This window comes from Lampris incognitus, chromosome 9 (assembly GCF_029633865.1).
Source record: "Lampris incognitus isolate fLamInc1 chromosome 9, fLamInc1.hap2, whole genome shotgun sequence".
Classification (NCBI taxonomy): domain Eukaryota; kingdom Metazoa; phylum Chordata; class Actinopteri; order Lampriformes; family Lampridae; genus Lampris; species Lampris incognitus.
The window spans coordinates 20329074-20401162 of record NC_079219.1 but is presented as its reverse complement, the minus strand read 5'-3'; the positions used below and the strand labels follow the sequence as shown (position 1 = coordinate 20401162).

General features: G+C 44.3%; 2 protein-coding genes across 3 annotated transcripts; one reads left to right on the top strand and one right to left on the bottom strand.

Annotated features, from left to right (window-relative positions):
• The first annotated feature begins 14056 nt into the window (after positions 1–14056).
• On the top strand, positions 14057–48703 carry plekhf2 (pleckstrin homology domain containing, family F (with FYVE domain) member 2). Of its 2 annotated transcripts, none has more exons than XM_056286222.1 (2): positions 14057–14112; positions 46402–48703. In XM_056286222.1, exon 2 carries the CDS (start codon positions 46413–46415, stop codon positions 47154–47156), a length of 744 nt encoding a protein of 247 aa, XP_056142197.1. In that variant the 5' UTR covers positions 14057–14112; positions 46402–46412; the 3' UTR covers positions 47157–48703. The 2 variants fall into 2 exon arrangements, with proteins under 2 accessions (XP_056142197.1, XP_056142196.1); XM_056286221.1 differs by lacking the exon at positions 14057–14112 and adding an exon at positions 36148–36190.
• A 9471-nt stretch (positions 48704–58174) lies between these two features.
• Positions 58175–67134, bottom strand: wdr73 (WD repeat domain 73). The gene is made up of 8 exons (XM_056286686.1): positions 67056–67134; positions 65868–65935; positions 65462–65547; positions 65246–65334; positions 62758–62825; positions 61965–62126; positions 60986–61366; positions 58175–59789 (listed from the first exon to the last, which is right to left on the bottom strand). Exons 1-8 carry the CDS (start codon positions 67112–67114, stop codon positions 59563–59565), a joined length of 1140 nt encoding a protein of 379 aa, XP_056142661.1. The 5' UTR covers positions 67115–67134; the 3' UTR covers positions 58175–59562.
• Positions 67135–72089: the final 4955 nt, after the last annotated feature.

The window sequence follows — 72089 nt, the reverse complement described above, 5'->3', positions numbered from 1 at the left end:
AGGTTGCTTTGGATTTGCATCCTGATGTTCCACGCATACGCTACATGACCTGCAGACTCTTTCGATGTCATCGTTCATTCTGATCCAGTAGACACTTTCTCTCGCCAGTCGCCGTGTCTTTTCGATGCCCTGGTGTCCTACATGCAGCTGTTCGAGTATAGAATCAGTCATGGAGTCTGGGATGAGCACCTGTCTGCCTTTGAATATGACTCCTGTTTCAACTGCGAGTTCATCTCTGAATGACCAGTACTCACGTAGTTGTCTTGGTAGAGCTTTGATGTTGTCTGGCCATCCCTGGTGGATCAGCTCTTTCAGTGCATTGAGTCCGGGGTCGCTGGTGGTTTCCGTGCGGAGTGCATCCTGTTTCTCGGGAGAGAAGTTTATCATTGCAACAGCGAGCATCTCTGGATCCTCGACTCTGCCTCTATTCCGTCATTGCGCTCATCCAGCTCGATGTTGCTGTTGTTCTCAGGGTTGGGTAGTCGGCTGAGTGTGTCTGCCAGGACCATCTGGTTTCCTGCTCGATACGTGACCTCGTAGTTGTATCCTTGTGTTTTTATCAGCATTCACTGAAGCCGTGGCGGGGCGGCATGCAGTGGCTTTGTGCATATGGTAACGAGGGGTTTGTGGTCTGTAACTACAATGAATGACTTCCCATACAGGTAGGTATGGTATCGCTGCATTCCATAGACTATGGCCAGCATTTCTCGCTCTATGTTGCTGTACCTGGATTGGCAGTCGTCCAGTGTCTTTGAGCCAAAAGCTATGGGTCTTTTCTGCACTAATGCCACGCCCAGTCCTTTCTGTGATGCATCGACCTCAAGTGTCAGAGGTGTGCTTGGATCATAGTACTTCAGGCAGTCATGTTCGTTGATAACTGATTTCAGGTCCTCAAAGCTCTTTTGGTGGTCAGTGTCCCATGTCCAAGGCACGTCACTTTTCAGCAGCACCCTCAGTGTGTGTGCTTTGTCTGCGAACTTTGGGATGTAGGGTGACAGGTAGGTCAGCATCCCCAAGAATCTGCTCAGTTCATCTTTGTTCTGGGGTGTCGGCATTTTCTGGATGTCCCTGATTTTGGCTGGGTCAGGTTTGATACCTTTGTCTGTGTACAGGTTGCCAAAGAATGAGATGCTTGTCTGTTTGATTGTGCACTTGTCACTGTTGAACACAATACCTGTCTTGGCTGCTCTCTCCATCAGGTTGGTCAGGTTCCTGTCATGCTCCTCTTCGCTTGCTCCGTAGACTGCGATATCATCGGCTATGCTGACGACACCATCGAGCCCCTCCAGGATTTGGTCCATCTTTGCCTGGAAGAGATCTTGAGAGACACTGAGACCAAATGGCAAATGTTTCCAGCAGTATCTAGCAAATGGAGTTCGGAATGTGGTTAGCAGTTGTGACTCTTCCTCTAGGTGTATTGACCAATATCCAGCTTTTGCGTCAAGTTTGCTGAATATTTTTGCATTTGCAAACTTCGGGTTCAGTTCCTCCACAGTAGGAATCTTGTGTGGGCATCTCCTAAGGCTGGCATTAAGCTTTTGGGGGTCTAAGCATATGCGAAGGGAACCGTCTTTCTTTGTGCTGTATGCCAGACTCGAGTACCAGTCTGTGTGCTGTTCTACTTTTCTTAACACATCTTGTTCGACTAGGTTATTCAGTTCATCTTTCAGTTTGTCTTTGATGTGAATGCTGCACTTACGTGGTGGGTCTATGAATGGTTCAGCATCCTTTTTCAGGAAGAGCTTGGCCTTTCCACTGAAGTTGCCAATTTTGTCAAACTGGTCTGGGTATGCTCTCTTTAGGTCTGCACTGTTAGATATGGTCATTTTGGGTTTTGTCTGTCTTGTGTTGACTTTTTTCTGGTTTGCATGTCCTTTCTCGGTCACTGCATCTACATTGACAGTCACTAGGTTTAACAGTTCACATGTTGGCAGCCCAACTATGGCTGGCCCTGGTACGTCTACAACATAGAACTTTGCATTGATCCATTTGGATTCTTTGTACTGGCATGGAATGTCAATGGTGCCTAGGCAGGGGATGGCGTGACCACTGTATGCAGATACCCTCCTGTTGGTTTTTTTCAGTCGTTTCTGGGTGCATGCATTTTCACCGTACATCTGCTTGAAGGTACGCAATGGGAGTGTGTTGCCTGACGCACCTGTGTCTATCTTCAGACGTAGTGTGTATCCACGACCAGGTAGGTCAGGTGGTGTCACCTTCAGGCCTGTATACGCCTCCTCTCTGGCCGGCTTGCTGTCTATGCTATGCATGCACTTTTCACTGATAGTTATGGAGTGGAACTGTTTCTGGTAAGTACTTTCGTTCTCACTGTCTGTTTCACTGCTACTCTCTACAGCATGTATGCGAGTCCTGCTCTGTTGCTTTTTGTCTATATAGGTTTTGCGCTTGTGCTGTTTGTCTTGTGGTGTGTGGGACTTACTTCCCCTGCTCCTGCTCTGGCTGGAGTGTTCCTGGCACTCTCGTTTGGCCTTCCTGCAGCACCACTCCCAGTGACCTTTTGCACCACACGCATTGCATTCATCATCATATGCAGGACATCGACATGGTTTGTGGCTTCTCCCACAGTTACGACATATGCGGTCCCTGTCCACAGCGTGGATTCTCTCATTGTGTGACAGGCTAAGTTTGTCTAACTGTTCATTGCCTGCTGTCAGGGCTTCATATTTTCGTCCCTCGGCCAGAACCTCTGCTAAGGAATATCCTTTTGGTTTGCTGTATAGATCATTCCTCAGGGCATCATGGTGAGTGCTCACAATAAGAAGCTCAATCATACGCTCATTAAGCTCTTCGTCTGAAAACTGACATTTCTGTGCTAGTGTTCTGGCTCTGGTCACAAAATCATCAATATTCTCATCTGGTTTCTGTCTGTGTTGCATCAGTTGCAGTCTATGGATTCTGAAATTTACGTTCAACTTTAGCTGTTTTTCAAAGAAGTCCCATAGTTTGGCAGGCTTTTTCTTTTCATCATCAGTGAGACCACTGGCGTTCAGTCTTTTTAATCCTTCATCTCCGATTCCACGACATATTTTCCTAGCTTGTTTAGCTGCGCCATTTATTTCTTCATCTTCTAAATACAGAGTCATTTTCTGTTTAAACAGTGAAATTGCCTCACCCAGGTCCGGGTCTGACCAATTCATCGTCGGTAGATGCGATGCCATGACGTCTCCTGTTACTAGCTAGCTAGTTAGCTTTGCGGCTAGCTCAGCTGCGGCGCACTCTTGCTTGAATGATGACAGAAATTATCAACGGACAATTTTATCAGTCTGTCTTCATTCTTCATAGAGAGTACTTTACCGCTGCCACCATGAAGTAATACTTGGGGTAGTATTGGTCGAGGATCAATGACCACACCGGGTTATAGAACTCAGGTTTAATCGTGGCTCAGTAGGCAGACGTAATAACCATACATGGTAGTGGTGTAACCATAATAACAGTCCGGGTAGTACATAACACCTAGTGTAGTTCCAGTGGATATACATGGCGTTATATCACTACATTCACCTCAGGCCTAGTTACTGGGACCTGGCTCTGAGTAAATCCTCGACTCACATCAGTATTTTGCCTGGTCTTGCTAGCCCTATGCACCTCGAAGTCATCGTCATTAGACATCATGTCAGTCTGTGTCTGCTGCTCTGCAATCATTTTTGTCACAAACTTAACCAATCTGTGTTTCTGCACTTTCTCAGTGTTAGGATAATAGACCATGTAGGCTGGGACAAAGATTCCTTTCTCACACCTCGAGTCTAGTTTTCTCTTGTCATGCTTATAGGCACAACACACTGACCCAAACTTTTGCATCCTAGAAATGTTAGGCCGTTTTCCTGTCAACATTAAGTAAGGCGTCTGTTTTGTGCGATTGCAAAAGCATCTGTTCCTCACCACAGCTGCTGTCTGCACTGCATAGGTCCACAACACTTTTGGAAACTCGCTCTCTATTAGCATACACCTTGTCATGTCAAACAGGGTTCGCCAGTTTCGCTCAGCTGTACCATTCTGGTGTGGTGAGTATGGTGCTGAGGTCTCATGCCTAATTGCATTTCTGCTGAGTAGTGCCTGGTACTTCTTTCCCATGAATTCTGTACCATTGTCAGGTCTGATACATTTAATTGTCCCGTATGGGGCTGTGTCAGCAAGAAACGTCTCCGTTGTTTGCACCGTGTCATTCTTATTTTTTAGAAAGTACACGAACACTGCACTGGAATAATCATCAGTGAATGATAACGCAAACCGATACCCGCCTCTGGGTCTACTGGTCCCGCTAGATCTGTGTGTACCAACTCTAGAGCTGCTTTGGCTCTCACATCAGGCTCCCTATTCCTAGTGTAAACTACTGATAAGACACGTTAGCCCCTAGCTAACGGGTCTGAGCCTTTAGCCGAGCGGTTAGTGATGTCGCCTTGTGGTGCAGTACACCTCGTATCGAATCCCGCACCGGGCAAGAAAATAACCGGTTACATTGGTGGCAGCGGTGGGATCCGGAAGTGTGCAGATCCTCAGAAGTCTCTTCGGAGCGCGGGAATAACAAAGCGCGAGGGCGCGCTTCCGGGGAGGGTGACGACTGTAAACTACTAATAAGACACGTTAGCCCCTAGCTAACGAGTCTGACCCTTTAGCCGAGCGGTTAGTGATGTCGCCTTGTGGTGCAGTACACCCCGTATCGAATCCCGCACCGGGCAAGAAAATAACCGGTTACACTAGTTTGGATATGTTTTCACTGAGTGCACACTTCGCAATGTAGGGTAGGTTTGGGCCCATAACCTGTTGTCAGAGTTGGATTGCTTAGCGATTCTGGCGTGCATACCCAGTGCTAGACCGAAATAATATGTTAACTTTACGGAGGAATAAATACACAGTGGGACATCAGCTCTTCTCTTACCGCAATCAAACGTAGAAATAGGGACTGTAGCGACAGATATGCTGTTATATACGCACAGATCACGTGTCAATCTCGGCGCATTTCATTGGCTGTTATCATTGTTCGTCACACAGTACCCGTAGGTACCCATGAAGTTTGCCTGTGTTAATACAAAAATAAAGATTTACTTCTACAGCCGAGAGCAAACATTTCATTTATGTCAACAGAAAGGCTGCCTGAAGGAACAGAATTCTTGAGGTTCCCAAAGCCAGGAACCGTGACAGATGGCCTAACAGAGTGGGAAAAGAAACGCGAACAGGAGAAGACAGAAAAAAGCAAAGAGGTGGCTTCATGCATGTGGAAGGAAGGACTTCTGTCATCTTTCGGACATTAAGAAGCACATTTACGTATGCCGTTTACATACGATTTTCTGGCAAACGTATAAATACGCTTGCCAGAAAACTTCCAAATTGCTAAAATAAACCACTCACGGGATTAAAACGACGAAATGCTTCTGGTTCACTCAATTCTTGTGTTGAAACGTATTGTCGCGGGACTGGGTTTAGATGTTCTTATATTAAGTAGTTGGAGGCTGGGAATTATGGTGCGACAACACAGTCTCTGGCGTTAATTAGCCGGGCTAGGCTACGGGTTTAGCAACCCACCTTGCACTGCTCCTGCAGTCTGCAGACGATGACGGACGCTGGCTAGCCTGGCTGGGATGGTCTCACTCTGCAGACACTCGCACTGTCACTGGCTGCACACTCTGATCTCTCTCTGGGGGCTGGTAATCACTCTTACTGGTTCTATTATGGTCGTCGCTGGTTAGTCACTGTCTAGCGTCAGCTCAGTCGAGGTGTAGGAGTCAGGAATGTTACGTCTGATCGCTAACACGTTATGCTAAGCTAACACTGTGTGACAGTCTGTAAACCACTATAACAACTAACCCACGCTGTGCTGTGCAATGGATAACAATAGGCAGCACGCACGCATTCCTAAGTCTCTTCTCATTGGCTAACAGGGTCTCGCGTTACTTTAGTCAGACTGTCTGTTTGTCACTATCTGTCAGGGAGCTGTCCCGCAACACTACCCCCCCTTTAGATTGTTGAGTCCCTTCAACATAAAGATAAAATAACTCTGGGAACTAGAGTCGGAATTACACCCGGGACAAAACACCCGGCACACAACTAGGCCCGGAACTGAGGGCGTCAAAATAAACTGGTTGGGTGGTCACTATTAAAGTAGGACTCCTGTGACTAGCCTAGTAACCCCCTAAGTCAACTAGTCACGTCCGTCAAGATCAGTCTCGAACAGAGTCCCGGAGCCAGGCAGGCGGCCGGACTGGTCTGCCCCGTCTAGTGGTGGGGAGGGGCAGGGGCTCAGCAACGTCTGCTTCGGCTCCCTCTGGGTCAGGGGCGGAAGACTGCCCGCCTGGAACACGGGCTGCGGCCTCTCGGCGTCGAGTAGTGGTCGGCTCCCCTGGAGAACTGCTGGCAGCCAAGGGCGGAGACAAGGAGGGAGACACCTGGGCGCTCGTGGGGCTTTCATGGGGCTTTCGTGGGGCTTTCGTGGGGCTTTCATGGGGCTTTCGTGGGGCTTCCGTGGGGGGGCCCGATGTGTCATCTTCCTCATCGGAGAACACGTCTTCCAGACGTAGGTCGAGGTCGTCATCGCTCTCGAACCCCTGATCCTCCGCCAGTCCACCGATATCCTCCTGTCGCTCAATCTCTTTGTCGTCCGCTGCCTCTGTTTCCGGATCCTCGAGGTCTTCTCCTGGTGTACTCGGCAGGTTCTCTCCTGACGCCGGAATCTGCAGCAGTGCGTGCCGCCTCTGCTGAATCCAGATGGGTACTTCCTCGGCGAGGTAGGGCAACAGTCGGTCATGGTGGAGGACTCTCTCCTTCCTGCCCTCTTGGACACGGTACAGGACGTTTCCCATCTTCTCTGTTATGAGTGCCGGGCCTCTCCACCGTGGCTTCAACTTTGGCGATTGGCCCTTCTTTCGCGCGTCGTCCCTGACATACACCAGATCTCCGGGGTGGAATGTGCGTTGACGGGCCCGCAGATCGTGGTCTTTCTTGCTCCGGAGTTGAGATGTACGGAGACGCTCACGTGCCAGTTCGTGGATGTCTAGCATGTTGGCTTCCAGGTCAGCAACATATTCGGCTGGGGGACTACGATGGGCGTTGGCCTCCTGCACCCGTAGAGTGAGTCCTTGGGGCTGGTGGACTTCACGGCCAAGCATCATCCGGTTCGGCGTATACCCTGTAAGGGCATGGGGTGAGCTGCGGTATGCGCTGGCGAGGAGGTGGAGGTTCTTGTCCCACTCACGCTGGTTTTTCTCTACGTAGCAGCGGATCATTTGGAGAAGCGTCCGATTAAACCTCTCAACTTGGCCATTCGACGCAGGATGGTAAGGAGTCGTTCTGGTTTTGGCTATTTGGAGAAGCTCACAGAGGTCACGGAACAGGCTGCTTTCAAAGTTGCGTCCCTGATCTGTGTGGATTTCTAGGGGCGACCCGAACCGGGAGATGAACTCCTGTAGAAGCTTCATCGCAGTCACTTCCGCGGTTTGTTCAGGGATAGCTGCGACCTCCACCCACCGGGTGAACTGGTCCACCATGACAAGGACGTACTTGTTCCCGGATGCCGAGATAGGGAACGGCCCGACGACATCTATGTGGACCCTGTCCATGGGAGCACCGGCCTGGAACAGTTGCATCTGAGCTCTGCCGACCCTCCCGGAAGACTTGCAGGCTTGGCACTGTGGGCACCGGCGGACAAATTGTTGGACGCTGTCCGCCAGTCCCACCCAGAAGAACTCCCGCTTGACTCGGTGGCACGTCTTTTCTCTTCCCAGGTGGCCTGACTGCGGAGGGCAGTGGCAAGAACGCAGGACTTCTTGTTGGAGGGCTGCTGGAACTATCAGGCGGTAGACAGGGACTTGGCCGGTTCCCTCGTCCCAGCGGTAATAGAGAACGTCTCCACGGCGTTCCACATGGTCCCAGCACAACCAGAACTTGCGCACGGCCGGACCCTCCAGGGCTACTTCATCTTGAGACGGTAGCTGGCCTCCATCCTTCCAGGCGTGAAGCTTCCTCAGCAAAGGGTCACTGCGCTGGTACTCTGCCAGCTCCTTCTCGGTATACTGGGGCAGCCAGTTAACAGTGGGTGGCGATGACTGGATCCCAGTGTTTGAGTTCTCGTCCACTGGTGGCTCGGCAGTGTCCACCGGGTTCTGGTCGGGTGTCGAAGGTCTTGACGCCGGATCCGTAGTCGCCGGGGTCCTCGTCGTCCTACGGATCGCCAGGGGGACCACGTCGTCGACATCCTCGTCGAACCTTGCCCATCTCTGGTGTTCACGTCGGCAGTACGGGCAGCCTTGGCAGGGCAGTGAGTCGGGGCTTTCTCCTGCCCGGTAGCAGTCACAAGTTGGCGCTGGCGCCCTTGAAAGTGCATCCGCGTTGCCATGCTTGACTCCTGCTCGATGCTCTATTTTGAAGTGGAACTGGCTAAGCTCCTCAATCCACCTTGCTAGCTGGCCTTCGGGACTTTTAAAGCGGAAGAGCCAGGTCAGGCTGTTGTGATCAGTTCTCAAGGTGAAGTGCCGTCCGAGCAGGTAGTGCCGGAACTGTCTGGCGAACCGGACTACGGCCAGCAACTCCCGGCGAGTTACGCAGTACCGTTGTTGGACTTTTTGGAGGTGGGCGCTGGCATAGGAGACAACCCTTTCCTCCCCCTCTTGGACCTGCGAGAGCACCGCGCCTATACAGGTGTTTGAGGCGTCAGTGTCGAGGATGAACTCGCCATCTTTGGTGGGGTAGGCTAGCACCGGAGTGGATGTGAGTCTCTTCTTCATCTCCTCGAACGCCTCCTGCTGGCGATCGGTCCAGTGGAACTCTGTTCCTTTACTCTGAAGCTCGTACAGCGGGTTGCAGATGAGAGAGAAGTTGCGGACGAAGCGTCGGTAGTAGTTGCACAGCCCAAGAAAGGCCTGGAGCTCCGTGATGTTGGAGGGTGGACTCCAGTCTTCCACTGCCTTCACCAGCTCGGGGTTGGGAGCGATCCCCTGTCCGCTCACTATGTGGCCCAGGAAAAGCACTTCGCTGCGCAGGAGATGACACTTTGAGGGCTTGAGCTTGAGCCCGCTGGCTTGGACCCGCTCGAGGACGATGGCCAGGTTCTTCAACCCATCTTCAACACTGCGGCCAATGACGATGACGTCATCTAGGTACACGAGGAGGCTCTTCCACTGCAACCCGCGCAGGACAACCTCCATGGCCCTCTGGAAGGTGCCTGGCGCGTTGCAGAGTCCGAAAGGCATTCGGGCGTACTCGTACAGGCCATAGCGAGTAATGAAGGCCGTCTTGCATCGGTCAGCAGGATGGACTCCAATTTGCCAGTATCCACTCTGCATGTCTAACGTGGAGAACACGGTTGCGCCTTCCAGGGTGTCCAGACACTCTTCAATCCTTGGAAGCGGGTACGCGTCCTTCAGTGTCAGTTCATTGAGTCTTCGGTAGTCGATACACCATCGAACGCCTCCATCTTTCTTCCTCACCAGGACCACAGGTGAAGCCCACTCAGACGTCGATGGCGTTATCACTCCAGCCTTCAGCATTTCCTGGAGGTGCTGTTCCTCCTCTTGCTGGAACCCCAGCGGTGTGCGGCGGGCTGCCTGGCGTACTGGGCGTCCCTCTCCGGTGTCGATGCGGTGCTGGACAGCATCAAAACAGCCCAGGTCGTCGTTTGCTGCTGCAAAGACCTCCTTGTGCTTGACCAGAAGCTGCAGTAGGGCTCTCTGCTGCCCCTCTTCGAGCTCCTTACTGGCGGCTGCATACAGGGATGACAGATGGTCTGGTAGATCCAAGGCTGTTGCGGACTCCAGCCGTCGCACTGACACTTGTTCCTTCTCCGCCGGGTTCGTGGGGTTCGGCTCTAGGGACGGGGTTTCCTCTGCCTCAACCAACACGCCCAAGCAAACACCTCTCCTTAGGGTCACTTCGCGGGGCGACAAGTTGCATAGTCGCACAGGGACTCTCTTGGCAACGTCGACTACTACACTGCCTGAAGAGATTCCTTCTGCAAGGCCAGTGGGCTCCAGGACGGCAGAAATTCCTGGCTTTGGGCCTTCCACTAGACCCCAGACGTTGCGTTCGCTCTCCGCTGGTAAAGTCGAGGGGCACTTCAGCAGTACTCTGGAAACCGTGTACTCTCCTAGCGACCTGCCTATGACGACAGTGCCGATCGGTTCTCCATCAACGTGTACTTGTCCTCCGACCGAAACTGTGACTCTGGCGGCTAGCATAAAGTCCAGACCCAGGAGAAAGGGGTCGCGGATGGGTGCGACGTAGACGTCCCAGTCCTTGGTCTTACGGCCCAAGCGGATGGTGACTCTATACTTCGGAGTCTCGGTCATTTCTTTCCCCTCCTCCGCGTTCCTCAGGACGGCAGTCCCCACACTTGGCTGACCAGCTAGCTCCAGCTGACGGAAGGTGTCTTCAGACATGACGGTCGCCTCCGCGCCGGTGTCCACAACGCACTTGAGTTCCAGTTTGTTGACCGTGATGGGCACTACCAGACTAGGACCATCTCCTGCTGCTCGGTTTATGCGGGGTGCTGGCTGGCTATCGGCCTTTTCCTTGACGTGAGGGCTCGGTGAGCGGGAGGTGCAGTCTCGTTTGAAGTGGCCCTGGCCTCCACACTGGTAACAGGAGCCTCTAGGGGTGGCGCCCGGACTCGGTGATTGGTAACGCCGCTGCCCATTAGTGCTGCTCGCCGGCCGCTCTAGAGTTCTGCCCCGTTCCTCCTTCTTCTGTTCGGCTGTGTCGGATGTCAGCTGCGGGGGGGACGGTTTCCAGGAACGCCGCATTTCCTGCAGCAGCGCCGCTACCTCGGCTTTCAACTCCTTGATGTCAGCATTTAGGTCGGACTGCGTCGCGCCGGTGGCCGTCGATGTCGGGTTTGGCGCTCCCCCTTTACGCTCATCATCCCATGACACTCGGCGAATCCGCCCCTTAGCTTCGCTCTCCCTTCCAAGCGTTGCTCGATAGTCGTATTCTCGGGCTTCTACCTTCTTGAGGGCGTCTGCCAGGGTCTTAGGTTCGGAGCCCAGGACTTCGTAGGCGATGTTTTGGTTGCGCAGGCCTCGCAGGAACGCCTCGGCCGCGAACTCCTCCTGCAGTCCGACGTCGACCGCTGGATAGGCTAGCGTAACCAGCTTCCGTACTTCCTCTCCAAATTCAGACAGGCTAGTCTCCTTCCCCTGCCGAACCTCGCTCAGTTTACGGCGGGCAGTACTTTCGGGTATTTCTCGTCCGAAACGGCGCCGTAGCTGCTCCACCAGCTTGTCGTAGTCCTCGCGGATAGGAGTCGGTTGCGCCATAACGAATGACATAGCGCCTTCTTGCAGTCGCAGGTAGAGCATGTCCAGGCAGACTTCCTTGCTCCAATTCCGCTTCCGGGCCATCCTCTCAAACGGGCCAATAAAGGAGTCCCAGTCGCCCTTCCCATCGTAGGTAGCTAGCAGCTTCACTTCACTTTCGTGTCCTACTTCTCTCCTGTAGCTACTACTCCGGTCCCGACCGTTCCCTACCACTGGACTATTTGTTATGACGGATGGCGGCCCTCCGGTACCACCAGTAGGCGGCGCCGCGTCACCCCGGCTGGGCGTGCTCAGGAAATGGTGACTCCCTTCCGGAAATGCGTTCCGGGCTCTGGCGCTCCTACCACCCCGCTCCGCTGGAGTACTGGTGACAAGGGGTTTGGGATGGTGACTTCTGTTGCGGCCATCCGCTACTGGGCCGACATTCTCCATTCCCGGGGGCAAAGCATATTCACGGGGTCTCACATCCGGTCCGTCTGGACGGGGGACCAGTGGAGTAGTTAACTCCATGTCCTGCACCTCCAATGTTGTAATGCTATGACTGGCTCCATGGCCACTATCAAAGCCCTCCTGATAGCCATTGAATGGCTGCGGGGAACTAGGGAGCGGGTGGAGTCCCGTGCTCAATTGCTGCACAGCGGGAGGTTGGGGATGTGGCACAACTCGCCCGACAAGTACCCCTTTAAGCATGCACTTCACCTCCTCCATTGATTGTTCCTGCTTTTCTTGGTTAAGGAGGGACCGCTCAAACATTTGGGCTAGACGACACATCTGCTTTTCCATTTCGCTTTCCACAGCGCTATCCTCTCCCCCCCCTACAGCACCGTGCTCCACGTGCTCGATCTCCTCAGTAGGTTCCAACATCATCTAGATCACATGCAACGATGGCCTTGATAAAGTGCTACTGCACGTAATTAGCCGGTTGCTAGTTAGCAAGGACGCTAACGTAAATAGCAATAGCACCGCTATTCTGTATGGAGACAGAATGCAATCCAATTATCCCACTTCTGACACCACTTGTCGCGGGACTGGGTTTAGATGTTCTTATATTAAGTAGTTGGAGGCTGGGAATTATGGTGCGACAACACAGTCTCTGGCGTTAATTAGCCGGGCTAGGCTACGGGTTTAGCAACCCACCTTGCACTGCTCCTGCAGTCTGCAGACGATGACGGACGCTGGCTAGCCTGGCTGGGATGGTCTCACTCTGCAGACACTCGCACTGTCACTGGCTGCACACTCTGATCTCTCTCTGGGGGCTGGTAATCACTCTTACTGGTTCTATTATGGTCGTCGCTGGTTAGTCACTGTCTAGCGTCAGCTCAGTCGAGGTGTAGGAGTCAGGAATGTTACGTCTGATCGCTAACACGTTATGCTAAGCTAACACTGTGTGACAGTCTGTAAACCACTATAACAACTAACTCACGCTGTGCTGTGCAATGGATAACAATAGGCAGCACGCACGCATTCCTAAGTCTCTTCTCATTGGCTAACAGGGTCTCGCGTTACTTTAGTCAGACTGTCTGTTTGTCACTATCTGTCAGGGAGCTGTCCCGCAACAGTATGAAAGCAAGGCGTGTTGCGCGTGGTTGTTTGGCTTGTTTGTCCGCTTTTCGATCCCAAGCTGCAAGTGACGTAGCCAGCGAGGAGCCCTATTTTAACTCAGGGGTCGTCCACAAATCTGAACCAATGGCTAGGTGGTGTCCCTAGATAGGACATCAGATCCCTCTTTCCCACTTCCTCCTTATACAAGTTGTCCACTATAGGTGAGACTGGGGGAACCCATAGCACACCCATGCCTCTGCCTATAGCACTGCCCCCTGTATGTGAAATACGTGGACTGAAGACAGCTTCAAAAGCAGACACACTTGGCCAGTGTTAAGGGTGTTCTTATTGCTAAGAGTTGGGTCGTTTTTTAGTTTAGAAGAGTGATGAAAAATTTATTTCAATAAACGTTGCGTCCAGGTGAACTGATTCAACTTTCTATGATTTTCTTACCTGGATTAATGAGCATGCATACAGAAAGACGTGCTATATCTTGTATGGCCCCACATGATGACATCTTTTGTGTTTCTCGTGAAATCTGACCAAGAGAAGAGAAGGAATTAAAATTTTATTTCTCGATGAACTTCATTTTCTACAGCTGCAGATTTTACCAGAAACAACGTGTTCTAAGTTTAAATAACGAACCTGCTCTTCACTAAAAGTTGTGAACATGTTTTTTTTTTCGTGTTCTGATACCAGATAAGAAACCAAATTTATGACAACAAACATTTGCAAGCTGGTCAAAAAGCTGAGCCATAGACGGTTGACAGGGGAACACAAACAGCATCAACCACCAGACTGATATAACTGGAACTTGGGGGGGGGGGGCTAAGTGCCCAGCTCAAAGGCACTGCAGTAGCAGTCGTCTCTGTTCATACATGCTTCCTTACAAATTTGGAAGATCGATACTTTTTTTTAACAAACGGCAAAAAAACCCCCAAAAAACGACCCCCCCCAAAAAAAACAAAACAAAACAAAACAAAACTAGAATCTCGAAAGGAAACGATGGCAACCAGTCGAAAACTCCAGAGCGTCTTTGACATTCAAATCCTAAAGCCGCACCATGCCCCCGCCCATCGGCGGTGCCCTGACTCTCGGTCCCTGACCAAGCCTCTGAGCGGAGCCATATTGTTATTAGTTTTCCGTGCAGGCGAGTGGAAGCCGCCCGTCTGCGGACACAGCGGCGAGGTTGGCGAACGACTGCAGCTTTTTTTTTTTTTTTTTAACATTGATCAAATTTGGAACACAGCGGAGTTTGTTTTTATCTTATAACTGCCTGAAAGTTGCTGGACAACGAATTTATCGCCAGGTATGCCCTTTCCACGTTCGAAGTCTTTTACCTCAACTGTCTGTGTGCAGAACAGTTTTGTTCACGCTAGCTTGCTACCCCCACCTCCATGCTAATGCATGCTAGTGAGGAAACGGGACTTTAGACTCCCTAACCAAGTGATGGGAAGGGTTAGCTCCAGCGTAGCGGGCTAGCACGGCATAGCAAGTATTCCCAACGTTATAAAGTAGACCAAAAAAAGTTGAGTTGGTTCATGTGAACTCAAATTTGAGAAAGGGGTCTAATTCAAAATGGTTAGAAATAGTAACAAACGCAGAAGATACCGATTTGGGGAAAGTCGTTTTAACTTTATGGACTAATTTAAGCATAACGAAGCGCTGTTTGCTGGTAAGCTAGCTGGCTAACGTTAACCGCTGATGGCATTGACATATATTTAATTAAGCTTTTGATTCGGATACAAAGATTTGAATCAATTTGCCAGTAAGTACCTTTCTTTTATGCAAAGGTGGGCAAATGGCCTAATATTTTTGTATAATCCACAAACTTGTGGAGAACTCCACCGCTGTTTATAAATAGGAGGACTGCGACACAGCCCACACTTATTAATTTGAATAAATGTCAGGTTAAAGGTTGGAATCAGTCATGTTTTCATGGTTTTATGCAATGGTTGCAAAGGTTTTACGCTTCATCACTCATCAATTTAGATTAACTGCAGTTATGTAAAGAAGAAGGTTAATATTGTTCTTTTGTCATGTGATGGATTAACATACCAGCCAAAAGCGGGTTACACTGATGGCTTCTCTGGTATTCTGGCAGCCACTGTAATAGGTAACTTTGTTGTTCAGAGGCTTCACTCAGCATAAAGTTTCAAGAAACAAGTGGATTTATTTTTGTCGCTGGCTTGTGGCTAGACGTCAGTTCCATTCTGTGTGAGGGTTGTGCTTACATTATATATTTAGAAAATCTGATAGTTCACCCATGTTGAAAATTTCCCATGACTGCGCTGCTTTTGCCATTAATGTCAAGGGTTAAAACCATGCACACGTGGTCTAAATGATGGGAATTATCCGCTCTATTGACTTTCTGCTAGTTTGTAATGAGGGAATACATCACCTTTTTACTCTGTGTACTTTCCTATTTCAGAAGCTGCTAAGAATCACTTTAATCAGTAACTTAAGGCAGACCTTTACTTGCCTTTACATTTTGAGTATGAGAGCCGAGTGGCACACCTGATCTTTAAAACCAAACACAATCATCCCAAGGTACTATTTTGGAAACATAGAATATGTTGTAGCTACCCCTGTTAGCATTAAACTAGGTCAGACAGTAATACAAAAACCTTGTCTACATATTAGAGTAAATTTGGGGCCGGTGAGATTGGATAGGTAAGAATGTGGATATCGATATGCTATTGGCTAGTTTAAGTTCAGTGGCATATCACTTGTCTTCTTTAATCTCGTTCCCCATTCATTCGGTTTTTTTTTTTTTTTTGGTCAAGTGTATGGTGACCTAACTAGAAAAATGGCATTTTTTTCTTTAGAACATTTATAGAACATAGTGTTACATAGGCTATAAGTAAATTGGGGTCATATAAAAGTATGAAGAATAAAAATACAAGTTTCATTCCATGGGACCTTTTAAGTACTGTTTTAATTGATTTATCGCTTAATAATGTAGTCTGTTAAAGTTGAGGGGTGTCAATAGTCTCAAGGGGCCAGACATATCTGATATGTTTGGAGACAACTGTGAAGGAATTTGGCCTAAATGTTTGTGGGACTGATAGACAGTTAACTGAGTTTTAAATTTCTAAACCAATCCATCACCTTGTGAAGATGGAGCTCAAAGTAGAAGCAGTGATTCAAAAAAGAAAGTGCAATGATGCTGTTGTCTGACTGACAGCAAGCCTACGATACCATGGATGGAAGCTAACATGGCTGAAAAGCCACCAAAAAAGATTCCAGTTTAACATGTGGATGTGTGTCACGTGTGTGGAAATAAATATTTCCTTTTAAAAGGAATAACCGTTCAGTTAAACCGGACAACACTTTAGCCTGAAAGGACATCATTGGACTGGTGGTAAAAGTGAACAACCAGCAGCTGTATGTAGTCTCTGCTGTTCAAAGTTGAAACGATTCAGCCGGAATAAATGTGATGTGGAAAGAACTGGCAGCTAAATTCGCGAAAAGACGACAACTTCGATTTGCATTTGAGTTAAATGATGTGCCAGATGTTGTTCTGCTTGTTTGTTAATACTCCAGATGTTAAAAGTGCATGGACTGGAGCAAGTTGTGGGCGTAGCCTTGTGAGTGGCGGATTTCACCACTCTTCACTACCAAAATTTCAACAAGTTGTCTCCAGATGTGTGCTTTTGTTCTGAAGGGGTGAATTCATGTTTAGCCCTATGACGCGAGACTAGGGTGGTCAGTGCTTGTAGGTAGGATCTGTGAAACTTAAAGGTAGTTTAATTTTTGTTTTGATGACTGACAGTGTTAGATTCTGGTTCCCTGTTCATGAGACAGTTCATTTTGAAGGATATCCTCCCCCACATTATTTGCTATATAGTTAATGAAGTAGTTCTGTTGCGTCTTGCATTTTTTGTCTCTTCCTAAGTCTACATTGTTGGACCGTTATTTGAATTGGCTTGCTAGACAATTCATTTCCCTTTGACGATATGTGTGTATGTATGTGTGTGTGTGTTATATATATTTCTTTTTTTTTACAATCCTACAGATTCGCACAATTAAACCAGGCCTTGTTTGGAAGTCAATCTCACATTGGTATTTTAGCCTAGTTGTTTATGATTGACATGCTTATCTGAAGCACAGGTTCAGTGGTTTGCTCAGACACTTGGGCATAATGTATAGTTGTTGGTTGGTTTCAAACCTAGGTCTCTAGCTATCAGATATCTCATGAAGCATGTTATGACTGTTAAAGTAATACTACCTAAAGACTGAAGTCACCTTACGGGTAACATGTCGATACAACTTCCTCAAATGTGAAGTTTAGTTTTTTTATGGTTGACTGCTGATGAGAATTGGCTCACAAGGTTAAAAGATAAAGATTGTGTGTATGTGTGTGTGTTGCCTTTGTGGTCTGATTTTCCCTCCTGTGCTCGTCATTCAATAGAGGTCTCCTATTAGTGTAGTAAATTGCAGTCAGACAAATGCTGCCAAACTGGATATCGATAAATTTGAAATAAATAAAGGAAAAATGTGTTCTGGTCAGTGACTTTTAAAATTTTAAGATGGAAAACGAACTTTTCATCTGTCAGTAATCTTTGCTGGTAAATGACAAAATGTCAATGCCAGGTATTTGAAAGTGAGCTTATTTTTCCTTACATAATTAGTATGTAATTATTGGTGAAAGAAGAGAAGTTGTAAATCAGTTATTATTAAGTAGAGACTAGTCACTTATTGTCAGTGGGGATGGGTTGTCTCCCAGCCTTGCAAGTGACTTGACCGAGGTGTCGCCTTCTTCTTTGTTTCAACGTGGTAAAACCAGTTCTCTCAGAGGTTGGCTGGGTGAGGCCGAGTGAAATTAATTACCTGCAAGGTCAACCCCCCCACCCTGAGGCAACACCAAGGTGCCTCATCTGATTTAACCAGTGTAAAATGTCTGCTGGAGTTTCCTGTAATCTGCCAGCTTTCCTATAATCCAATATGGTGTTCGTTTATAAATGGATGCAGATTACACATGTAAGACTATCTTCAGCCTCCTTCCTGTCTAACATGACAAGTTGTAAAACCTTGATACTAACAGGTCAGTGGTGCTTATTTTCCAGGGATATAATTTAAAGTGTCACATCTAAGAGCCATTTTAAAATCAAAATAACTGCACTTACTTGAATTTCCACTGTAGATGTGAAGTAGTTTGTATTGGTTGGTGCAAGGACTTAATGACAAGCTGTGAGTTCAACTGTGTTTATACTGACACATACTCAGTTTTCCATAGTCTGTCGGAATTTCACTTCCTCGTTCTGTTTTGTGTACTCGCTTACTCTCGCTTTTTAAATGTAGTCATTTTGCAATGACTTCTTCTGCACCTGTCTGTTTTGCAAATGGACTCTGATGTTTGTGTGTCACTGACAGTAAGAAACAGGTTGAAATCATAACGCCACTGAAATGTTATCCAAGTCATTTCGTTTGTCATTACACCTGCTAACAATATAGCAATATAGATTCAGACAGCGAGCAGTGTTTGATTAGCTCTTATCTACATAGAAGACAGCACACTGACTTCCAGAGAAGCCAGGCTAGCTATTAAATTATTTACATGAGAAGGTGGGTGAATAAAATCACTATCTGTCAAATGTAACTTGCGAAGATCTGAAATGATACTCTACTTTTAGTTTAATGTCTTATTGTCATTTTGTAGTAGTAGTAGTACAAAACAATAATAACAATAATGATAATTGTTTAGTTTGTGGAGAACTTTTCAAAGAAGGTTAGCAAAGGGACTCAAAGAAATGGCAGTGAAGAAACAGTAGGGAAGTAAAAGTAGGCAGAAACTAATAGAATGGGAATTTGACATGAATAACTATAGTTATAGCTAAATAAAAATTGCAGAAGGGCAGTGACCAAGTTTAACAAAAAATGTATTCAGAGCTATTTAGAAACATAATCTGTAAAACAATACTGACAGGTGTAACCTAACCACGATTACTGTTGAAGAAGACATGTACACTCACTGGCCACTTTATTAGGTACACCTTGCTAGTACCGGGTTGGACCCCCTTTTGCCTTCAGAACTGCCTTAATCTTTCGTGGCATAGATTCAACAAGGTACTGGAAACATTCCTCAGAGAGTTTGGTCCATATTGACATGATAGCATCACGCAGTTGCTGCAGATTTGTCGGCTGCACATCCATGATGCGAATCTCCCGGTCCACCACATCCCAAAGGTGCTCTATTGGATTGAGATCTGGTGACTGTGGAGGCCATTTGAGTACAGTGAACTCATTGTCATGTTCAAGAAACCAGTCTGAGATGATTCGAGCTTTATGACATGGCGCGTTATTCTGCTGGAAGTAGCCATCAGAAGATGGGAACACTGTGGTCATAAAGGGATGGACATGGTCAGCAACAATACTCAGGTAGGCTGTGGCGTTGACACGATGCTCAATTGGTACTAAGGGGCCCAAAGTGTGCCAAGAAAATATCCCCCACACCATTATACCACCACCACCAGCCTGAACCGTTGATACAAGGCAGGATGGATCCATGCTTTCATGTTGTTGACGCCAAATTCTGACCCTACCATCCGAATGTCGCAGCAGAAATCGAGACTCATCAGACCAGGCAACGTTTTTCCAATTTTCTATTGTCCAATTTTGGTGAGCCTGTGCAAATTGTAGCCTCAGTTTCCTGTTCTTAGCTGACAGGAGTGGCACCCAGTGTGGTCTTCTGCTGCTGTAGCCCATCTGCCTCAAGGTTCGACGTGTTGTGCATTCAGAGATGCTCTTCTGCATACCTCGGTTGTAATGAGTGGTTATTTGAGTTACTGTTGCCTTTCTATCAGCTCGAACCAGTCTGGCCATTCTCCTCTGACCTCTGGCATCAACAAGGCATTTTCGCCCACAGAACTGCCGCTCACTGGATATTTCCTCTTTTTTGGACCATTCTCTGTAAACCCTAGAGATGGTTGTGCGTGAAAATCCCAGTAGATCAGCAGTTTCTGAAATACTCAGACCAGCCCGTCTGGCACCAACAACCATGCCACGTTCAAAGTCACTTAAATCACCTTTCTTCCCCATTCTGATGCTCGGTTTGAACTGCAGCAGATCGTCTTGACCATGTCTACATGCCTAAATGCATTGAGTTGCTGCCATGTGATTGGCTAGAAATTTGCGTTAACGAGCAGTTGGACGGGTGTGCCTAATAAAGTGGCCGGTGAGTGTATATCACAACACAAAATAAATGCAGTCTAGTCCAAGCTACGCTAGACTTCTCCATTAAATAGGCTGAATAGACGAATCCAGGAGGAACCAAAGATCTTTGTTTTCATTACTTAAATCCAGCAGGTGATTGAGTATATGTAGAAAAACACAGGCAAAAAGGACTTTGTCTTTGAATCTGTGGAGGCAGATTATACCATTTTGGTAAAAATAGTGCAACAAGAGGCTTTAAGATATTATTAAGTGTGCGATAGTTGGACCTTTTTATTTTGCGCTTTTAGGCAGTCTACTGAAAACTCCACTTTCATAGAGAGGTTTTGCAACTTTTTGTGTGTATGTGTGCTCAAAGCTGGCTTTTACATTTCCTCTTACTGTATATAAAGACTTGGCTCTACTGGAAACGCAAGCTCTGTCGACATCCGTAATGTGTCCTTAAAAGGGAAAGCCATCAGAGTTTGGACGGTGTTTATTCACACGCTGGTTGGCATTTGACCCGAGAGCTCACCAAGGTCATATGAAAGGACTAGATGCTAGTCTGCTGTGATTGGCCAGCGTTTTCAAATGTAGAAATAGCTGAAACTGGGTTTAGGTTTGGGAAATTATGTCTTTGATTTTGATTATGCACTTTCGTGATTATTGGCGTCTTTATTTTTTTTTTTATTATGGTTAGCCAGAGATTTTTTAAGTAAGACATTCAGTCTCAATGCGATTATCTTATTTAATAAATATTTAACATACATAGCTCATGCAGTGAATTTGACTTTGATGATCACATTAAAGAACACAAGGGACATAACATAATATTCTAAAAAAGGAAGGCGTATTTGAATTCTAGGACTAACAAATGGACAAGGGAGTAAAGGGATTTTGGAAATAGATATCTTATGTACAGAGTACGAAACCAAATCTTCAGTTTGTCATTCTTCCTTCTAAGCGACACCTTTCATAATGAACATGTTGTAGTTCAGTTCCAGAAATGAAATGACACAGGTTCATTTGAATTTAAGATACCAGTGCAGCAGAGCTGACACATCAAGTGTCATCTATTATGGGCTCGGTCTGTGATTACACTATTACACCAGGCTTCTCCCCAAGTCACTGTGACTTTTTGATTCCTTTGACTCTCATTTTATGTTCCTGAAAGCCCAGGTCTGATAGCTCAGATTTATACTTGGGTGTGGAAGTTTGGAAAAGTATTATGCCTCATGAAAAGTTGAGTGTTATTCTGTTTATCGGTCCTTTATATATAACCAACTTTTTCAGTTTATTGATTTGTACGTTCTGTGCTGACTTGCGGTGTGTGTGCTTTTTTTTTTTTAGTACTAGATCACGGTGGCCTCTACCTCTAGAAATCTGGCGACAGAGTCAAGAATATGGAATTTTTCCACAGAGACCAAATAATATGGCACTCTGTTCACTTTGCAAGGCGGAAACAACAACACCACAGCAGTTCAAATGCCATGCATGAGCATCTGAAAAGGAAACATCCTGGGGGTTTATGACCTGAACTTCAAGATGACAAGTCAGTAGTGTAACAGCAGTGCCACACCAGAAGCTGAAGTGCCATAAAATGCCACGAATTTCTCTTGCTTCATTCTGGCACCCATGTTAACAAACATCATTGTGCCCACCAGGTGAGCCCATTACTTAGCACTGTAAAGCACCTCAAAAGTGAAGTGCAGGTCCTGCTATCAAATCTATAATCTAGTGTGCAAGTGTCCCACAGAAGGATTGTCGATGAAAATGAAAACCTTCATTGGCCGTGTTTCCATTAATTGTCAAGTGAATTTTAAGCAAACTTTTGAAGTGTCGCAAGAAAAAAGAAAAGAAAATGGGAATTAGGCGCATTTCCATCAACTGAGCATCCCCGCGACCCTGAGAGCAGGATAAGCAGTTTGGATAATGGATGGGTGGATGGTTTGGAGCAGCAAATAAACTAGGCTACGCAAAGCGTAGTTTCGTCAGAAGTTGGCGGTATAGGCTACATTACCCATGGCTCTAATAAACACAAGTAGAGGTTACAAACTGGAAACAAAACCACTCCCCTGCGAGACAAAATGGAGAGACGTCTTCAGGAATTTGTTTCAGTTGGCAAAGTTGTAATTGTTCTTCATGTCAGCTATTACTGGCCATGTTTCATGCTGTCCAGAGACAGGGACAAAGAAATGCGTGTTGTGAGAATATCCGGGCAGACGCTGACAGAGGAAACAGCTGATCAGTCATGTGAGTTAAATGTTCGCTACGTCAGAACTTATTCGGCAAAGGTGTTTCCATATCCCATTTAGCGCATTAACTATTTTTTCAAAAACAAAAATCACCTAAAGCAAGTGTAAAAACTTTTTGCGAAACTGAGTAACTTTTTTTCGAATCTTGCCGTTTCTATAAACCTTTTCTAATGCAATACTTTAAAATATGTATAAAATACATTTTGGAAACCCAGCTATTGTCACATATCACTAAGGGGGACTAAGTGCCCACTAATAGCTATGATAGAGGAAACACTGAAAAATAACTGACACAGAGAACGTTTGTAAGAGCTGGTTTCAAATCTTCCCATGGCTCTGTTATGAAGAATGAGGAATTCATTTTTTTTCCCCATCTGCAGTTTCCCAGTAAGGCATGACATATTGTCTCGTAATTTGTATGCTGTTGTATTCAATAAATCACAATAACTGTAAAAGTGAAATGGTAAATAGCTGGCTTTTTTTTTAATAGGGCAGTATTTTCCAATTTGGATAGGTAGTTCAGTGATTAGACAAGTAAACTTTTTGGCCCACTCATTCGAAGGACAGGTGGCTCCAAACGTTAATGCGAAGCCCTGGAATGTAATAAACTGCATTCATAATATAAAACCAGCAGTAGTGGTGGTACCTGAGGGCCAGTTTGAAAATGACTGCTTCAGAGAGGACAATCTTGTTTGTTAGTTTCCATTTCCCTAGTTTTATCTTTTCTAGTGCAGGTTTGACTACCGCTGAGCTGAGATATGTAAATGAATCAATAACTGGACAGAGAACATGACCTTTCCTGTTCTCACACTGTTTTACCATAGTAGGGGAGGATGATATGGCCAAAATCTGTTATCATGGCATATGTAATTTTATATTACAATAACAGTATATATCATGATGTAGTAATTTTTCTAGAAATTTGATTAGGAAATGGTTTACTACTTTGTCTTTAGGTTGCTCATATTTCCACCAGTTATTTTCCCCCCCCTAGGATTGGGAAGGAAGGAGATATATATCTACCACTACTTTTGGCTGCTCCCATTAGGGGTCGCCACAGTGGATCATCCCTTTATATTTCTTCCTGTCCTCTGCATCTTCCTCTGTCACACCATCCAGCTGCATGTCCTCTCTCACCACCATCCATAAACCTGCTCTTTGGCCTTCCTCTTTTCCTCTTCCGTGGAAGCTCCATATTCTGCGTCCTTCTCCCAATATACCCAGCATCTCTCCTCCACACATGTCGAAGCCATCCCAATCTTGTCTCATGCTTTGTCTCCAAACTGTCCAACCTGAGCTGTCCCTCTAATATACCCGTTGCTAATTCTGTCCTTCTTCATCACTCCCACTGAAAATCTTAGCATCTTCAACATTGCCACCTCCAGCGCCGCCTCCTGTCTTTTCCTCCGTCAGGGCCACTGTCTCCAAACCATATAACATAGCTGGTCTCACAACCATCTTGTAAACCTTCCCTTTAACTCTTGCTGGTACCCTTCTGTCGCAAATCACTCCTGACACTCTTCTCCACCCACTCCACCCTGCCTGCACTCTCTTCCACACTCCCCGTTACTTTGGACAGTTGACCCCAAGTATTTAAACTCATATGCCTTCATCACCTCTACTCCTTGCATCCTCACCATTCCACTGTCCTTCATCTCATTCACGCATATCTATTCCGTATTGCTCCTGCTGACTTTCATTCCTCTTCTCTCCAGCGCATACCTCCACCTCTCCAGGCTCTCATCATCCTGCTCACTACTTTCACTATAGATCACTAGTGTTGTCATGATACCAAAATTATGACTTTGATACCAATACCAAATGTAGTATCACGATACTCGATACCAAAACAATACTTGAAACTGAAACGATACTGATTCAATACTCGATACCTAATAGATCAGAAACAGAATGTCCACAAGGGTTGATCACATTTTTGAATTCACAGTTTATTAACAACTTTGTAACACCGTGAGATGGCTGAAAAAGTCCCAAACAAACTTGTTTTTCGCTGGATCTGCAAGTTAGAAAAATATTGATTTTAGTGTCAAAATGTTCCGAACACTTTCAACTTGTAAGGGAAGGTCCGATGTTTACATCAGTTTCAATGGTAAAGAAAATAATAGGCACATAAAACCTCTACATCTCTTATTGGAGTGAATGGAGTCTGTGCCTGCTCTAGTCTCCTAAGGTGGAAGGGCAGCAAACCCGCCAATGCTGCACCTTGTGTAGCTCACGTGACATATTACAGAAAGCGAGAAGGACCTGGTTAGTCTCCTTTTGAAATGTTTCTGGTGTAAGTTAGAACAACACCATATAACTGAATCGTGGAAAAAAAAAATAGTCATTCGAGAGTGGAATTATTTGTTTGTGGAAAAAAACTACATAACTGAAAATAAAAACTCCCAGTATTTCACTCGCTTTTGTGCCCCAATCTAGCCTCCATTTTAACCGAAATAATAATTATATATATATATATATATAAAGAAAACAGACCTTCTCCTCTTGTAAATCCCGAACTGACAGTTCTACATGTTAACAAAAAACTGGCCCCCTTTAGTGTTGAGGTGGTGTAATTGACATGTTAACAAAAAACTGGCTCCCTTTAGCGTTGAGGTGGTGTAATTGATACGCTCATCTATATTACTGGATACAGTCAACGTATAAGCAATACTGCTCGTCTCTGTTAAGCTTGTTAGCATTATGGAGTCATTAATTCTTACCACTTTCGTTTCACAGCACAGAACCAAATGTATCAGAGCTGACTTGGCTTTGACTTATGACAGGTAAAACAAAACTATATGGTTTGTATGGTCATCTATAAGTGTTCCTTGCCAGAACATATTCCTTCTTTTCATAAGTGTCATAAGTTCCTTTTGAATTGGACAGTCCATTATGGTATCTGAAATTGCCACGAGACAAAGAAAAATAAACAGTACTATTAAGCGAAAGAGCGGACTTGAACATAAAGGATAAAAAAAAAAGAAAACAAAGATAGAGGAATGTAACTCAAATCCTAAGCAGCCAAGCACCATAAACAGATAAGATGTCCTAAAGCAGAACTCCTCAACAGCCCTCTCTTACCAGTGTAATTCATGACCAGAACACCAACTTAGCAGCCAGTCGTGTGTGTGTGTGTGTGTGTGTGTGTGTGTGTGTACACAGTTAGTTTCCAAGAACCAGGAAGAGAGGCAAGCAGCCATATCATGGGCACGATGCAGACAGTCTGTAACTACTTCGCTAAGATGTGTAGATCGAAGTGCTCGCGGTTGATGACGATGACGTCACAGATCAGAGACCTAGTCTGTTCGTTGGTGGTATGCAAACGCAGTCACAGACGGATGAATGGACAGTTGAATTATAAATAGCATGCTAATGTGCAAAATTTAAACTAAATGCTGGTGCGCAAGCCAACGTAATTCCTTACAGCCTGCTGCAGAGAATTGGGAAAAAGAATGCTTAAATACACAAATGTGAAGCTGTCTACATATACAGGAGACAAAATACCTGTGAAAGTGTAACTTGACAGTAAAATATAAGAACAAAGCATATGTAGTGGAATTCATTGTGGTAAAGACAGATACTAAACCAATCCTGGGAATTCATGCATGTGAGAAAATGAGGCTCATCCAGAGAGTGATGGCATTGAATAAAAGTGAACATTAGATTGTTAGATTGTTGTCAGATAGTGCCTTGAACATAATGTACTTCATTCTTATCTTTTTCAAATATTTTCTATTAAACATATGTTAATTTAAAGGCAGCCTTGTGTTGGGGTTTGTGTTGCTGTAAATTTTGGCACAAAATTTTTTACATTTACTGCAACTGAATATCAGCCCCAAATATTGGTTATCGGTCGTCATAATTTACAATAACTGATATCGGTATCGGCCCTGAAAAAACCATATTAGTCCATGGGCCAGACGATATTTCGGTACACTCAAGGTGGCAAAACTTACTTATAATTTTTGAAAGGATCCATGTCTGTAGATGATATTTTGGTATGATAACCATTCCTGAGTGGCAGCTGTATCACAGTTATCAGCTCATGAAGTTAACCACCCGCTAAACTAAATTGCATTTTAGACGCTGGTGCATATCCTTGTTTAGCCTCATGGTCAGGACATTTTTCAATGTTCTATAATATTGTCTTTGGTATCATTTTAAAGGGGACCTTCTTAGCTTTCATTCAAGCCCTGTTGTGGATATTTCTCACAAATATAGAGGTCACTTGAGCTCTTCAACCCGTCAATAACACACATCTTTCTGCAATTTTCGCCTAAACTATATACTTTCTTTTAGCCCTGTGGCATCTAGGAATATCAGGGACACAAAACACAAAAACTGGAATACTCACAGGACTGTAAAGATTCAGAAAATGTATAATGTACCCATACTATTTCATTGTGTGAGGTGATTGTGAGCCTTAAATGAGAACTAGACCAAAGCCAGTTAGGTCACAAACTGGTCTCTATACATTTGTTTAAATACACAATCAAAATACATGATAAAAAGGAATACCATAGTGAGGTAATGAACTATTTTAATATTTTAAACAACATTGACATTTACATATACTTAGTCAATGATACATGTAATCCCATATCATTAGTGGGTATATGTAATGGGTAGGGTAATGGGTATATGTGAATATGGTTACATTATTGTTATCAAGCTCTGGGTAACCAAGTCCAGAATCAACATCCTGTGCATCAATAGACTACTACCACAGTAATACCATCAGAATCATCACACTGTCATTCATCAAACTGCTCGTTTCTCTCATCATCTGACTCCCCAAGTTCAAAGTCCAGTTCTGGACCATCCTGCTGTTTTTGGTTACTGCAGGTCTGTAACCTGCACATGTCTGTGCATGGAAGTCCATTTGACAGGTACATGCAGCTTGGCATTTTGCATGAATGCACACACTTGCATGTTAGCATTTCCAAGACCACATCTGGTGCAGGTGGGGAGCGCATCCAGTAAATGGCCAGCTTGCCTTCATCGTCTGTCCATCCATACTCAGTAGGGCTTGGCACCACAGGGTTAGCCTGCAGACAGCACTTCCATATTGCTGCCTGATAGTTGGCTCGTTGAACATGCATAAAGAGACAGTCTCTACATGGTGGCAGCTGGCTGGACTCAACCTCTCCCCTTTTGGTGCAGAAGAGCTGGTAACGCAGTTTGTTCACCTCAGCAGTGCTGCTATTAGCAACATACATCCGACAGGTGAACTGCTCAATTTTCTGGAACAGCTCATCACTCACATTCCATGTCTGTCCCAGTTGACTAAAAGTCTCTTGGCAGGAAGTGTGCTTTCTCACTATCTTCAGGGCATTCAGCTTCCCTCGACCAGCGAATGCACTGACAGTGTCGCAGCCTGTGAAGACATGTAAGCCAATTAGGCTGTCACAGATGCCGTCTCCAAGTGAACTTGCCAGTTTGGTGATGTCGACAAACCGTGTGCGGTTCTGAGTCCCACACTTCTGGTAGATGGGACAGGTGATGTCCTTCTGGAAGCCAAGACAAAGCACCATGACATCAGTGTCCTCAGCTGTGATGATAACTGACTTTGAGCCCGCATTTGCTGCATGCAATGCATGCAGGAGCAGACGGGTGTCAGCTTCTTCATGTGTGGAGTGCAGTTCTGCTGCTTCCTCACACCCATCTTCTGTCAACTTGTTGCAGGTTTCCTCACAGGTCATGTACAACACCTTGCCATGCAGCATAGCTCTGTATCGTTGGAGTTTCCACTCTTCCACCAGAAACTTGATGAGACTGGTCTTGTTGGAGGAACTGCACAGAAATTTTCTCCACTGCTGGACGTGGTGTCCCCCTGCAAGATTCTTGTACTGGAGAGTGATGTCTCCACCCCGGTTCAGTCGTTCAGCATCTTTGATCGAAGTCTGGTGATAGACATCAAAAACAACATCAATCCTCCCACTCTGTGCTCCCTCATGGAGGACCTGGGTCAAGGCTGACTCTGCCACCTGTGCAAAGGTTTTGTTGTTGCCATTCATTTTTTGGACCAGGCTCATCCCATCAATGATGGAAGTAGATGGGATTGGGATGTCTTCTGCAGGAGATACATTCTTTTCAAGCTCTCTGGCAAGTGCAGCCTTGTTTGTTTTTCGTAAGGACCCATCAGCATTTGCCAGTGCCCATGGTAGTGGGCCCAATGGGTAGGCAAGGACATCCTTCAGATTCACCTTCCTGCTTTCAGCCACCAGGATCATGTGACTGAAAAGGTTTCTATCTGCCTTCAGAACCACATCCTGTGCTTTCTTTCCATGAGCTTGTTTTGTGCTGACATTGGAGAATGTTTTCAGACTTTGCTTGGTCATCTTGTCGTGGAATTTCACAGGTGGTGGGTCTGCATCTAACCTTGTTTGCTGGAATGCTTGGTAGGCCTCTTCTCCTTTCTCAAGAGCTCTCAAGAGATCTATGGTCACATCAGGTGGAGCCATGTTGCCAGTGGAGAGGCTAACCAAATCAATCTCATCAGGGGACATAGGATTGAGCCAGTTATTCTCCTTAAGGTCCATGAGAGACTGGACATCTGCTTCATCTCTCTTGATCCTTGGACTCTGTAGATCTGGATGAGACCATTTGCACCTGCCTTGACCTGTCAGGTCTCTCAGCTGTCTGAGGTACATGCTTCTATACTCAGCTGTGAGATAATATTTGGTCACAGCTCCTGGCTTCAAGCTGAATCCCTTTGTCCCTCCAGCTGTTTGGGTGTCTTTGTTCACCGTTTCTTCTATAGCTTGGTCAACAGGGATTCGGCCAAAGGGATTGGTGGAGCCCAGTTGGACTGAGAAGCCTCCTTCCATGAATTCTGTGTACACATCTGGGTGTGTGATGGGCAGCTCAGACATCTGGGCGTAGTAGTAGGGGAGGTAGCGTGCATAATTCATCCTGTCATAAGCAAAGCACCATGGGATCCTTGCTCGAATGCTAGCCAAGTGTAGCATCCAGTCTCCCTCTCTGGATGCTCGGATGAGCCCCAACAAGATTTCAACCATGTCCAAATAGGGCATCCAGAAGTTCGAGAGGCTGCCGTTTCAACCTCTAAGGAACTCACGGTAGACTTCAAATAGATCCATGATGCGTGTACAAGAGCTGTTCTCGAGGACCTCCTTCAAAGCATGTTGTGAGACTTCTTTCCCAAGGCTGTCAATGGTCTTCAGTGTCTCATTCAGGTGAACCATGTCATTCCTGTGAGTTTCTTCCAACCAGGACAGGAAACCATTCAAGGTCAGTCGCATGAGAGCCTCATACAGGAGCTTGTGTAGTCGCACTGCCCTGTTGTACTTGCGGCCATCCGTAACACCAGCAATTGAGCCTTCTGCAATCATGCCAGACTCAATGCAGAGGTCTTTGAGCAGCATCTTGGAAACGCTTTCCTATTATTGCCAGCAGTGTGCAGATGGTGTGGAATACCCCAAGCCTAACGATGATATCATGGAACTTGTCATGGTGTTTCCATGTGATCTCGACAGCCTTCGCATACAGGGCTTGGTCAAAGACACAGACAATCTTCCTCAGGCCTAAGCACTGCATGATGCTCAGTGACTGGTTAAGCACCTCGTTGACAGTAGACATTTGTGTCGCTGGAGCATTGATGGTAGGCAGATAGCCTATATTGTCGGGGATGACCGTCATCTCTCCTCGAGTCAGGATGTTGACGCCTGTCCAGCTGCTGAGTGACTGTTCTTCTTGTTGTGACATGCGTGCTAGGACCCAAAGAAGGTTTTTCCTCTCTGGCAAGCTTAGTATTGGCTGCAGTATCGGCATCTGACTTTTTGCTTTGTGGTGGCCCTACCCGTTGTCCAGCATTGTAAGTTGGTAAGATTGGTGGGGGTCCATCAATGCTTCTCTTCTTTGTTTTGGGAACAGTGGGCATGGGTTGGACAGGAAGTGGGTTGACTGGCTTTGCTTGCACAGCAATCCCATTGACTCTGTGAGATGTTCCCTCACCACTGACAGTTTCTTCAAGACGGTCGATATTGTCCCAGGCTAAAGTTGTGAATATGCCAGGATGGATGTTAGCTGGAAGGGCAATGCCACTCCCTGATGATGAGAGTTTCTGGAGACACAGGGCAGTGTTGATCTCTTCCATCTGTGAATAGGACACACTGTGACCAAGTCGGTTGAGGATGTTTATCAACTCTACATTTCCTGTCAACGATTTGACACTGAATGGCAGAACAATGTGCTTGGAAGGCTTGGTATTTCCACATGTCACTGCATATACTATGTCATGGCCAAATGACTGCAGAAGGCACTGCACTCTCTGGGAGGCATGATCAGGATCATTTGAGCCTATGAGTAGAGAGTACAGGAAGATAATGAGCGACTCTGGAATGGTAGGACATTCTGCTTCTGGTTTGACTTCAGGCTGCCAGGTTTGAGGAACATCTTGACTTTTAATGTCTGCTCTCAATTTAATGGCTGCTTTGGCTATAACATCTTGCGCACTGACACTTTTCAGGGTCTGCAGCTCCCTTTTGAGAGACTGATTTTCTTTGGCAAGTTCCCTCATGGACAAGTTATCGGGATAGAGGAGGAATTTTCCTTTCTCATCAGGGAATATCTGCAAGGCTCCAGCAAACTCACTCTCCAGGTTTCGCCTTATGTGCTTCTTGGTTGATTCCTTGACTTGGGCAATGCCTTGGGAGTTCATTGAAGCTACCAGTCTAGAAGAGAGATCAGTCATTGTCATCACTTGAGGATTGCCAAAAAGCTCCATCCTGATGAAGAGGAACAGCTCATTGTATGCCTTATTCACAGCAGCTTCATACTGGGCTGCAGCATCATCATCTTCATTGCTGGCAACCTCTCCTTTGGAAACCTCTTCTTTGGTGTAAAGTCTATAGCATGACCTGTGGTAGTGCCCTTCAGCTGCTACAAGGTCTCTACTCACAATGGCAAGGATTCTGCTGTCCCTTTTCTTTGTGGCTGCACTCCTGATCTTTGCATCAGCTCGCAGTTCTCGACACTGCACCAGTACTTCTCTCGTATTCTGTCTCTTGGAATATTTGCTGTTTTTCTGACAAAATATGCACTCTGCATCATAAGTCCTAGATGTACTTGGAGCATGTCGAGCTACTCTCTTAGATTGTTTCTCTTCAGCAGAGACACAACTTTTCTTTTCTTTTGCAAGGAGGCCATCAAGAATTTGCTTCATAGTGAAGATACTGCAACACTTTCTGTGGTAGTAGATTGCTGGAATCTGTCCCTCAGGAATGTCTTTTTTTTTTTTTTTTAAATAATTTATTTCTGATTTTTCCCCTTTTTCTCCCAATTTAGTGGCCAATCGATCCCTATTTTAATTCAAACACCCACCCTCGCACTGCATGCGTTCGCCAACTGCATCTCTCCGGTCGGCAGTCTCGAAGGAGACCGCCTCGCCACTTTCGTGACAAGGCGACTCCAAGCCGAACCACTGTTTTCCCGACACACACAGAGACGCATTCACGTGACGAACACAAGCCAACTCCGCCCCCCTCCCGAAGACAGCGTTGCCAATGATTGCTGCTTCATCGAGTCCGGCCATAGTCGGATCTGACGAGACCGGGGCGCAAACCCCAGTCCCCAGTGGGCAACTGCATCGACACAGAGCCGATGCTTAGACCGCTACACCACCGCGGACATTGGAATGTCTTTTGCCAGTTTCAAAACTGGTGCATGATTTCGTATCTGAGCTGCCCTGAGCAGAGTTCTCCATGAGTCGACACTTTGTAGTGAAACCAGCTTATCTGTATCATCAGAACAGTGGATAATGCACTCCACCCGTGGGCGCTTTGGTATTGGGTAAAAACTTGCTTGTTCACCAGTGGCCATATTCAGTCAGTTTTCACCTGCCACATACAAACAAATACATGTAACTTAGGTGTATGAACACTACTAAAACAAAGTTTACTTTGCTTCACCAGCGTCATATTACCATTATTTATCTTACATAGCCACAAATAGATACATTACCTAGTTGCTATGCAACAGCTGTATTTTGTCCACATGAGGCCGCTAAAATCAACACAAGATGAAAGTTCCTCGTAGCCACTTTAACTAATCATATTAACATATACATTAAAAGAACATGCTAACATTATGGGAAACTAGCTTACAATCTTCTCCAGAGTGAGACAAGAAGATAGATACCAGTTTCCTCTATATGTGTTTAGTAGAAAGCTATCTGGCTGCACGTTAGCCTAGCTTAGCACAATGAATGGAAGTACACAGTACTGGTTATCCTTGGTTGTTGGCCAACTAAGAACTGTCCCAGAGTTTAAGCTAGGCTAATCAGTACCAGGGGTGTTGAAATGCTATATTTGTAAAAATCTGGGCAAATACACAATCGTGAGAGGCACAGAAACAGGTTTCCTGAAAGAAAAATGAAATAGCTGCTCATTTGGAAAGGTTATCATGTATTATTTTACTTCTGTTAGTGTACCAAATAAAATGGCACCAGTGAAGTTGTGTCACCTTGGGTGATATCGATATCTGGTCTGACCCATGGACTAACTGGCTTTGGTCTAGTTAGTTTCTTAGTAATAATGCCCTTCTAATTTAAGGTTCACAATCATCTCACACAATGAAATAGTATGGGTATATTATACATTTCCTGAATCTTTACAGTCCTGTGAGTGTTCCAGTTTTTGTGTTTTGTGTCCCTGATATTCCTAGATGCCACAGGGCTAAAAGAAAGTATATAGTTTAGGCGAACATTGCAGAAAGATGTGTGTTATTGACGGGTTGAAGAGCTCAAGTGACCTCTATATTTGTGAGAAATATCCACAACAGGGCTTGAATGAAAGCTAAGAAGGTCCCCTTTAAAATGATACCAAAGACAATATTATAGAACATTGAAAAATGTCCTGACCATGAGGCTAAACCAGGATATGCACCAGCGTCTAAAATGCAATTTACTTTAGGGGGTGGTTAACTTCATGAGCTGATAACTGTTATACAGCTGCCACTCAGGAATGGGTATCATACCAAAATATCATCTACAGACATGGATCCTTTCAAAAATTATAAGTAAGTTTTGCCACCTTGAGTGTACCGAAATAGGAAATTTTGGGCTCTGGCCCATGGACTATATTGATCGACTCCTAGTCCTTTAGTCAACCAGGTAGAAGTCTCATTGAGGTCAAAATCTTTTTCAAGAGTGACGCGGCCAAGAGAGCAGCATAAACATTGCTACAACAGTAATACAAAGAAATACAACTGTCACACTCTACAATGAATGAGCACAATATCTTATGAATAATTCACAAGTGGAAACGACTGATGCTCAAAAACATCCAATCATTGAGAGTTTATGAATCAACTAAAAGTAGGTTCAGCGTTAAGGTTAGTTGGTGGTTATATTTATAGTTAGGGTTGGGTTAAAGTAAGGTCATCGTGTTGGACAACGTGTAATTTGTCAGAGTCATAGACTATAAAAAAAGATGGACGTCATGATGCCTATGATGTCACCCATTGGTTCTGAAGGGCATTTTGAAGCCTAAGGTTTGGCTTTATGCTTGTCGCTATTTTGTTAAATGTTTGGAGCCAGGCAATAGAAGTGACATCTTATTTAGTAAAGTGCTTTTATCTGTCATCGTGTTGTTTGTTAGGTGCCTTGTTCTCCATTTACAACCTTCTCTTCCATGTTGCTCTCTCGTGGAAATCACTTACAGCACTTCTTCCCAAATCGCAAAAACCCAATATTGCCTTAAAGCAGTCCTGCCAACTGATTTGCACAGTGCCAGACATACAAAAGGGAAAGACTACCATAGTGGAAACGATATGGACAAATCTCTACTTGTGGACAAATTGCTGCCATTGCATGGCATGTACTGTCATACCATCTAACCCTAGATCTTAGTGCACAGAGATAATGATTACCAGACTGCCACCACTACAAACAACTAATTTTGTTATTGAAAAATAAGAAATTGGTTTAATGACTGGCATGTAGTTCCATGAGTTGTTTGAAGTGCAGATGGATAGCAATCTATTTTTACATGCATTACTGGGACTCGCCACTTTTCTTCCTTACAAATGTGAGATTCACCTGTAGCTGTCTTTAACTCACAGACCAAACTCTGTACCCCAACCAGCAGCACTCTTCATGAAATAGACTAAACCCCGTACCCCCACTATTGCTCTACATGAAATATACCAAACCCCAGCTGAGCTCCGAACCAGAATGATTCCTCTTACCCCTAATTAACTTTTTGAATGTATACGATACGCAGTATTTAGCATACGGTACATGAAGGTTCATAATAATTTTGAATTCATTACCCTCTGCTCTAACACTGTCTGCATCCCAGTGTATGTCCCTTGCACCATACTTGACCTTTGACACTGAAACCTTCAGTGTAACACACAAGGGATTATAATGCAACCTCCTCTTCCTCACTGCCTGCCACAGTATATAAAGATAAATGGGTGCGCTTGTTCTGCAGGCTTCTGTTGGCCCACAGAGACCCTCTGTCTTTACACGCTCTGTCTTTATCACTGCCTGTTTTCCCCTCAGTGTCTGACTCACTGGATAGCAGGCCTCCCAGCCTGCTGGCAGCTCGGCCATCAGGCAGTCCTTGTCCTGTCATTACAGTCAGGTCTGGTTGCTAATATTTTGCATTTCACTTTATTTTCAGTTATTTTGACTTTTATTTATTTTTGTTTGTTCTGTAGAAAAACTGATTTGTCAATTGTCGCATTTCTAGTGCCACCTACCAGCTTAATTTGACATTGGTAATAGGAATAACTATGGCCGATACAGCTAGCTAACATGATAACCACATTCAGAATTGAAAATTTTGCCTGGTGATTAAGTTCTACCCTGGTTATAGAGTTAAAAAGGAATTAAAGTTCTTCATTGCTACAACGGATTTCCTTCATTTGAAGTCCATAGAGGCCATTTATGAGATCAGTGTAGATCCAAGGTAAAAAAAAAAAAAGAGGGGGGTTGAGAGAGAGCGGGGTGAGGGTTACCATTCCATTCGTTCTCCCGTGTTTGTGGACTTAGATGGTGTACAAAAAAAAACTACATCCAACCATATGTTCTTCAGATTGTCACACTCACTAGCCAATGGGATTGTTTGCAGCGTGCATGTGACAGACCAGTGCGAAATGTCTAAACACAGAGGATCACTCAACTTTAGCTAATAGTTCCAAGTGACGGATCAAACATCAGACTTCGACTTGGCAGAATAACAATGGTAAAATTCATATTATTGTTATTGAATTGTTCAATCAGTGAAAAAGAGTTTGAAAAAGAGTTAACAAACTATAGGCAGATGGATAACAGTTTGCTACAGGTGGTAGGTGGCCAGCTGACATCAGGACAGGTTTCGGGATTCGGGACAAATGCTCGTAATTCGGGACTTTCCCGAATATTTTGTGACATCTGGACACCCTATTGCTGCCCAATCTGAGTAAACCGTAGATGGGAGTCATGCGGCTGCATAACGGAACAGCAGCAATGGTTATGTGTGGAGTGCTGCTGAAATCTCATAATTTTACATACTGTGTTATTTGTTTAGCATGGAAGGTTTACAAGATGGTAGCAAGACCAGCGATGCTGTATGGTTTGGAGACAGTGGCACTGACTGATGAAAAGACAGGAGGCGGAGCTGGAGATGGCAGAGTTGAAGATGCTACGATTTTCATTGGGAGTGACGAAGAATTAGGAATGAGTACATTAGAGGGACAGCTCAGGTTGGATGGTTTGGACATGTGCGGAGGAGAGATGCTGGGTATATTGGGAGAAGGACGCTGAATATGAAGCTGCCAGTGAAGAGGAAAAGAGGAAGGCCAAAGAGGAGGTTGATGGATGTGGTGAGAGAGGACATGCAGGTGGTTGGCGTGACAGAGGAAGACGCAGAGGACAGGAAGAGGTGGAAATGGATGATCCGCTGTGGTGGCCCCCAACGGGAGAGGCTGAAAGAAGAAGAAAGAAGTTATTTTTTTAGCAGGCGTCAAGTAATGTAACTTGTAATGTTTTACAATTTGCAGACGGGGAATATGTCGTGGCTGTGGCTTGAAAAAAAAAATCCAGTCCAGAAATTATTTTTGCTTTAATCCCTGGTTAAAACAGATTTGAACATTTCACAGGTTTATTTCACGCCAGTTGGATCATTACCTAAAAAAAAACTCCTGAACTAGATGGTACAGAGTGTTGCTCCAAGTATTTGGTGGTATAACAGTAATATGGTAACTGGACAATACTTAAAAATAGTGGTGTAATGTAATGTAGTCTATCGGTATGGATCACGCCCCACCATTTGGCATGCATGTGAACCACGGATTAATAACAAAATTTAACCATCATAGTGAACTACAGTTTTACTGCCACTATTACTTTTTAAAGTAATTCCCTAAATCTCGATGGAGAGTTGCTGTGAAAAGATGGACAAGACAGATGCTTGCTGTGTTTTACTCTGAAGCGCAATGATTGGTTGATTATGCAAAGGCATATTGACTCCCAACGAATCAGTCAGGGATGCTCGCTTTGCAAAAAGCTCAGTGACTCATTGCTAGCAGAGGAGCGGAAGAACTTAGTCTCCCGCATCACTTAAACGAAGAAGGTGTCATGCCTCATATTCACTTTACTTAAACAATTGAGTATTGAATATTTTATATATTTTAAGATTTTATTTAAACATTGGACATCTTGACTGTTTTTCATTTAAGACCATGGGCAAAATTTCCTTACTGTCGGTGTTTTGCAGAATAAATGGAAAGCAAAGTTATTTTTGTCTTTTTTTTTTTTTTGCTGAGCCAAAGAATGATCTTAGCTGATGCAAACTATGATACGTTCTGAAACGTGAGTTGCACCCCTATTTAAAAACGAAGACCGTTTCCATTTCAATGCTGGGACCGTGCCACATCCATCTAATAAACTATAGGCTAAGTATTGGTCCAATCCATTTATAATGGTGTGTACCTGCCTGTTTGGTCTGAGAATTTGAAACGTTTCACTGCATGAATTTCAGGTTGGAGCATCACAACCAATTGTAACAGGCGCTTTTGCAAAAACAACTAAATGGTCTACAAACAGGAAGGTGTATAATAAAAAACTTATACTGGTGCAGTGGCAACATACACTCACTGGCCACTTTATTAGGTACACCTTGCTAGTACCGGGTTGGACCCCCTTTTGCCTTCAGAACTGCCTTAATCCTTCGTGGCATAGATTCAACAAGGTACTGGAAACATTCCTCAGAGAGTTTGGTCCATATTGACATGACAGCATCACGCAGTTGCTGCAGATTTGTCGGCTGCACATCCATGATGCGAATCTCCCGGTCCACCACATCCCAAAGGTGCTCTATTGGATTGAGATCTGGTGACTGTGGAGGCCATTTGAGTACAGTGAACTCATTGTCATGTTCAAGAAACCAGTCTGAGATGATTCGAGCTTTATGACATGGCGCGTTATCCTGCTGGAAGTAGCCATCAGAAGATGGGAACACTGTGGTCATAAAGGGATGGACATGGTCAGCAACAATACTCAGGTAGGCTGTGGCATTGACACGATGCTCAATTGGTACTAAGTGGCCCAAAGTGTGCCAAGAAAATATCCCCCACACCATTACACCACCACCACCAGCCTGAACCATTGATACAAGGCAGGATGGCTCCATGACGCCAAATTCTGACCCTACCATCCGAATGTCGCAGCAGAAATCGAGACTCATCAGACCAGGCAACGTTTTTCCAATCTTCTATTGTCCAATTTTGGTGAGCCTGTGCGAATTGTAGCCTCAGTTTCCTGTTCTTAGCTGACAGGAGTAGCACCTGGTGTGGTCTTCTGCTGCTGTAGCCCATCTGCCTCAAGGTTCGACGTGTTGTGCGTTCAGAGATGCTCTTCTGCATACCTCGGTTGTAATGAGTGGTTATTTGAGTTACTGTTGCCTTTCTATCAGCTCGAACCAGTCTGGCCATTCTCCTCTGACCTCTGGCATCAACAAGGCATTTTCGCCCACAGAACTGCCGCTCACTGGATATTTTCCCTTTTTGGACCATTCTCTGTAAACCCTAGAGATGGTTGTGCGTGAAAATCCCAGTAGATCAGCAGTTTCTGAAATACTCAGACCAGCCCGTCTGGCACCAACAACCATGCCACGTTCAAAGTCACTTAAATCACCTTTCTCCCCCATTCTGATGCTCGGTTTGAACTGCAGCAGATCGTCTTGACCATGTCTACATGCCTAAATGCATTGAGTTGCTGCCATGTGATTGGCTGATTAGAAATTTGCGTTAACGAGCAGTTGGACAGGTGTGCCTAATAAAGTGGCCGGTGAGTGTATATACCTAGCCAAAAAAAGGGTGTCATTCAACACGATGGACAAATGAATGAATGAATGCCTTTATTTGTCATTGCACAGCTGTACAATGAAATTAAGTGCAACTCCCCAGTGGTACAAAAAAAAAAGAAAAAAAAAAGAAATCTATACAAATAGTCAAAATATAAATACAAATAGACACACATTTGCAGCACAATCAACATATAATGTATGCGAAAGTGTGAAAATAAGTTTAATATCTATTACACTAGATAAATAGTCTGTGTATCGCACTAACCCGAGTCAGCATATTTTTTTGCCCATGCCAAATGTACAGGTGTTATTGCACAGTTTCACGATATTATTGCAATCTTAATGTTAAGCCATGATCCAATCAATTGGTCCACTTTACAAACTGCTTGGCGGCAAATTATTTTCTAAAGCTTGCATTGTAAAAACTGAATAACAAAGTTTGATGAGCTATCCATGTGGACTAGTGAATAAACAACTGTAGACAGTGGAACATTTCCATGGCCACCTTGGCAATTTTGCATGGCAGTGTAGCAAAGACAGCTCCTAGTACCCCCCAGTGTTTTTAATTCTTGTTTTTTTATGTAACTGCTTCAAAGGCTGGTAACACCATATAGTATACCCTGGTAATATTTGGGAACTGTTTGACAGTATGGAAAATATGGATACCAGCCAACCCTTTGTCATTGTTTCCAGCCACCCTTGGTCTCTTAAGATATTTGTTGTACAACACTGACCTGCCTGTGGGAATTTGTGAACGTGTCGTTCAGTAGTTTGAAATACACACAGAAGCTTATTTTCCGGGTGGGTTTCTCTCGGATATTGAACATTACAAGATGTGGAGGTGGTATGAGGACATTCTTCTCTCCCACTTAAAAGTTGCCAAGGTTTTTTGAGGTCATTTCCTCCGGTAGTTTCTTTTGTTAAAGCTTGTCTGACAGGCTGCCAGACTGTGCTGTCCTCATTAATTCAATCTATGTCAACCATGTGTGTATGCAGCACATCTTTTCTTTAATTCAAATATTTTGTTACTTGGATGCTCTTGACCTCGGTCTTGGCAATAAATGGATGCTTGACTTGGAAAGCTGATATTGAGGATAGAGCTCCTAATGCATTAATCACGGTTTTTTCCTTAGCCACTGCTGCTACTGAAACTCAAGGTAGCCCAGCCACCCACTAAGATCACACCAACATCCAAAAAGACCAGCTATGACAAAGCATTACCAAGCTATCCCATTTGCCTGTGACCCGTCAACACAGACATCCATTAGTGATCATAACGGCTTTAATCTATGAAAAAGTTGTTGTGCAACCTAAATTGATGGCATTGTTTTCTCAGACCGAAAATAGAAAGAAAAAGGTAATTGTTTTAATGGGACTCCAAATATACTTGGGCGGCTGCTGATACAGCTAGGTGGCCCAGGTAAAGCCTAGCGAAACACTGGAAACCACAAAGTTTATGTTGTGTAAAAAGTTGCTCCTAACCGGATCTGTCTCTGGAAAACAAGGACTTCCTCTTAGCATAATATTTATTTAGACAGCCATGAGATGGCTCACTCTGTTAAAAGTTAAGGCTCACACTTGATTAAGTTAGCAGCAGTTTTAGGATGGTACACTGTAATAAACACCACAGACAGAGGACTGGCGTATTGGTCTGTACTTTGAGCTGTTGCACCAGCTGGTGAAGGGAGGATCTACAAAGAGATGCTGGCTTTGTGTCTACTGTGTAGAAGACGAGACATCTGCTTCTTACATGGCTGACAGGAGCAGCCTGTCAGTGGGAATTTAACACCAATCACCAACCAAGTGCTGCCAATTGTTGTCTGAAGCTGCCAAGTATATCTGCTCTGTAATTACTGCTTTTGATGTATCTGATCAAAGTAGCTGATCCCTGACTGCTTAAGTGGAACTGTTCATTGTTCAGGGGTTGAAAACTAGGGTGCAACTAGATATTTCTCAGTAGATAACAGTAGGCACTAGTTGATACAGGGCAGCTGCGTGGGTGTAAATGTGAGGGATTGTGTGAACGTGAAGCCAGGTGGTGCTATAAAGGGCACCCCCCCCCTCAGTCAGTCTTTAATGCTCCTAACTCTTAAGAAATGCTAAACATGGAGTTAACACTATAATAAGCTCTATACGTTTGTTCTTATTTTTCAAGCTTTTTAGATTGATAGGAGGAAATTCTTTCCACAACAGGTGCATGAATAGCGCAACCAAATAAAATAATATGTATAGAATTATGCAAAATACAGGATTTACAGGAACACTTAATTACGTGGGTCACACAACAGAGACAAAGACATTGATTGACGCTATATATACCACAGACTGGATTTCTTTTACATTAAGGGGAGGTTACTTATTTAAAGCTCATATGGCTGTAGGAAAAAAGCTCTTGCTAAAATGGGCCCTTCTGCACATGGGTAGTCTATACCTGCGTGACTGCGTCCAGAAGGGAGGGAGTTAAAGTGCTGGTAGAGTGGGTGGTTTGGGTCATGCGTGATTGTGAGTGCTTTGCGGCTCAGGGATGAGGTGACACAGTCGGATAAGTTGGGGGTGGGAATACCAACGACTTTGCTGGCTAAATTAGTTGTCTTTAAGAGTTCATTCTTATTGGTGACTGTAAGCATATGGAAAAACAGATGGCACCATAAAGAAGAAGTGGCTCAATAATGCTACGGTACAGGAGGAGGACAAGACGGGGTTTGACAGACAGGTGATTTCGTTTATGGATGGCTACAAGTTTCTGTTGACAATGCTTGTAAATGTCTGTGGTATGCTGATTGAAGCTGAGGTTATTGTCCAGCGTAATGCCAACTTCACCTCACTGTGTTTGTCTGTGATTGTAAGGCTGGATAACACCCACTGTCTCACCCCATCTCTTCCTCTCCACCTTCCTCTCTTTCTTCCTCTCTGTCTTTTTCTCACTAGTTGTTTCTCCTTTAGTTTTCACACACTCCCTCTCTCCATCAACCATAAAACAAGACTAGGTCAAAACCTAGTATTTGGCTGGACCCTTTTCGGTCAGTGTTCAAAATTGTGGCAAATTTGTCGCAGGGATCATCAGTGGTAGTAGTAGTAGCGTGAATCCCTGGATATTAAATGTTCATCTACAGTTTTCTGTAGGGGTCCCAGTAATATTTGTTGTTAAAGGGTACTGAAGTAGCATGTCACATGACATGGTTAAGCTATGTTCAAGTGAAGAAAAAAAAAGATTATAAAGGCAGTTGCAAGAACAATCCTTTCTACTGATATCTTGGGATGTTTGATTTGAAAGAGAACCTAATTGTAATTGTAGCTATTCTAATTATGTGTTAACTCACCCTCCTGTTTCATCTGTTTGTATCTGCAGATGTCTCGTTTTTCTCAGACTCACTCTGTATTGAGTGTTTTGTCAGTGATTATTTGGGGTGCTTTGCCTGTGTGCTGTCCCTCATGCTTCTTGGCACGTGGAGACCTGCTTTCTCTCCCACTCTGCTCCATGCTGGACTGTTAGTGTGTTACCAGATGTGGAAAGAATAGCAACATAGTCTGTTCTTAAGGTTTCAGCAGTGTTCAGTAGCAGTACGAGCAGCAACATATTGCGATTGTTAGCGTGTGATATCTATCTCCTGAGCAATCATTTAACTTCAGTGATGTGGTTGGTTGCCTGATCCAACGGTCCAATCATGTCCAACATGATCACTCCCTTAGTCACTCTAAACATGATCCCTCAGTGACATTCGCGGTTGTAGGGCTGGCCTGCTGGCTGGTCCAAAAATAGAGAAAGAAGTTAGCAAGGTGGGGGAAGCTTGAGTCATGAAGAATGATTAATCTTAACTACAAGGCCCCTTTGCATAAACATGTTCTGTCTCAGAGTAAGGCTAGGTGATCGTTTCTGTTTTCACATTGTCCAATCGTGGCTACTCGAGATCGCTGATAGGCAAGCCGATCGCCAGTAGGCAACAGGAGTAGGAGGGGGTGGGGGAGTTGCATCACAGCATGCCTGTGAAACGCTAGCATGGGCGAATAACCTAGAGTGTGGCCCAGTGTCTGGCGGAGCTTTGAAATAATTGAACCTTTAAGCTTTCTGCAAGTAAAACACTTAAAGTTACACAAACATTTTATAAAAGAGTGTGAACATTTTATTTAAAATATTTAAACGTTGAAAAAAAAACCTTTGATAATGTCTCCTATTCAAACAGTGACTCCCTTTTAAAAGTCTGTGTCTGTGCTTGGCGCGACAATATCACAGCATCATGTTCCATTTAAATTATTTTCTTATTTTTAATATCACAATCCAAATCATATCCATAACGTTAACTGGATTTCATTTGTTTATATAGCACTTTTCTAGCTGCATCAGCCACTCAAAGCGTTTTACAGTCAATGATCGCCTCACATTCAGCCACCCATACACACACACACACACACACACACACACACACTGATGGCATTGGCTACCATGCAAGGTGTCAACCAGCTCATCAGGAGCAGTTAGGGGTGAGGTGTCTTGCTCAAGGACATCTCGACATTTTTGCAAGAAGGAGCTGAGGATCGAACCGGCAACCCTTCAGTTACCAGACGACCTGCTGTACCTCCGAGCCGCTGTCGCCCCCCAACCAGGGTCCAAAATTAACTTTTTGGCTTACCTGCCAAGTTGGCTTGTAGATGAAAAAAATTACTGGCCAAATAGATTTTATTTTTACCAGCCAAAAATAATAAATTGCTATTGCAGTTTGCTGTTATTACTATTTGGCATGTAATCTTGGTGTCATACACAATTCGCAATCAGTATATAATGGACCATCCGAACAATGGGCAGTCTACCGTGCTTCGTGTTGCTGAGCTCTATTTTTATGTGGCTGGCCTTTTTTTTTTTCTCTATGCAGCCCTCCATCAGGTGAAAACTATACAGTGTGTAAAGAAAATGGGTACAATATCATTAAAAATGATTAAAATCCCTCATTGTGCCAGAGGCCATGCGATGCAGCAATGCAGCCTTGTGGGTTTTTTTTCATTGCACATTAAAATAAACCACTCAGTGCGTATCCATGATCATGTAGTTAAAACAATCTCGTTAATTAATTCAGTACCAGTTAAAGTATTTGCCACTTAATTTACCCATTTTCCAAATTAGCCTACTTGAAAACTCCTCAGAAAACATGGCTGGCATGTAACCACATGCAACACAGACACTGTTGGTATAATGGGTAGAGGGGGAAAAAAACACTCCGACCCGCCATAGGCACCGACCCCATGGGTTTTTCAGTGCTCAAGCACTCACCAAAAAGTTTGAGCACCTACGGTGAAGGCCGGTCAAAAAATATATGAATGGATAAATAAATAAGACTGTGTTCTGGCATGGTGTAGCCTGTTATGATTTGTAGCAGAGCAGTGTCACATTTTGCTGCAGTTTGTCTACGTCCGACAGATGACAGCAGCCTAGTAAGCCTACATCATAATAATTACTAAAGCAAGCACAATAAAAGTGATTTTGTAATAATCATCACCTTTGTGATATTCACTTAATTTGTGCACCCATGGGCAAAAACAAAGATCGGCACCTATGTGCCCCACCTACATGATGCGCCATGCCCGTGCTTGGTCAACGGTTCGCATCACGTGCACATGATTTAAGCGTCGTCTTATCAGCCTGTCATATCAGTATTTCGGGCCGATGCCGATATTTAATTTTAAAGCCTTTATCGGCCGATACTAATGACGTGCCCATTTCATCGTGCATCCCTATTTGTGTCATATCTCGGTGACAATTACCAGAGGAAGCCTCAGGCTGGTCTGTGTAAATAAGATTTCTAAAATGGCCAGAATTCTGTATTGACACCCAAGCAATGACGGTGATGATAAATATTGAAATGAGCGTTGGAGCTACACAAGTGCATTGAGCCTCATTCATCAGTTGTTTGTATAAATTTGTTCTTAATCACTCATGGAATTTTTTTTTAGCTCTCAAGATTGTCTGACAGTCAGAAGCAAAGCCTGATGGCTATTTGTAATTCCTTCCCCCTGACATCTATGGCAGGGGGGGGCAATCTTATCCAGAAAGGGCCAGTGTGGGTGCAGGTCTTTGTTCCAACCCAGCAGTTACACACCTGATCCCATGAATCAACCAGTAGAGTCTTTGCTGAGGAACTTGATTAAGAGACACAGGTGTGCTTGGTTGGAACAAAAACCTTTACCCACACTGGCCCTTTCTGGATAAGATTGTCCACCCTTATCTATGGTGTACCTCTTGCAACAAGCAATCACTCAGGTTTGCAAAGACATCAGTGTTAGCCAATTGGTGTCTAAATTCAGGAGTTACCCAGGTTCTACACTGGTTTCTGAGACAAACTTGGAGGACTGAAACATCCAATGGTTGTGTAAGAACAAATTTGTGCATACGAGCAATTGATGAATGAGGCCCATTGAGTGCATCCCAAACTGACACAGTTGGAGATCCAAACAAGGGCCTCATGCATGTTCCTGTGTGTTGCATTGAGTTCGACCCAGTGTTAATTTGGTCGACAAAAAAATACCAAAGTATGTCAGTGCATTTTATTGCCTGCTTTAAATATGACAGAAACAAATTCAATCTATCCCTAACTTATCTTTGCAAACAAAAACTAACATTTCATTATTTTTTTGTTTATTGTGAATTTAATATCATTACTCTCATTTTCATCAGATTGTTGACTAACAGTTTTCGTCATAGTATGCTTTATTGAAATGAACACATTGATTTGCTATGTTGAGTAAGAACAAGTTCATTTATGGCTGCCCAGCTATTATTTTATATCTCATTCCCCATTCCTGATTTTATTTCTGTTCCGTTACTGGCCTGTTTTCATTAAAGACTGTAAAACAATGTTGTTGGCAAAGCATGGTCTATTAACAAACACACCCTCCACTCTGATCACTACTCTTTGCTACCTGTCAATGAACCACCTCAGTTTCCCTCTTTATGTATTCGCCAGTGTCAATACAAAATAATAATTGGTTTCTCGCTCCAAGTACATGGTGATTTGCTGTGATAATGATATTCCTTCGTCTCTAATGCTAACCCAGATGATAGCACTGGCAGGTGCTCTGAATACTGAGTGCTGGATTATGGATTGCTGCCCTTGCATAGCCCTCCTTCAATAGACTCATTGGCTTAAGAACCCCATAGGCATTCTGCCCAGAGCAAAGCTGGTCACTTCCTCAAGGTGGAGGAAGGTTTGAGCGATTTAGACTGACTAAAGTTAACTGAGTTAAGTAGTTAACTACTGTCATTGTCTGTGTCTCTCTCTTTGTCTTTCTTTATTTCTGTCTCTCTTTGTTGTAGCTCCCACTTCAAAGTGTAAGTGGTGCCAATTTAGTTTGTTAGACCAGTATTTCCCAACCCAGTCCTCAAGGAACCCCTATCCTGTAGATTTTCATTGTAACCCTGTATAGGTAGCCCTACTTGTACTTACTCAACCAATCATCTCACAGCACTTAATTATGCAAGGTGTGCAACATCTGACATAATTCATTGCTGATTGGTTGGGGGTTGCAAAGAAAATCTGCAGGATAGGGGTTGCTTGAGGACTGGGTTGGGAAACACTGTGTTAGACCACCTAATGAAGCACTCAGCCCATGGTGTAGTCTTATTAGCTGCAAATGTTTAACAAAAGCTTTTATCTAAATAAGAAGTAATGACACCCCCCCCCCATTGTTTACGTTTGGGGAACAAGAAACTATTGCCTGATTACCATCCCTCTTTAAGTTTTCAAACACCAGTAAAAAAAAAAATCCATTCACAGATTTCAGACCAACAGAATAGAATTCAGGAGCAAAAGAATGTTACCACTGAGATGTCTGCTGTGCTATTAAACACAACTACTAATAAACAAACCTCCCTCTCTCCTCCAGGTGAGCACAAGATGGTGGACCGGCTAGCGAACAGCGAGGCCAACTCCAAGCGCATCGCATTGGTGGAGAACTGCTTTGGAGCAGCAGGCCAACCGCTTGCCATCCCGGGCCGTGTGCTGATTGGTGAGGGTGTCCTCACCAAGCTCTGTCGTAAGAAGCCTAAGGCGCGGCAGTTCTTCCTCTTCAATGACATCCTGGTCTATGGAAACATTGTGATCCAGAAGAAGAAGTACAACAAGCAGCACATCATCCCCCTGGAAAGTGTTACAATAGACACGGTGCCAGACGAGGGTGACCTGCGCAATGGCTGGCTCATCAAGACACCTACCAAGTCCTTTGCTGTGTACGCCGCCACGGCCAGCGAGAAGTCCGAGTGGATGAACCACATTGCCAAGTGCGTCGGGGACCTGTTGGAGAAAAGTGGCAAGGCGCCCAGTGGCGAGCACGCCGCTGTTTGGGTGCCCGATTCTGAGGCCACAGTGTGCATGCGCTGCCAGAAGGTGAAATTTACGCCAGTGAGCCGCCGGCACCACTGCAGGAAGTGTGGCTTCGTGGTCTGCGGGCCATGCTCAGAGAAGAAGTACCTCCTGCCCAGTCAGTCATCCAAGCCTGTTCGCGTCTGCGAGTACTGCTATGTGCAACTAACGACAGGCGGGGCATTCGCGCCACGCTCGGACTCCATCAGTCGGCCGGGATCAAAGTTTAACACCAATAACGTGTCGGACGACGAGGACGAGGATGACAGCAGTGACTGAGTCCCACTCCCTCACATAGGCTTCCCCCATCCCCTCATACAGAGAAGAACATGCTGTTGATCTGTTCTAAAGACCTAGCTCTGGAATCTTTCTGTTTATGTGGCTCTGGAATCGACAATTGAGGTTGAAGTCAAAACGCTGCAGTGCTTTGTTTGGAATGACATTCTCCTTGGCTGATGTATTTTTCTATATTATTCATTTTTCTCTCTTTGAATGAAGCCAGGATAACAAGGCATAGTGATTGGTTGAGTCAACAACACAGCACCAAGAATTGTTTGACTGCCCTTAGCGGTCAATCCTCTTACCCCGCACCTAATCAGTTTGCACACTTCCCAAGACGATGGTGTTAATAGGAAATAATGACAAATACTCCCGCCCTCCATGCTCTCCTCAAGTTTCATCTTCATATATGTTCCCCATCAAGCTTTTGTTTTTTTTCCTGTACTTTTTTTGTCCATAAACCATATGAGGTAATTGCTCAGATTTTCTGCAAGGTAAAGCAAATGTTTGGCTGCACTATTCTAGTGTCTGTTTAGTGTCCTTAAGGTGTTTTATCAAATAGTACCTTTTTTTTTTCTTTTATAAAAAAAAATTTTTTTGGGCTCCTCTGTAGCCAAATGATTAGAGCTCATACCACTTGGTCACAATGTCGCCAGTTCGAATCTAGCCGGCGACCTTTGTTGCACGTCAAACCCCTCTCTGTCTCCCTCATTTTCTGTCTACCTCTTCACTGCACTGTCTAATAAAGGTAAAATACCAAAAAAAAAATTTTTTTTTAAAGTCAATTTTGTTTCTTTTTTGAAGCAGATCCTCTGGTTTTGTCCTTCACTTTTTGCTATAATTTTCATTCACAAAAAAAACCCTTTAACCCCCACCCTCCTCCGCTTTTGTCCTTGACCACATTGCTCCCGACAAATCAAAAGGCTTTGTTATGGTTGTGTACTCACACTTTTCACAGAGCGTTTGTCTCTGGATACTGCCACTGCTAAGCTAACTAACACCCCTGAACTTCAGGGAAAGTTACAGTTAGCTTTTTACCACTTCTGTCACCCATTGACTTGGCCTTCACCCATACTGTCATGTAGTGCGTTGGTAGAAAGTGAGATGGACTTAGTGAGAAGGACCTGTTTGTTTCTGAAGTTAGTTTGCAGAAACACAGAGCTGTGATGGATCATTGTTAAAAGGCATTACAGGGGACAGGGTTCCAGAGAGCTGGGGGACGTCTTGTGAGCTTGTTGAGTTACCTCTGTGTACTGTGAAACAATGGGAGATAATCTCCAACCAAATGCTTTTAAGTTTGACAGTGACTGTTTCTACCTTTTTAACAGGAAATTAGCAATCATTTAGAAGTCCAATGGTACTCTACAATCTTTTCGATGTATTAAACAACTTGTCAGTCGGATTTAGCAGCCACTGTTGCTAATACAGAGGTTAGACTACCTGAACTCCCAAATTTCCACAGAAGCCTTACCATAATCTGCATTTCTAAAGGATTATATGGGCCAAAGAGGGATAGGCTGTGTGACCAGAAGAAGGGGTGTATAGGTTAAAAAAGGGCCCTTGAACAGTTGTTTGATACTCTTGAAGGTTTTAAATGTTTAATTTCTTCAGGAAATAAAATTCCAGTGTGCTGAAATAGAGTCTATACAAGGCTTCAAAGAGAGTATAGTTGCGGAGTGAGATGGTGGCGTTTGTGAGTGTCTGGTTCATCACTGATGCCTTCAGTGAATGAAATCTGATAATCAGGAAGCCAGTGCATTGTCTTGCCATCACCACTTCTGTATGGATGCTTTCCTGTAGCTGTGCAAGGTCAGGGGGCTGCACTGTGTCACAAAACAAACTCACCTCCGCTGAGCTTAGCTGAGGAAGAGAGTTGCATAAGGACTACAGGAAATCTGATCAGAATATCCCCTTTTTACTCACTCCCTGACTAATCCTAACCTTTCAACCCCGCCCACCAGTTTCATTTTCCCTGTAAGAGGCCCAGCTTGTGGTCATGTGACATGAATATGATTCAATCGTGATCAGAATCAGGAATTGAAAAGGCTCGCAGGGGAAGTCAGTGAGTTTCCCACGTCTATGCAATTAAGTTGTAGCCACTCTCACCAATGTTGAACATCATCACTGTCACTCTAGTTCTTAACCCCTTTGTTTCTACAGCTGGTCCTTTGAAACTTTCCATTCCAAAACACACACACTCAATTTTTAAAGAAACATTTGAATGCATTTTTTTTAGTTTACTGCAGAGTTGAAGCAGTGAAGCACTTTATCTAATTCGCAGATCTGGGATCAACAACTGCAGGTACCTGCCCTGGATTTATTAACGTCATTATGCCCCTTGAAAAGTTGGAAGTTTCATTGGCAAAGTAATGGTCAATAACTCGAAAATGTTCCCTACTGAGTTTTAGTTACAGGTCAGGAAATAGTGATCATACTTGTGAAACTGAAAATTGCCAGGGAACCACAATCTTTCCAAAACATCAACTTTCCTAGAAGACCAAAATTACTATTAATACTCCTACATATTAGATCATTTTTATTTTTTTTAAGTGGGTAGTGCAGTCTCAGAGCTGATGGGAGACAACACAATGTTCGGAAAGACTCCTTCAATCAAAATGTCAGCTTCAAACCTGTAATTGCACATTTTTCTTGGCAGTCATCCAGAGGGTCCTTGGCAAGGTGTGGAAGTCCCCACCAGCTCTCTCTCTGACTGTAAACCTCCTTGAGTTTGAGCATCAGACCACCATAATAAATGAGAACAATATCTGTTAAAATCCAGTGTCAGTTGGTGCAGGATGCAGGTGACAGGGTGATTTCCAGAATGAAACCTGTCTATAGTCTTTATTTAATCCTCATCCTTAGTCTCTAAAACAGTGTTTCTAAACACAGTATGGAGACACCAGCCTTCGCTGGAAACATTTGTGCCGTTACGTCAGCTGTTAAATTATTAAAATATCTCTGTCCATGTTTCCTAGTATGTTTGAGGTAATGGGGACTATTGATTGTGGTATGAACATTGAGGAGCAAATTAGCAGATGACTTGCCAGACTCTTTCCCTCTTGGTAGCGGTTAGTGATAGACTATTCGAGGTGTCTGGTAGTGGAATTAGTCTCTAGTTTTCTGTCGACATTGTCTTTTTTTTTTCCTTTAATGCCTGTTTACTGACTGTCCAGTTTGTCCATGGTGTTGCTAAGGATGAGGTGCTTAACTCTGATCCTGTTTGTCTCTGAGCAATACAGCAAATGAAAAAAAGGGATCATTGTCTTCTTTTAGTTTTGTCTTTGATTTTACTGTGTAAGCCACCAAAAAGGCTGATCCGTAATTCATTAAATTTTAAATTTGTTAAACGTTAAAAAAAACAAAAAACGTAACCACCATTTTTAATTATCACTAACCCATGCCCTACTAAACTGGAGTCGTGTGTTTACAGCAATTAGTTTTCAGAAGACTTTTCTCCAGTGGGATGAGGTGCTTGTATCTCCAAATCAGCAGCACCAGTCTGCTCTGTGATTTGCTGTGGGTTTCCCATACACACCAGTCTACAACCTATGGCCTTTGAGCCGGGGTGCGGGGCTCTGGCTGCATTCAGTTAAATCCACAACAGCGGTGTTGGTCCTCCTGGTTGTGCATTTGACCATGAATCTTTTTTGTTTGTTTGTTTGTTTGTTTTAATCATCTTTTCTTCTTTTTTTGGCATGTGTACATTTGTACATATGTGTTTTGGAGTGTTGTTTTTGTACAGTATGATTTTTAGTTCTGAAATGACAGAACTTTGGCTCTGCCAGTTCACACTCTTTGCCTCCGTTATCAGTTCAGATCTACCAGCAGCACTTTAGAGATATATCTTTTTATTTTTTGTTTCAAGATACACCTTTAATCCCCTAATGAGAGGTTTATTCCTTTCTCTTGATTCCCCATCTCCACAGGAAGCTCAGAAGTCAGGGTTTATCTTAGTAAGGCGACCATGGAGCTGATAGGGATTCGCTGTCTTGCCTAAGGACACCTCATCAGCAGGGCAGATGATCGTGGTTACTGGGAATTGAACCAAAGCCTGATAGTTGGCAGATTGGTTCTGTCATCACCAAAAGCAAAGTCCAAGATCATGTGGCTGATCACTTCAACAGATGTGTTGTCAGAGGCTATTGAGTCGGACAGGTCTTCATGCTACCCATATGTGGGACATGACCACTTTTTTTTTTTTCCCAGGTGAAATCAAGGATGCCAACAGTTTGTGACGTTTGAATCATTTGCCTAATTGGAGGATGATAACTGTTTTTAGTATGGGGTGGCACCTTGGAACAGCTGAACGGTGGCTTATTTTCTCTCTGTATTTGGTTTAGGGGGAGGGTTGTACGCTCATTTGCCATTTGGTGGTTAATTCTTGTTGATATTTTTTGTTTTCTTTTTGGTCATTTTAATTCTTGTGTAAAACTTCTCAAAAGGGCTTAAATCTGAATGTAATCCATATCATTGTTAGATACTAATGTTCTCAGAAATTGAAATATATTTGAATAATGTATTGCCTAAAGCCTGTCTCCTGTCGTCTGTTTGTTTACAGTCTCCAAAAACAGGAGGCAGTGCTGTGTCCACGCAGCAGATCTGTCCCCCTACTGGAGGAAACTTGCCCCACCTTTGTCTTTTCATTGTGTTAAAATACAAGTCCAAACCACATTTGGGTATTTTATGCTTCCAGTCCTCATTTGAGTCAAGGTGGAGAAAGAAAAAATAATCAAAAATATGTGGAAATATAAAACTTTCTTAGTATGGATTAGGGATGGGTACCGAAACTCGGTATTAAACGGGCACCAGTGTAAGATTATTAAAGACCATAGTATTGATAAACTCCGACATTAACAGTTCTGCTGTCGGTATTGGATTAATCAAGAAAATACATTTCCTTTTTATTTAGGCTACATTAAAGTTATTTGCACCATTTATCTCACCAACTCCGTCTGTAATTTGCAATAAAATTAAGGCATTTGTCTATGGTGCATTTTCGCTATTCCCAATCCAGAAGTGAGATCTCTCTCAGAACCTGTTGTATGTGCGAGCCGAAGGGCGGCCTCGCTCTTAGTTCATCTCTCGTTGGCCCATCCACCTCAGGTCATGTAATGTATGTTAGCAGCCTAGAGCCCACACGGAGCTAACCAAATTATACAAACATCGGTTAATGATGAAAAGTAACGCTTCATCCAGACATGAGAAAATAAAACAATGTCAATTCTGTTCTTAAGTTGTTTTTTTTTTCCTCTTAAAAATTAAAAAAGAACCAATAGTATCATAAGAGGAGTAGTACCGTTAAGATCTTAAGGATACCCATCCCTAGTATGCATCCCCATATCCTTTTTTGGCCCACATCATCTTGTTGACTAAACATTTCATAAAGTGTCATCTTTAGGTTATTAAAACTGAATTAATTTCCTATTCAACTCTGCACGTCACAGCCAACATTGAACACGTCACCGATCTGCAGGCTGCAGTCAGGGGCTTCTCGCCAATCCAGCGCCACGCCAGCTCTCCCAGCCAACAAATGAAGACAAAAACTTAGACGTGGACATGTGAGCATGTTTTGAGACAAGTAATGTGTGTTAGAATTTGTTTTTTATCAAGAGTGTGAGAGAGGGAGTATGAGCTGATGATTATACCAGTGACTCATTCTGGTCGAGGTCACCACTAAGAGCCATGCAGGCCCACCTCACATTACAGAAGATCCCCTTCACACACACACAGATGGTACTGACATACAACCGTCCTCCATCTGTAACAACACAAGGCAAGAGTGAGTAATGAAACTGATGTTTTTTTTTAACATTAATTTGGTAAATCTTGACCGGCCTGTGAAGATGGGTAGAAAAAATAGGGTGTTGAGAGGAGAAAACATGTAGAAAGGATCTTGAACTGGATATAAATTTAGGATGCTGCGATTGGTGAGATGTAATGAAATACTAAAACTGGAGGAGAAATCCCACTTTGCCGCATCATATATTTATTCGACCCCGGCACCCTGGACAGTGTCACTGTGTGAACGAACAACTGAGAGCTGTGTAGCCCGGGGGTCACAGGTTTTTATCCCTATAACAGTCAATGCATCCTTCCCTGTCAAAGATTGAAGGTCGACCAAGACACCATCCCACATGCCTCCTGTCACCCTTGACCTCTGAGACAGGGAGCGACGCTTGAGCTTATTGGCTGAAATGTGGTGATAAATAATCATTCTTAAGGATTTAAGAGAATCAGAAATTCTTTGGCCACTGTCTCCTTTATCCTTAGAAAGGTCCAAGTGGATCTAACAGTGATGTGGGAATGCAGTTTCAATAGACGTGACTCAGAATATCCAGCAGTTCTCCGTTTTTGAGCTAAACTTTGACTCTGCACAGACGCATAATTATAGTCGATAACTCAGACCAAATCACTGAACTACAAGACCCCTGCCTACCCTTACCGCTAAGCGTTTCTTGTTCTTGTCACTCAAAAGACAGCTCATGAATATTAATGAGGACTAGACCACTCCCTTGCAGTCCCTGAGACGACTGAGATCAAGGCATAAAAAACAAAATGATTTACAAATGAAATAACATTGCTGAATGTTTTATTATATCAGTCGAGGTTTTTAGACATTAAAAGTTAAATCTAATTACTGATTTTGGTCCAACTTTAAATGTCAAATTTGATAAAGGTTAGCAAACCGCATACATAGTAAGATAAGGTCAGTGGTGTACAGCCACGAGTGTCCCTGGATGGACTTAAATTACCCATAGCCCATTAAAAAGTGCCTTAATTTGACCACATTTTTACTGGTCTTCACAGTTTTCCCAACTGAAATAATTGGAAGTCATCCCGGGTCATCCTCTGTGTGGAGTTTGCATGTTCTCCCCGTGTCTGAGTGTGTGGGTTTCCTCCGGGTGCTCCGGTTTCCTCCCACAGTCCAAAGACATGTAGGTCAGGTGACTCAGCCATACTAAATTGTCTCTAAGGGTGTGTGTGTGTGTGTGTGTGTGTGTGTGTGTGTGTGTGTGTGTGTGTGTGTGTGTGTGTGTGTGTGTGTGTGTGTGTGTGTGTGTGTGTGTGTGTGTGTGTCAGCCCCGTGATGGCCTGCCAGCCTGTGCAGGGTGTCTCCACGCCTGCTGCCCAATGAATGCTGGGATAGGCTCCAGCATCCCCACGACCCTGTGTATGATAAGTGGTTTGGATAATGGATGGAGCGCTTATCAATACGTTTTCATATTACCAGTCATTTAACTTGATGTGCTGCCCAGTGTGACACTTAAACGTAACACAAATTTAGGAGTGTACATAATGTGTGTACATATGTATATGAGGTGTAATGACAAATTCACTAGAGTGAAATATGAAATACTAGCTTTCTATCATGCACAATCCACCCTAAACAGTGTTCTCTGAGAACGTTGCACTGAGTAACATTAACAAGACAAGAGCATATGAAAATATGTGCACAATCGATACAGTAAACACACGGTTGTATAAGAAAATAAACTTTACTAAAACTAAAATTGGAATGTATCATCTGCTAATACTAACAGGCAGCATCAGTTTAGGCCATCTTCTGTCCAACAAGGATCAGGAAACACACTGAAGAAGAAAACCATTTCATTCCTCTGTGCTTCATGGAGACAGAGATGCAGATACCACAAAAGAGGGAAATGAATTCAGAGTCCCCCGCTATCAGCACCACACGCACACGCACACACGCACACACGCGCGCGCGCACACGCACGCACACACACACACACACACACAGAGGTTTTCTCCTCAGGTAATGAGAAATCCTGTTCTGAATAGTTTTACACCACTCATCGGTGCCTGTCCCACTCCCGGGGTGAATAGGCTGTCATGATGTCCCACTTCACATGTACGCTTAAGTAAGAAAATGGTTTTAACGCAAATGTTTGAAGATTCGAATCAGAGTGGGTGAGCAAAAACATCAGAGATATTGAAAAAAACTGAACACTGCAGGAAAAAATGTCTTATGCTAGAGGTGGAAAGGCTGACATGCTGACAAAGCGCAATGCAAACGATTTTGAAAATTTATCTGGTGGCAACCAATTCTTGCTGACGGTTCTCACTTCCTCTTGAATATTTTCATCCATTATCCAACCCACTTATCCCAATCGGGGGTCACGGGATGCTGGAGCCTATCCCAGCAGTCATTGGGCAGCAGGCGGGGGGACACCCTGGACAGGCTGCCAGGCCATCACCCCTAGGGACAATTTAGTAGGGCCGAGTCACCTGACCTGCATGTCTTTGGACTGTGGGAGGAAACCGGAGCACCTGTAGGAAACCCACGCAGACACGGGGAGAACATGCAAACTCCACACAGAGGACGACCTTGGATGACCCCCAAGGTTGGACAACCCCGGGGATCGAACCCAGGACCTTTTTGCTGTGAGGCGATCGCCCTAACCACTGCACCACCGTGCCACCTGAATAGTTTCAATGAGATTAAAATGCTCCTGATTCACTTTTTTAAAAGGCTCCTTAAAATCCACTTAGCATTCAGATGTAAACACGGTGGTTGCTGCAGGAAGTCAGACGTTGTTGAGCAGTGCTGAGGTGAAAACCAACTTTCAGAGCCAATGCAGCATTTTAACCATTTGAAATGTAAAAAAAAACCATTTATCTACACTCATATACAGTATTCATATACAGTATGATACACCATATGTCCTGCGTCTCTGTGGGCATCTGGGGTAGTTGTTCCTATATTGAGTTTCTAAAATGACAAAGGAGATTTGACCTGGCCAAAATGATTTTTGTTGTCCAGAGATGTTTTGCTGAGCATGCCCGTCTTACCCAGAAGACCCCTGGAGGAAGCTGAAGGATAGAGATGTCCCCTCAGAGGAAGGTGGTATCAACAGCGAAAAGTATAAACTAGAAGCCTGTTGCCTGCGGGGGGGGGGGCTCACATTTTAAAGCATTCTACATCAAGTTTAAATCTGCTGTAAATATTTTCCGGAAAACCAAAGAGTGTTTTTCAAATGTGACGAATGGTTAATTCAAAATAAGCTGAATTACATCTCCATACAGGAAACCACAGTGGGTGAATCTGAAACAACCCACACCTGTCATTCTGCCTCCTAAAAGAGCCTAATCACAGCCTGTCTGTGTTGGCACAGGTAAGTGGCAAGCAGGCAGCATCAGGAGCCAAGGAAAGCAAGAAGAAACACTCCCACCACTCAGCAGCTGGCCTCCGGTGCCCATGAGCAAACTGCATCTCCTGTCTCCCTGTGGCAGCAACTCAGCGGCCTCAGGATTGTGTCTGTACTCCCAGGTATGTGTACAGATGTATAGCCATGCGGTCAAACAGAACCGTTTTTGCTTAGAGAGTAGCACCCCCCCCCCATTATCAGCCATGTTCTGCCCCTTTGCCCTGAAAATTTCTCAGAAACAGGACAATAAATAAGACGGGCAAGAAATGGGGTGTGGTTGGCTGTGAGCAGACTGTCTCTGATTGTTAGGCAGTGGTAACATTATATTTTTGCATGTGTGACGTGTCTGTGGACAAAAAGTACTTAGAACAATTCATCATTCGGGTCAACACATCTATGGCAGAGTCCAACCAAAAAGGGCACAATGTTATCAGATAGACAGACAGACAGACAGACAGACAGACAGACAGACAGAGACAGATAGATAGATAGATAGATAGATAGATAGACAGACAGACAGACAGACAGACAGACAGACAGGCAGGCAGGCAGGCAGGCAGGCAGGCAGGCAGGCAGGCAGACAGACAGACAGACAGACAGACAGACAGACAGACAGACAGACAGACAGACAGACAGACAGACAGACAGACAGACAGACAGACAGACAGACAGACAGACAGACAGACAGACAGACAGACAGACAGAGATAGATAGATAGATAGATAGATAGATAGATAGATAGATAGATAGATAGATAGATAGATAGATAGATAGATAGATAGAGACAGACAGACAGACAGACAGACAGACAGACAGACAGACAGATAGAGGTATATCACAGCCTAGTTGAACAGAAATGTCCTGATTTCACCTGGTCGTACTTAAACCAAACGTTAAACAAGTCAAGTCAAGTTTATAAATAAAGGAGTGAACCAACAGCCTTCAACTATAAGTGAAACGTGAGATGTGAGAGCTGAATGAGTCAGTGAGCGATCCCTTTCATGTTTCAATCTCCTTCCAGTCTCAAGGCATGGCAGTTTAAATGAAGCTACTGTAGTAGCAGTACAATAGCTGCAAGAAAACCAATTACTATTGAAAAGCCTGGTTTTCTACTTCCCCCATGATAATGATGGCTATCAGGAGCTCATTTAAACACTTGGCTCATGCACACCACGCACACACGCATGCATGCACACACGCGCACACACACACACACACACACACACACACACAACTCCGTGTTTTGGTGTGAAAAGGGGATAAAAGCTTGACTCTTGCTCGCATTAGTCACAGCTTTCTTTTGCTCTTTCTTGATTGCTGTGGAGTCAGGGCACAATATCTGTCAAACTCCTACAATGGACAGATGCTAATATCCATGGTGGTGTCTCCTACACACAATGTTTGATCCTAAGTTATGAAAGAACCTTTTGAAGGACTTTTTAAATCACCAGTAAGCTACTGGGGTGTTCTTTATAAATGGTCTCCTACTCTGGTGTGCTGAAACGGAAAGCGAGACAAATCCTAGGTCTGTCTCAGCATCTGAAACGCTCTTTCAAACACAGTTTGCATACAGATAGGGGACTGGAAGCTGCACCCTCCGAGCCTCTTGCTGCTTTGCATTAAAACAAGAAAGCGGTCGCGGTACCGGAATTGCAATGCCAACTGATTTAGCAGTATATGTGTCAGTTAGAAAGACGAGAAATGCTTGCAGCCAGACATGTGATGGTGTGAGTTTCTTACAGCCGAGGAAGGCAGTGCAGGCTAATCATGTCTGGAGGGATGAGTGGTCCTCCCACTTATTCAATGCCAGCCTACACAACACCAATAACTACATTGAATGGGGTCAAAATATAAAGGTGTATTTGAACAACTCCAGACAGCATATAATATCCCAGCTTCAAACTTCCTCAGGTGTTTGCAGATTTGAGATTGTTAGGAAACATATACAATATACCCAATTTTGAAAATGCATATAAGCTTGAGGTTCTTAAAATCATGAATAGGTTTAATCCACTTAGCCAGGGGGCAGTCTCTTATTTCTATCTGGTATTAAAAAGCCGTGCAATCCTCTTGTGAATGCGCCAGTGAGTGTTTGGTCAGAGTGATTGTTATTTGGGGTGTTTTAACGGTGCGCTCTCCCTCAGGCCTCTCGGTGCTCAGCTGACCAATTGTGTAACTTCAGTGACATTGTTGGTCACCTGATCCAGCGGCCCAATCATGTCAAACATGATCACTCAGTCAGTCAGCAATATTCGTGTTTGTAGGGCTGGCCCGCTGGTCTGGTCCAGCCAAAAGTCAACACTGTTGAATTTATATAAAGCAAAAAGTATTTCTCATTCAAGAACATTCATTTTTAAAATATGGGAGAATGTACAAAAAAAGTATTCAATGCCCCCAGAATCAATACTTTGCAGATAGGCCTTTGACAGCAATCACAATTTAATGAGCAACCATGCCACTGAATATAGTTTGAAATCAACATATGTGACTGTTTTGATCTCTCAAAAGAAATTGAAAACATCTAGTCCAATTCAGAAGCATTATTAATGTTTTTTTAAAGACATAGGGAGTTACTTCTATACAAGAAAAAAAAAGCTGTTTAAAATGTATAAAATTTTGTTGCATAACACAGCAAAATAGGAAATATCTATGGAGGGTGAATACTTTCTCAAGCCACTGTACACGACATGCACAGAGGGATAGACCTGGAACAGAACCTCAGCGCAGCTGCCAATATTTACACAAACATTCATTGTACGAAAAAAAAAAAAACCCTGTGGGCAAATACAGCCAACAGATGACTGGTTTAATTTTAGTGATCTTCTTTGAATCAGTCTCAGGTCGACTGCTGACATTTAAAGGCTACGCAACGAGCTCGGACTAAAGGCTGAAAGGGTTCTGAAATCAGCTGTTCTCTGATGGAAGCACAATCACTTCAGATGACAGAATGTCCTGGCTGCATCACTTTTCTACCGATGAAATGTGAAACGTGTTGTAAATGCAGGAGTTTCCCAACGGAAACAAACCACTTACGCAGCGATCACACATAGAAACTAAAAAGTGTTTATTAATGCCTCACTGCGATGTTTTTGAATTTTTGTGGCTACTCCATAACCACACCTGATCACCTTCGTCTCCACCTGCAGGACTTTCAGTTGTTGAGCTCTCGTGTTGCATCATGTACGATCACACCAAAGAGCCTTGTGAACTGGTGAAGCTCAATTCCAGGTAAGAGACCGTCAGCAGTCAGCCGCTGTCTGGTCCACCCAATCCCACAGGTGGACAGAGCCGTCTGTGGCGGCAGAGAGCAGTGTCCGCGGTCGGGTTGGGTGCCACAGGTGGGTCGACACACGGATGGACAAGGTCCCGGATGGCGTGTGACCGCGGTGCTCAAACAGCGGCCGGGCGTCCTTCCCCTCCACACCCCAGGAGGACGTGTCATAAACCTGCACTGCCCCATTGAATCCTGGGTAACAAATGGAGATAATATAGGAATTTGAGTTTTTTTTACCTTTTGAAAGAAAAAAAAACATTTCTGGGGAATCTTCATCAAACAACTCCAGTTATTATTATTTTAGGTGATTTTTTTGCAAGATTTTACTTTAGTAAAACAATGAAGAAACAGTGAAGAGTAACGGGAAAGACAAAATGGAAAAAAAGGGCAATGCAGATACTAAACCGGATTCTAACCTTGAATGCTGGAGTTGAGCCAAACATCTTTACAGAAAAACCGGGTGAAAGTGGCTGTGTGAAAGATTTTCACAATACGACTAGTAAATACCAGCAGCGGTTGCTGAATGGTATTTAATTGTGACTGAAGCATTGAGCACTGAATGGTAAGACTGAAGGAGACTGAAACAAAGCAGCATAATACTTATTTGTATGACTGGAATCTTTACTACCATTCACTTTTAATAAGCAGTTTATCAGGATAGTATTACTGCTAAAGACACTCTCCTAAGATTGCACAATGACATTAAATCTTTTGTGTTGCACTCCTTGCTAATCACCCCGTCCTCATGTCCATGAGGCTGCAATCAGTATCTCCAGCAGAACAGCGTAAACACCGGACTCATCAACAATGCGTCTATAATGAGTTTAGAGTGCGTCAAAGGAAAAAGAAGTATAATAAATTGAGCAACACTGAGAGAACACCGGCACTAGTAGGAGTATTTAAATTTTAATACAAGATACCACATTGAAAGAAATTAGAAATGCAAAATGGTGTGTTGGCACAAATCCAACTTAAACTTTGCATAAAAAAAACCTTGGTTGTATTTGAGCAAAGTAATTCATGCACACTTGTACCATATGTGAGGTGGAAATATATAGAAAAACCAATGTGTGTAAACCAGCAGTGTACACTTATTAGTCATACCATAGATGTGCACCTTGGTTAAAGAGCTGTTTTTTGTTGGATAATTTGAGCTGCTGCTCTACTTCTGCTGCCACTCATATTATAGATGCAACAAGAGTCCTCTAAGACTGTGTATTGATATCAAAACCTCTCTAAGCCCAAACAAGCACAGCAATCATTCGAATCTGTTGCTTCCTTCCCTTCTTCCCCTCCGTTCACCCACCAAGCCCCATTAGCCACTTTACCCCCATTCCTACAGCGTGAGTAACACTCCCGCACAGCGAAGCAGAAGCAGCTTTACTGACCTGACACAGCAATACAGTCATCCAGCGCCGGAGCCCACAACACATTAACAAACTCCAAGTCAGACCCATTGGTTTGGACATCCAGCTGAGCCCGGCACACTTCATTTTTCACATTGCGCAGGTCTGACACTAACACCTCCCCGGATGAGGAGAGCCGTGCAACCCTGCAACGGGTGACATCTGGACCAGAGCAGTCCGCGGAGGCATCCATAGACCAGGAGATGCTGTCCCTCCTCTGGCCTGCAGGTGGTGGTGGTGCAGGTGCAGGAACAGAGGAAGTCCGTGTGTCCACAACAAAAAGGTTCCCATTGGAGGAACAAGCGAGGAAAACACTGGTGCTCACGAACTGCAATGAACTCAGCGCGTCTGGAAAATCTGTTTCTATTGAAAGAAAAATACACACAACTGACACACCTGTACTTCAATAAAAAGTTTGTACAACTTTAAATAACCTTCTAATAACTAGCTAGTTCAATTGTACTTTAAAAACTAGCTACTTCAAAGCTACAACTTTTTCAAAATTTGCTGTAGCAATTGTACAATATAAGGGGTGACAGCAGCCCAACTGTTGGAAGAGCTCACTTGTGATACAAAGACCACTGATTAGAATCCCGGCTTGGAAAGTAAGGAAATTACACTTGCCCCTCCCTCAACAGCAAGGTGAGTTTTAAGTTTAAGCAAGTTGCTCTAAAGGAAGACTTAATTTCAAACTGCTCAATGGCCAACAGTAAAAAAGAGCAGTTGACCGGAAATCTCCCAGCTGACATTGGTGGAGGACTGTGGTTTTACTGGATAGCTTCCAGCAGCTCAGTGTAAGCCCGTGGTTGAGCCAGGTGTGAATGTGTGTAAATATGAATGGGAAAAAGAGGATAGCATGTGCAGCAAACCTAACCTGGATTTTGTTTTAATTAGGAAAAACTGATACTACAACCTTACATGACATAAAACAAGATGTGAAACAAAGACCTAAACTTCTAACCTAGCTGATATAATGTCTTTCCAGTTGACAGCTGGCTGAGCTGAACATCACTGAGCAGAGTTCCATGAAGAACAGAAGGTTCTGGACAGAGTCCAGCTGCTATCCTGCAACCTCTCCCCGCACCATTCCTCCGCTCAATACTTCCTGCTCTTCGGATCACGTCTGTGATTGAATGACAAGACACAGCACAGGACAAATCACTGTAAGGATAAGAGTATCTGGGAGTGGTTCACTGCAGTGGTGTTGCAGTGTACGAATTCTTACAATAATCATGACATACTAAAAATGAAATAGTAATATTGCATTGTTTAAAAATCTATCGCTGATATCACATTATATAGTTAACATACAGGCCTAGCAGTTGGTGAAAAAATAGTAAGCCAAGTTCATTCAAGCATGCAAACACATGCAAACGTGAACATATTTAAGTTTTCAAAATGTTTTGTAGACTTCTTTCAGTCTTGGATGCATCAACACAACATTCACCATATGGTTGGATCTTTCTGTTCTTTAATTTCTATCTTTAAGAAAATGACTGGCTAACTTACATTATCTTTGCCTCGCGATCTAAAACTTTGTCTAATTAAGCCAACAGGAATGACACAGATCTACTGGATGATTTGACATGGGCAGGTGTCCTATGATCAAATTCTGTATGTATAACATTATTTGTGGGCCCAGTAAAGCCAAGCTGTAATGATTGACTCATGACAAGAGCATTAAATTAGACCTCAAAAATCATCCTAAATCTACGTCTATGGTCCTTTAACACCTCTTGACAGAGTGTCCTCACCGCTGTCATCTCCTCCAAGGTCCCACACCAGCAGTTTTGCAGTGAGGCCATCACCGGTGACAGCAAACCTTCCAGGAAGTAAAACAAGAAATGAGATTAAGACCAGAAACACAGCTGCCACTGTTTGCCACCCTGAACTGAACGACAGGGCCGCCTTGTCTCTGCACTTTCAACCAAGGAAACTTGTTGTGCTCTAACACTAACCCAAAGCCTAATGTTAACCTTCATAACGCTATGTTATAAAGATAGTGACTTTTGCTCATGTTGTGACATATTTTAACAATTGCAAGCTTGTGACAGATCTCACTGGTTGAGGGAAAGGTTGAGGTGAAACCTCAGTCCATTCAGTCAATGAACAACTATCGACCCAGAAACAGGGGCTCAATCAGTAGGGGTGATGTTGTTTTAGTTGGAAGGCTTGCCACTGGTGTGCTGAAAATGAATTTTAAATTTAAAGTTTCTCAAAGTCAGGGAAAATTCAGTCCCATGATGTCATCAATTTGCACTGCCTGAGATTTGTTGAAAGAACATTTTAATGAACATTTTACAGTCAAGTTCCTATGCCTTATTTAGACGCCCCCCTTCTCAAAATGCTGAATGTTTAATCTAGGTAAAAGAAAGTGACTGTCCCTGAAATAAAGAATGTAGTTGACTGAAACGAGTTTAAAAAGAAAGATTGTGGATGTTTGTCATTTGGTGGGGAGTACACAACTAACAAGAACGAAACTACAGAAAGCTGTGATCAAATTAAAACTCAGACTGCTTAAAAAAAAAAATCACCCCTGAAATGACTAAACCTTTACAATCAACAAGAGTATAGATAATGTATGTTCAACCAGGCAGCTGAAACACATTAGAAGACAATGCAGTGGGAAAAGGATCACAAAACAAGTAATTAATAGTCTCCTGGTGGTTTATTCATCAGATTTTCCACTCAGTGGGTCTTCAGACAATATGTCAGAGACCCCGACAGGCCAATCAGTGACATCAACTCCATCAACCCACCCAAACTCTTTACCATACTCTTGGATATGAACATTGACCCAGCCATATGCCACTGAATTTGGAGCTTCCTGTGGAACAGGCCACAGAGGGTGAAGGTTAATAACCTAACCTCACACCCTCTTACCCTCAGTACAGGTGCTCAGGGCTGTGTTCTCTCCCCCTGGCTCTTCTCACTTTACACCACCCACTTTACATCCACGAATAGCTCTTTGAAAATAATAAAATACGCAGACGACACAACCATTGTAGGCCTCATCTCCAACAATGATGAAACCCAGTACCGCACTAAAGTAGACCAAGCTGTCACTTGGTGTGCAAACAACAACCTTCTGCTTAATACAGCCAAAACCCAAGAACTTATTGACTTCTGATGCATGCCAAATCCTAAAACACCCATACAAATGAATAGAGACCCCATCATCACCACTGACTCTTTTAAATTCCATATATCACCAATAACCTGAAGTGTAAAATTAACACAGAACACATCATTGCAAAAGTTCAACAGCGACTTTACTTTCTAAGGTAGCTTAAAAAATACCGGATCAAACATAAACTGCTCGTTCTGTTTTACTCAGCCATTATTGAGTCCATCATAACATCTTCTATTTTAGTATGGTACAGTGGCAGTGACAGTCAAACAGAAAAAACTGCAGCGGATTGTCAACAAGGCATCCAAAATCACAGGTAACCCACTCCCCTCAGTTGAATTTCTACATACAAACCGGACTGTAAAGCGAGCAAAGAAGATCATCTCCAACCCCTCACATCCTGCTCATCACCTCTTCCAGCTCCTTCCCTCAGGGAGGCGCTACAGGTCATTATCCACTAAGACTAAACGCTTCGCAAACGCCTCACACACCATTGGCATAAACAACCATCATTCACCTAATTGTCATGCGTGATAAGTTTATTTCTGTTATTGTGTAACTGTATTGTTCATGCTAATATGTGGAGTGTCTGTTGTTGTCCATGTATGTATTATGCTGCAAAGGTTAAAGTGTACCAAAAACTAATTCCACCGGCCTTGGTCGTGTGGCTAATGAAACTATCTATCTATCTATAATTATTTAAAGTTTGTTTCTTTGGTGTGTTTAGATGTATGGTCAAACTAAACTCAACCTGACTGCATTAAAGTGAGATATATTTTATCAAGCAAATCTTGTATTTTGGTTGTAATCCCTAATTTGATTGGTTTCTTTCATATGTTTGTTTGCCATGTAGGAATTGCTAGGAAAATATTGATAGGGTGCATTGCATTTAATGTCTCCATCATAGCAGCCAAATGCTGAAGAATAAAGACCTTCCAGAGATCCTGACACTCTGGGATTCAAAATGGTCAAACACCACCGTACTTACCGGTGTCCACACAGGTGTCAGTACATTCAACAAACACAACAGTCCTTAGGACTGTGGCTTAAAGGGCACTTTGAGTCAGTGCACAGAACTCTTAAAGTTCCGTTTCATATCTTATAAAATGTACCTTGTTCCTGGGATGTGTCTTAAGCAGTGAATGGGTCTGTCTGTGAAACCACCATGGACAACTTTAAAATCCCGGTCTGCACAGGGACCCTGAAATACACCCACACATACAATTGTGAACCTGTGGGACTTAGACTGATCGATAGATAGGTAGCTTAACAGGAAGAGGGGATAGATCGACAGGCAGACAGACAGACAGATCATATTGACATATTACCTTCTTTTCATCAGCAAAGAGTTTCAGTGGTAAACACAGCTCTAATATTTCACTTTTAGTTGGCTGGTACCCTGCCACACAAACAGCTGTAAAGAAAAAAAGACAGGGTGATTTAAATGAAAAGTGTGATGTGATAGTTTACATGTGTACCAGGAAAGGTAACTGACTTTTCATCCACTGCCCAAAGTAGTTGATGACCGATTCCCAAGTTCAGTCACCATTTGCAGGGACAAGAAGCCCAAAACATTATTTGGAATAGAGCATCTGAATGACGGCCACGTCTGCCAAAGTGGATACATTTATTAATCTGCTACACTCCAAATTTAACAATATTTGCCTGTTGGCTTGTATTCATTAGACTATTATTGTTAGTTTTAATATTGACAAAATGATCAAATGTTCCTACTTCTTTCTGATGTCCATTCCATGACCCTGGTGGGATGCTCCAGCTGATACACATGTAGATCCTTGTATCTGGAGAAGAGGAACAAGTCTCTCTTAACAGCCTGTTTATATTACTTTGAATTTAATCGAAACAACTACGAGGCGTCTTAATAGTGAAATCTGCAGTTGGAGAATTTGACTTAGTGTTGAATATTTACTGTGGCTACTGTGGAGCCAAATTTTGTATCCCCAAACAAATGTTTCCCATATTCCTTGCACCACGTTCCCTCACAAAACAGTGTTAATAATCTCTAAAAAAAACTGATTAAAAATTTTCAATAAACGCAATCTACGTGTTGACATTTTTTTCGTTTCCAAAACTGAAAAGGAAAATTATATCTACTACTACTTTCGGCTGCTCCCGTTAGGGGTCGCCACAGCGGATCATCCGTTTCCATTTCTTCCTGTCTTCTGCAACTTCCTCTGTCACACCAGCCACCTGCATGTCCTCCCTCACCACATCCATAAACCTCCTCTTTGGCCTTCCTCTTCTCCTCTTCCCTGGCAGCTCCATATTCAGCATCCTTCTCCCAATATACCCAGCATCTCTCCTCCGCACATGTCCAAACCATCTCAATCTTGCCTCTCTTGCTTTGTCTCCAAACCGTCCAACCTGAGCTGTCCCTCTAATATAATCGTTCCTAATCCTGTCCTTCTTCGTCACTCCCAGTGAAAATCTTAGCATCTTCAACTCTGCCACCTCCAGCTCCTACTTCTGTCTCTTCGTCAGTGCCACTGTCTACAAACCGTATAACATAGCTGGTCTCACAACCATCTTGTAAACCTGCCCTTTAACTCTTGCTGATACCCTTCTGTCGCAAATGGAAAAGGAAAATCTTATAATCGAGTCAATTGGTATGCGTTGCCACGACAACCCGGTTACCTGGGATACATTCTTCTGGGGATACAAAATTTGGCGTTGCGTGCTTCTTAAACTTTTTATCAAGAAAGGAGCGTTTTAAGCAATCCGACATTTCAAACACATCGAATTGCGCGGGGGGGGGCATTCAAAACCAACGTGTAGTCTGTAACTGAATGTAGTCCTTTCTGCTTTACGTTCCTGCTGTCATTACGGCATTTTCTTTTCTTTTTACAGACCTTAAGATTCAAACGCATTTAAAGGATATCATAATAATCAGACATCTCTCACATTTTGAGCGACTCGATAAACCAGTCATCTAGAATATCATCCAGCTCCAAGTTATCCATGACAGCTTTTACAGTACAGCCACCTCTCCGGACACAGACACGAGTTTTGCTGTTGTTCCGTCACTGCCACTTTCCCTCTCAGCTTTTTGGAGTGAAACAAATCAGTCTAAAATGTTATGCTGCCATCTATTGGATAGGAGTAACAACGGGATTCACAGTTGTAAGGGAGAAATCAGTAGGGATAAAACAAGACGAGTTATTGAGGCCCTGTGATGGCCTGGCGGCCTGTCCAGAGTGTCTCCCTGCCTGCCGTCCAATTACTGCTGGGATAGGCATAGGCTCCAGCATCCCCGCGACCCTGAGAGTAGGATAAGCGGTTTGGATAATGAATGGATAGATGGAGTTATTGAGGCTTCAGACGCAGAAACATTAAGATTCAATAATGGTTTTATAATTCAAAACAGTCCACTTCATATTCATCTCCGTCATATACTGCTTCTAGGCCCATTTTGAAATACTGGTTGTGGGCCTGTAATGGCACCTGGTAATTTGATATCAAAATTGCAAAAGGCAAAATGCAATACAACTGAAATTGAAACTGAGATAAAAGAAAATGGGTGACTGGTCTGGAGATGCTTTTGTCTTGAAGACAGAGGTTACCATGCATTAGGTGGGGTTATGTTCTGTACCAAGCCCTTTTCTAACTGTTATTTCACTTCCAAAATGCCAGCAGAACGAGAAACTCCTGACATTTTGTATAAAGGCAGTGTGGGGGTGGAGGAGCAGAGACTGCCTACAACTGTTTGACCTACATGACAGACCCTGACCCACCCTGCTGACATAGCCATGAGCAAGGCACTAAATTCTTACCTAACTGTTGTTCGGCTGGCTCTATATTCTGTGAAAACAAGGAAGCCAAAAGACAAATGCATTCCCATGGGGTTGAATGAAAGATGCAGAAATGAGGGTCTTCCACCCGTTTAGCCAACTATCTGTGTCCTACTGTGGTTGTAACAATGTATGCTGCAAAATTTGAACAGTCTTGTGGTTTTATATCAACCTTCATTTCCTCTCCTTAATGGAAAACAGAAGCGTTTGTGTTGCTCGGTTCATCATGTGTTGGCGGGCATGCATCAAAATTCAAGCCAATAATAATAATGATATCAATCGGACCTACCCACATCCTCACATTCTCTCTCTCTCGGATATTACCTCCCCCAGTGCCAGGGGGAGGGGTGTGATATCAACACACCCCTTTGATAAGGGGCCAAATTGAATATATGTCATTGCATAAATTGTGTGGAGAAGTCTCCAGAAGCAATGCTGTGATCTTCTTAAGAGACCATGCAGGATGAAGTATAAGGTGCAAAAATGTGCATGTGAAGCATGGCATCATATGGTCAGTGATGAAGGGCAGATTTTTTTTTTAAATCTAGTTATTTATTTACTTAATGGGAGAGAATAAAAACTTGTGTATTTCTGGAACCTTTTTTTCAATAATCTAGTAGACAAGTGGAAGTTTGACCTCTGACTTTACAAGTTAGACAAGTGGAAGTTTGATCTCAGTCGCAGCTGTTAATTTTGCTGTTGGTAAATGCTTTTGCGCTTGTGTTTATTCCTTCAAATTTATTCAAAGGAAGTTTAATACATGATTTTTTATTATTGTATATAATTGTATATTATTGTTTGTTATGTTGTCCTCAGTGGAGGAGGTAGAGTCTGAAGATTCAGGGGAAGCCCCACCCATATCCCTGGCAGAGGTCTCTGAGGTAGTTAAAAAACTCCTCGGTGGCAAGGCGCTGGGTGTGGATGAGATTCACCCTGAGATGCTGAAGGCTCTGGACATTGTTGGGCTGTCTTGGTTGACACACCTCTTCAGTGTCGCGTGGAGGTCGGGGACAGTACCTGTGGAGTGGCAGACTGGGATGGTGGTTCCCATATTCAAAACGGGGGACCGGAGGGTGTGCGCCAATTATCGGGGCATCACATTGCTCCGCCTCCCTGGGAAAGTCTACTCTAGGGTGCTCAAAAGGAGGCTCCGACCGATTGTTGAACCTCGGATCCAGGAAGAACAATGCGGATTCCGTCCTGGCCGTGGAACAACGGACCAACTCTTTACCCTTGTGGAAGTGCTGAGGGAGGCATGGGAATTTGACCAGCCAGTCTACATGTGTTTTGTGGACTTGGAGAAGGCTTACAACCATGTACTCTGTGGGGGGTACTGCGGGAGTATGGGGTACAAGCCATCCGGTCCTTGTATAACCAAAGTGAGAGCTGTGTCTGCATTCTCGGCACAAAGTCAAACACGTTTTCAGTGGGTGTCAGACTCCGCCAAGGTTGTCCCTTGTCTCCAATTCTGTTTGTGATATTCATGGACAGGATCTCAAGGCGTAGCTAAGGTGATGGGTGTGTCCATCTTGGGAACCTGTGGAGTGCTGTGGATGACGATGCTGGTTGCGTGGCTTGGGTCCTGGACTGCTCCGTTGGCATGTGGACATTGCTTGGCATCCTGTGCATCATGTTCTTCATAAATTTTATGTCCATTATAATTCTGTTATCCTCTTTCAATGTTGTATTATGTAAATTGCGTGAACACAACATCCATTGCATGCTGTCCGTCTTGGGAGAGAGATCCCTCCTCTGTTGCTCTCCCTGAGGTTTCTTCCTATTTTTTCTCCCTGTTAAAGGGGTTTTTTAGGGAGTTTTTCCTTATCCGATGAGAGGGTCTAAGGAAAGGATGTTGTGTTGCTGTTAAGCCCACTGAGGCAAATTTGTAATTTGTGATATTGGGCTATACAAATAAAATTGATTTGATTTGATTTGAACCTCAGAATTGCATCTCTGCTCTTCGCAGATGATGTGGTTTTGTTGGCTTCATCAGAACGCGACCTCCAGCGTGCACTGGGGCGGTTTGCAGCTGAGTGTGTAAAGGCTGGGATGAGAGTCAGCACCTCCAAGTCTGAGGCCATGGTTCTCTACCGGAAAATGGTGGATTGTTCCCTCCGGGTTGGGGACGAGTTGTTGCCTCAAGTGAAGGAGTTCGAGTATCTCGGGGTTTCATCACGAATGAGGGTAGGTTCCAGTCTTCATTCTAACCCTCACCTATGGTCATGAGCTTTGGGTAATGACCAAAAGGGTGAGATCATGGATACAAGCGGCTGAAATTAGTTTCCTCCGTAGGGTGTCGGGGCTCAGTCTTAGAGATTGGGTGAGGGGCTCAGACATCTGGAGGGAGCTTGGAGTAGAGCCACTGCACCTTCGCGTCGAAAGGAGCCAGTTCAGGTGGTTCGGGCATCTGATTAGGATGCCTCCCGGGCGCCTTCCTTTGGAGGGTTACCGGGAACAGCCAACTGGGAGGAGACCCCGGGGTAGACCCAGAACTCGCTGGTGGGACTACATGTCCAGTCTGGCCTGGGAACGCCTTGGGATCCCCCAGGAGGAGCTGGTGGGCGTTGCTAGGGAGAGGGACGTCTGGAGTGCCCTACTTAGCTTGTTACCACCGCAACCCGACCCTGGAGAAGCGGCTGATGATGAGTGAATGAATTAATGTTTGTTTGTTATGGATTGCGCTGATTTCGGGTGTGATAGAAGCCAGGTGCACACCTTTGCACACGGCCCCTGCTTATTATTTGGGACAGGTGATGTGGGATGGGAGTGATCGGACACTAAATTTCGGGTGACGGAAGTGGCAGTTGCAAAAAGTATTTTGACCACTATAGAGATACTTGCATCAAAATCCGACTTTTCCTGTTGTTAATCGATGTAAAGAGTGTGGATGTGATCGATGAGACGAATGGTACCCCTAAAATCACATTTATGGCCAGACGAGATATCGGCAGCGAAGTATTTGATTTCCAGTTGGCGAAAATGTGGTAACTTGCCGGTCTGTGAATGTTCTCATTCCTCCAGGTCATGGTTATCCAAAGGAATTGAATCGAGTGCAACTGGACTTGGTATTGTGGTGACCCACATCTATATAACTAGAGACATTCACCTAAGAGAGAATGCACTTCCGCTTCCGGAGCAGAGAGTTCAGTGTCGTTGTCGAATATATGACATGTAAAGTTGGAGCTAGTAAACTACCTCGACTACGTCTACTCTCACGTCTCCTGTCTCGTTGTTTTCTAACTCCACATTGGTGACCCCGACGTGATCGAACAACTAATACGAGTATGTTTGACAACGACGACGCCGGTGCTAACAACATGGCTATTGCTAACGCTAGCATTTACACCGCTACTGTGAAGCTACCCGACTTTTGGCAGCATAATCCACGGCCGTGGTTTCAACATGTGGAAGCCCAGTTCCAGCTGAGAGGGATAACGCAGGATGCAACGCAGTACTTCCACGTAGTGGCGGCGTTAGACGCATCGACAACGGCGCGAGCAATGACACTGTTGGAAGCTCCGCCAGCTGCTGGCAAGTACGATGCTATAAAGACATTCCTCCTGAAACTATTTGAACTGTCGGAGCTGGAGAAGGCAGACCGTTTACTGTCCCCGAATGGCCTCGGCGACGGCAAACCGTCTGATTTAATGGAAAAAATGCTGTCTGTGCTGGGATCGGCTGATCCGGCCTTTCTTTTCACACACATTTTTCTGATGCAGCTCCCCGCACCTGTACGCACAGCACTGGCCAGTTCTCCTCTCGCCGCCTCCAAGGACTACCGTTCTCTGGCTGCTGAAGCAGACAGGGTTTTCCTGGCCAACCGGCAACAGTTTGTGCACGCCCTGCTACCCAACCAGACCGCCCCACCACCACCTGTGTACGACTATATGGACACCGCGGCTGCGGTGACAGCCCGCCGCCAACCTGACGACGGGCTCTGTTATTACCATGCCAGGTTTGGGGCAAAAGCAAAACGGTGTCGCAAACCCTGCAGTTACAGGGTTCAGGGAAACGCCAAGGCCGGCGCTTGTTAACGGCTATGGGCGCCGGCCGTGACTGCAAGCTGTTGTTCATCAGAGACTCCTTGTCGGGCCGGCGGCTGCTGGTTGACTCTGGCGCTCAACGCAGCATACTACCAGCACAAGCT

Coding starts and splice junctions, on each gene's coding strand:
- wdr73 (XM_056286686.1), bottom strand. CDS start 67,114: ATGGATAACTTGGAGCTGGATGATATTCTAGATGACTGGTTTATCGAG. Junction 65,936..67,055: donor TTTATCGAGTCGCTCAAAAT/GTGAGAGATGTC, acceptor CCTCTTCTCCAG/ATACAAGGATCTACATGTGT. Junction 65,335..65,461: donor TCTTTGCTGATGAAAAGAAG/GTAATATGTCAA, acceptor GGTGTATTTCAG/GGTCCCTGTGCAGACCGGGA.
- plekhf2 (XM_056286222.1), top strand. CDS start 46,413: ATGGTGGACCGGCTAGCGAACAGCGAGGCCAACTCCAAGCGCATCGCA.